Raw genomic sequence first — 69,490 nt, forward strand, 5'->3', positions numbered from 1 at the left:
GTTGGCAGCAGGCTCCAGGGCTACAGCAACAAGAAAGGCTGCAAACCAGCAGCCACAAGGAAGTTCGTGCTTGTATCCCACCTGGTCCCAGGGCTGCAGGGGACCAAGGACCATGAGACAGGTTGGGAAGTGGAAAATCTTTTTTCCTACTAAATTAATTTTTCCATGGAAATGAAATACAAGAGCTCCTGAGACTCCAGTAGTTCACAGCTTTCCAGATCCCACCACATCTGTGTGACTGTACCTCAGAGCTTGACAGCAGTTTGTAGGCACCATAGGGAAACAGAGTTGCCAGTCTTGGAAGGATGATAGCAGAAAAATGAGCATTAGTACAACAGGTCTGGAAGATACAGCTGTAGCACTAGAGCCCTGTGAACATTTTATACCAAGTTGTTTTTCCCCAAATGTAAAGCGTAAGAAGGCACCACAGGAACAGATCCAATAGAAACACTCACTTGCCACTATTGAAAACCCTTCACAAGTGTGGAGGCTCTTCTGAAGGACTTTATTGTTTATCATAGGCAATAGCAATTTATTTCAGTGTCTTCGCTCTTAGACGTAATAGTCAAACAGAGGTATGAAAGACTCAAGCTGACACTCTGCTTGAAATCTATTGCTTTGCCTAATCATTGTATAACCAGACAGAGATAACAACAAATCACCAGTGTGGCTATAAATTGTGTATTTGCATAAATAAATAAACAGGTAGTTTTGTGCAGTCAACTTCCCCATTGCTTAATGTGGTTTCTCTAAGACGCTTTCGAGGGCTTCTGAGTATTGCTTCTCAAATTCCTAAATCTTCAGTCACATCAGGATTGACAATTTTTCACAAGGCTGAAAAGCACCAACATCTTGTTTTGCTGAGTCCAGAGAACATTTGGATGCATCTGTGCTGCATCTATTTTAGAGAAAGGGATCCAAACCATACAGAAGAGGAGAGATTTTGGATAAAAAATAGATATCTTGGACACCTGTAGTCATTAAAAAAACAATTTATGTCCTGTACAAAGGTAGGGAGACTCAGTACACTGTTCTGAGCTCTGCCCAATCCTGCCTCCAAACCAAAATCTCCCCTATAGCTTTCCTGTTGTGCATGGTTAAAAACCTCCTGCTTTCCACGCCACTGTGAACATATTTGTTGCTATATAGTCTCTTTTGCTGCACACTTTAGTATCTTTGGGAAACAAAAGACAGTAAATGAATGAAGAATTTTATTATTATCCATACATTTTGTATTTCCTGGATGAATGGAGGTAGCAGCAGGCTACTAATCACACCTATAGGAACCTTTGCATTATGTTTGCTCCTACTCACTCTTCAGTGTTCATTATTGCTTTCCATTTCTTCTGCTTGATGCAGTGAAGTAGACTTGGACACTTTGTACTTCCTTTGATAGCCCCAGTGCAGCAAAATGCTCTCAGTTCACCCACGGTTCTGTCGATTTCAGGGAAGGAGAAATAAAGGACATTTGCATTAGTGACTCTGTCAACTCAGACATTCCAATTTTTCTCCACATCCTTGTAAGAGTTCATTTATTTGCATTTAACGTAAGCTTGTAACCATCTCCTCACCTTAAAAATGGCCTTTTGCCACAATTTGTGTCTACAAAGGGTGAAGCACGTGCCTTTTTCCCCCATCTTCTTTCATACACTCAGTGCCAGGATCCACGCTTTAAGTGAAAATCGAATAACCATAGCTCTATTTATGTATTTGTGTGTGTATTGCACAAGTGGTTTACCTTTTCATATTGTTAACATCACTAACATCAACCATTAAACACCAATCTGAAATAATGAAATTTGGTGTTTAGAAGATGTCTAATTTAAGTCATTCTCTTTCTGTGTACACAGTATGGTGAAATAGAAGTTTGCCTCACTAGATTAGGAATGGGCTTTTCAGACTGTACAGTCCTCTGTTCCATGCCTGTTGTTCCAGCTGCTCCAGGAGTCCTGAGATCCATCAGCCATAAAAGTCCTACAGAGCTTCAAATGAAAGATTAAGAAAAGCGAGTGAGGGGGATTGTGATATTGCCTGACCTATGTTAAAGACATGTTTGTGTGCTGAGTCTCAGGTATATTGTGGAAAGTTCATTCTTTTACTCAGCTGAAGATTTCAGCAAAAGATAATTACCAATAAGCTGTTATTGCTAAGATTCCCTAAATTATCTTGGGCAAGTTTTTCTGGACAGCTCTGGACAGGTGCTGCCTCAAATCTGTGTGATATCCACAGCAAAATCCCAGAAGACAGCAATGGTTGCCTCCTGTACCAGAGATGTGAGCTGCAAACTTCCCCTCCTGCCCAACACAGGGGACATTAATAGCACACGCCAGCCCTCTGGGGAGGTTGTAGTAGTTAAAATATCAAAATGATCATTTGGCCATTCATTGGTAAAAGCCAAAGAAAAGCCTCAGGTCAGCTTCTCAGCTTCATCACATCATGTTTTCCTGGTGAACCTCTCCAAGGCCAGCTACTTGCCATAAACATTGCTTTAGGTGCTTTTGTCAGCATATTGTATACCCCCGGAGAGGTACAGCTCTAAGATTGTTTTAACTGCTTAGCACGTCTTCTACTAATACAAGTGCAATATCTCACTCTGTTCCATCTTATTTTAGAAAAGGACTTCACTAGCACCCTTGTCAGACCATGACTTCTCATGACCTGGCTTATTTTTCCACTATTTCCACTCACATCCCCACCAGATATAGTTTGCTGCTGGTTTAAGGAAGACTGAGCCTTTCTGTCAGAGTGCAGCTTCTTAAATTCCAACACAAAAACTCAGAAAATGATGCCAAAATAATTTAACATTTACTAGCTATGTCTCTAGGGCTCCTTCAACTCTGACCTATCTTAATTTCTCCCCTTACAGAGAAGATGACCTCACAGAGGTCAGTCATCAAAGAAGACTGACAAATTTTCAGCCTGTGTCCTTACAGGAGCACACCATTTACAATAAAAATACTGGTGTTCATCTGTTCACCACACAGCACTTCTGCATTTATTGATGCTGATGTAATTTTTGTTGGGGTTTCTGGTCATTGCATTGTACTCCACTGATTAAACAAGCAATCTCATTTGTCAGTACTTTTGCTGGTATCTCCAGCTCCAGCTTGGCTGCGTCTGTGACTGAAAGCATCTACATGAGACATGCTGCACAGAAACAAAGCATTGGCTGTAAATGAGAAGAACAAAATCATAAAACAGTAAAAAGCCTACAGTAAATGTATCAGTCTGAAAGAAATCTAGGCCTCAGTGAGATACCTATCTCCCCTTTGTAAGGATGTAATCCTAAAATGACATCTTCAGTGGCATAGTTTCCAAGCCTGGGAGCAGACTCCGATGAAAATTACTCACATTCTCTATCTGTCAAGAGTTTTGAGGAAGGATTTTCATCTGGTACCAGTGGGCATCACTTCTGTACATTCAGGCTCAGGCAATGTCACCTTGATCTGATTCAATGGCTTTTCTTGGAAGGATGCTTTATTTTTTCCTGCTAATTTGTTATCCCTCAAAAAGACTATATCACTTTCTTCTTATCAGTATTTGAGAAAGGGCAGTATGAGTTCCTCATGTTAGAAGTTCTTCAGACTTCTTTTGGTATCCATTAGATATTCTTTCGAGAGAGTCCTTTCAGGTAGATTTAAATAAGATGCACCAAAATGAAAGCTGTTATCAGCAGTGGAATATTTTATTGATCCCTGAATTCATTTACCACCTAGACTTTTGGGCTTTGGGCAAAGTCAGTCAGAGTTTTAGGTTTTTTTCTATGTTATCCCCTTTCTTGGTAAACCAAGTCATACATAAGAAATAGGGGTTAGTAGTGTAATTTTGTGCCTTGAAAAGCTTGAAATTATTGATGTTGTCGACTGATGTATTAATAGTGGACAATGATCAAAATCTTGAAGTTTAAGCCTTTTTTAGTTCAGCAATTCATTAGCAACCATCAGCATACAGCATGTGGGACATCAGGCATTCCTCACTACAGCAATTGGTCAACTTCCTGTGCAGCCTGCCAAACAAGTTATCCCAGGATATAGCTTTATCAGCACCAGTGGTGACTGGTCCACGTGTGAGCACAAAGTCAGCAGGAGTGAGGATGCTCTATTTCATCCCTAATTCAGCTTGTGAAGACACACACTACCAAAACCCACAAATCAGAAGAAGCCCCCCATATCAGCCAGACAAAAGAGGTGTGATGAGGGCAGGGGAATAGGGAGGAAGCTATCCAAAGGTGCTGGTACCAGAGGAGTCACTGTGAGCATTTTGCAGGTGTCTCTGGGAAAAGCAAGTAGAAGAGTAAGAAGGGGAGGTTGCTGAGGGGCAGATACAGTACTTATCCTTTCTGAAGGGGTGTAACCCTATTGCAAATGGCAGATAGCCTACCAGAGCTAAAAGGAAGTTCTAGTAAATGGGAAGGCAGGGTCAGAGAAGCGCCAAGGCTCTGAAAATTGTCCAAAATGTTGACTGTCCATTTGGTACCTCACAATCTTCTCTCAGAGTGACTCAGACAAAATCAGATGGCAACCAAAAAACTCAATCCTTTACATTCCCAGAGTGCATATTTTCTCCTCACTTTACTGCTTTTAGAAAGAACTAACCTGAATGAAAAAATCGTGAGTATCTCTTACTTCTTACAGAGGTATCTAGCATATACTAGGAGAGATGGCATCTATTTTATATGTCTACTACTGGGCAAGCAGGGCAATCCCAGGATGTGACCAATTACCCACCAAGCTGGCAAGTTGTGCAATCCAGAATGACCACAGAAACATAAAATAGTTTGGGTTGTAAGGGATCCTTAAAGGTCATCTAGTCCAAACCCCTGCAATGAGCAGGAACAACTCTTCAACTAGGTCAGATTGTTCAGAGTCCCATCCAACCCAACCTTGAAAGTTTACAGGAGTGGGTTATCTATCATCTCTCTGGGCAACCTGCTCCAGTGTTTCACCACAATCAGAAAAGTTTTGTTTCTTAGTCTGACCTCTTCTAGTTTAAAACCATTACTCCTTGTCCAATAGCTCCAGTTCAGACTAAAAAGCTGGTCCTCAAATATGAGGGTCAAGTCTTCAGGAACTGGAGAGGAGGCAATAGAGTGACAACCTATGACTGCATAACTGTTTATTGTCATTGTTTTAGCCTAGATATCTTCCTTACTATTAATTACTGGCTAGAGTTTACTATTGAGACTTTTATTTATGTTCTGTAAGCCGGGGAACAGATTCAAAACAGCTATGTTGAACAGGAATGATATTTTTCTTAGCCTGTGAGATCCATAATCCACTATTCAAGATCTGTTATAAGGAGCATCTATAGCCCCTGCTGTTCATTCTTCATGTTAAGCTTTGCCAGTTTATGGATTCATCTCTGAGTATCTACCTATAAGCCACTGATGTCTCAGCTGTGATAGTGGCTGTCACACTGGCACATACCTTTTTGTCTTTATCTCTTCAGATAGAACTGAGGCTTTAAACTCCCTTGGGAAATGTCACGACGTAGCTAAATCTTTGTAAAGACAATCTTTTCCAGTATATTTAAGAATACAAAGATTGTCACATTGCTGTCATCATCATGTTTTCAAAGTGCCTCAGTTAAATGCCACTGAAGGGAAGGAGGTGAGCGGCATTATTTCAGTTAACAAGTTACGCATAATACCAGCAGCGTGCTGTGCCGTCAGTGAGATCTACAGCCTCAGAAAGCTTCTCCTACTTCTGTGGCTTTTATCATTTAACAAATTTAAACAGAAACAGATGTGAAACTCCACCTCTGGCTCACCTTCCCCAGCAGCTCTTCTACACCTGCCTCTGTCCCAAACACTGGAGCACCCAGAGGAAGACACTCCAGTGGCTGTGGGACTTTCCTCTCCAAGTGCATGCTAAGCTATACTTGCTCCATGGCCTCTGAACAGTAAACTTCTTTCCTGTGAGTGTGAGGGAACCCTGGCAGAGCCTGTCCAGGGAGAGTGTTTCCAAACCCACTTGGATGTGTTCCTGTGTGACCTGATCAAGGTGAACATGCTTCAGCAGTGTTGGATTAGATGACCTCTAGATGTCCTTTCCAACCTCTACCATCCTATGATTATATGATTCTATGATTCTATGTTTTGGCCTCCATCATGGTTCCCTGGGAGAGAAGTGTGGAACCTGGCAGGGTGACACAGGCAGGCTCATGTCCACCAGTGCTGTGTGAGGAGTAAATAACAGATAGGGAGATAAGTGAATAGAGCGACATATCAGAGGAGATTGAGGGGAGATCTTATTAACATTTATAAATATCTAAATGGTGGGTGTCAGGAGGCTGGGACATCCCTTTTTTCTGTAGTAGCTAGTAACAGGACAAGGGGTAATGGGATGAAGCTGGAACACAAAAAGTTCCACTTAAATGTAAGAAAAAACTGTTTCACTGTTCAGGTGAGGGAGCCCTGGCACAGGCTGCCCAGAGGGGTTGTGGAGTCTCCTTCCTTGAGGTCTTAAAGACCCACCTGGACATGTTCCTATGCGACCTGATCTAGGTGAACCTGCTTCTGCAGGGAATTTGGACTAGATGATCTCTAAAGGTCCCTTCCAACCCCTACCATTCTATGATTCTATGATGATTCTATGATTCAGTGACCAGGCAGTCTGGGAGCTTGCTCTTGCTGCAATCCCTGGAAGAAAACCTGCCCTTAGCTGGACCAACTGCATTTGTCCCTGCTTGGAAAGCAACACAAAGTTTTACACTACCTGTCTAATATGGCCAACACCTTGTATTTTGCATAACAGATTTGTAAATATTGTATAAATATTTCATATGTTGTCCAGCTTCTCTTTTAGTCTAGAAAGAGAGAAAGAAAGCATTTATTGCAGCTGAGTATTAGTCCAAGCACTGTGGTTAAGTGTGGAAGGAGATCCATATTTTTAATTGCCACAAAACATCTTGTATCCAGAAGCTTACTCCCGAGGGTGCCATACATTTTTACAGAAATCATTATACTTGGACAGAAGTCCTAATTGCACTACTAGAAATGCTGGCTTTTTTGTACCAGCTGCCTCAGGCCTGACTACAGAGAAAGAAGAATAAAGAAAACAACCCTTGAAAGCTCAGAATATTTTCTTATAAAAGCCATGCCAAAAATTAGGGGTGTTTTCTCAAAATTACTACAATTGTTCAGTTCTCTGGGCAATTGAGATGCAAAATAAGTACTGCCAGTTCTTCTGACTCCACCAAAAATATTACTGGTTAGGAGACTTTGTCTTTAATACTTTTGATTCCTGATTTTTATGATTACATGAAAATCTTGGACTATGTTCTCTTTAAAACAAGGTTAAGCTGTCCATAGTTGCAGAGAAGAAACTGCAGTTCTAGCTTTTGTACAAGCTAACAATGCAAAATGCAAAATAAAACATAGAAATATCTTTTTCTTTCTGTGTTCTTCCTTTTTTTTAGATCTCAACAGTTTTAAGCCCAGTTTTAAGTTTTAATTTTTCAACTTAGCAAGGCCTGTATAATGGTGCTTGGACATATGCTACCCGTGATCCTGGAAACTTCATGAGAGTAAGACCACGAGTACTCTCTGATTTGGAGGCAATCAATGCCCATGTGGTTTCTTTCTCCCATCTGCTGTTTAGGTCCAGCCAAGAACAAAAAGGATCATGAGCAGATACTTCACTCACTCCTCCCCTTCCCAATGGGATGGGGAAGACAAAGACAATTGAGGATCTTTGGAAAATCCCTAAGGACATGGAGGACTCACTCATGACTAATGGTCCCAGGCAAAACAGATAAGACTTGGGGGAGAAAACAAACATTTTTTTAATCTACCACCAACGAAAACATAAAACCCAAAAGCATAACAAACCAAAACAATACAGAGTGGGATAATGATGATGAGCAAATCCAGACTGTTAAGACCACTTTCCTCCCACCCTTCCCCTCTTCCTGGGCTTAGGCATCTGATTCCAGTGTCCTTACCTCCTCCCCACATGAATGGCTCAGGGGGCAGGGAATGGGGGTTTCAGTCAGTCTATTCTCGATGGCTTCTGCCATTTGTCTCTCAGGGCAGACAGGCTCCTCGCTGGCCCTCCCGTCTCCTCCACGGGGTCCTTCACACACCCAGCAGCCCTGTACGGGTCACTCCCAAAAGCTGCAGCTCCTCTCTGCCTCTCATGTGGATCTGCTCTGCCGTGTGCAGGCTCTCCAGCACATCCTGTGCTATGGCCACCTCCTCACAGTCTCCTGCCTGGCCAGGCACAATCACCCCTGCCCTGTGGCATAGGGTCCTCCCAGAGCTGCTAGTGACCATTAGTCCTGCCATTGCCCTCTGTGGGTCACAGAGGGACATCTGCTCTCACCATGGGCTACAGGGGAGTCTCTGTTGCCGCGCTCCTCCTTCATTCCTCCTTCTCTGACTATGGAGTCTGCATGGTTACCCCCATCTTGTACCATCCCTCCACCTTCTCCTCTGTTGCAAATTTCCATTCTTAAATAGTGACAGCAGAGGCACTGGATTGGCATGGCCAAGCTGGAGGTGGATCCACCTCAGAGCCAGGAGATGTTTCAAGAATTGCTTATGGAGGCCATCACTGCAGCTCTATCTACCTGTTACCAAGCAAAAAAGGGCTTCACACAAAACAATCGCAACATCCAAAAGATGTCTTCAGCCTTACCTTCGTGGGTAGCTGGAGAGTGACTGCTTAGCCATGGACAGGTTGTTTTTTGCAGCTTACAAATTGTCAGATGAGATGGAGTGATTTGGAATGGAGAACATCACATCCACACACTGGCTTCAAAAACGCTCCCAAAACAGCTTCCAGAGCATGACGAGAAAGAGATATGAGAGGGTGCAAAGGGAGTCAAAGGCATCAGGTCTCTCTGACGGTCACTGCCCTCCTCCTCCTCCCCAGTACACAGCGGGACGAAATGTATGCCTTGGAACTGCCAAGTTTCTGGAAAGAAAAATTGATGCAGACTTCTGTGAGAAAAGCCATCTCTGCCAGATTTCAGTTTTTATAGCCTGTTTTAATCAGATGGAGTGTGTCCAGAGATGCATGAAAATGCAAAATAATTGGGGCAATTATGGCCCTTACCAGCCTCAAAGGTCAAAATTACCATAAAGTCTGGCTTTGTCAGAGTTTGAACAAATTCAGTGTTTCACTCCCATGAATGTGAAACACATGCAGCATTAGCATGCTGCACGTCTGCTTCTGCATCAGGTACTACAAGCACAGCAGCATGCAGCCACAGCAGTGGTCATGGACTGCCCCTGAGTCAGATTTGTTCTTCCGACAGTAGATAAAAGTCTATGCCATGAGCCCTGTATGCCAAACTGCACATTGAGAAAAATTGCCACCTTATGGCACTGTATCATTTGAATTACAGCTTTGATGATTACATTTTAGCCTTGTCTAGCCAATAATGTCCAGAAATCAGAAAGTCTTAGAATAGAGTTTTTTTGCTTGCCTACGTTTACAGTAGATATTGTAGGTACAACAATAGATATTGTAGATATTAGCAGAGGCTAATGTGTGCTTGAACCTTAAAGATTTTGTGTGCTTATGTGTGTACACATACATGTATGAATAAAACATTTTATATGCACATATTTTCTCTGTTACAAGGATCTGTGAACAAGAGTGAGATTTTGGCTACAGTCATCACTGTTTGCTAGACATACTCTGATCTGACAGCTTTTGTGCTGCAATATTAGAAGGTTGATGGCTGGCAACTATCAAAATGCAGGTAAAACTGGAAGCATGAAAGCCAGGTAGTTACCTGAGCTGTCCACATATTTCAAACTATAGATCAGTCTGTCTTTATTTATTTAGACAAAGTTGGTGATGAGCTCAACAAAAAAATTTCCCAGAGGGCGCAGAATAAAGTCAGCACATCTGTCTTGGGGTTGATAAAAGGGGAAATCTTTCTCATGGGATGTCAGCACTTCTCTTTCCAGTCTCAGCAATGCTGAAGAAGCACTGAAGTGTGCAAAAATATAAGGGGGAACCCTGATCCTGTCTCTTGAGTTCACACATCTCACAACTCCACATCCCCAAAGTGACAGTGAACCTGAAGGCAGCATCCCTGTATGCATGGACATCTGGTCCATGTCATTTCCTTTCCGCTTCTAGTTGATACTAGAAGGAAAGTTTGTGGGTTTGTTTTTGTTTTGTTTTATTCTTTATTTTCTTTCTGAGAATTGCCTACCACTGTCATGCAGTTACCTGTAAATACAGTTTAGGCATGTGTACTGGTTTAGGCCCAGCCTTGAAAAAGGGACCACAAGCAGCCACTCCCTTACTCCTCCTTCTCCTGGCAGGAGAGTGAAAAGTAACCTAAGGTCTCTGGAAAATCCCTAAGGACAGGGAGGGCTCAATTGCCACTTATTATCCCGGAAAAAAGGACAGGAATACTCAACTTGGAGGTGAAAACAGAAATTAATTTAATCCACCACTGACAGAAAACATATGAAACAAAACAAAAAAAAACGCAAAACCATACAGAGTGGCACAATGATGAAGAGCAAGAACAACAGATTAGCACCTGACATGTAGAATCATAAAGTCATCTCCATTTGAAAAGACATGGTTTAGTGGTGGGCTTAGCAGTGTGAGGTTAGTGGTTGGACTAAACCATGTCCTTCAGTACCTCATCTGCACATGTTTTAAATCTCTCCAGGTTTCTGGGCAACCTATTACAGTGTTTAACAACCCTCTCAGTGCAAAAGCTCTTCCTCATCTCCAATCTAAATCTCCCTGGAGCAACTTGAGCCCATTTCCTCTTGTCCTAAGAGAACACAGGAAGACATCTCAACGTTAACATTGAACCTCTCCCAGTAAAAAACCAAAAAGGGGCCACAATAGCACCACCACCCTCACTATTATTAATACAAAGGCTTTTTCTCTAGTTTTCATGCATTTAATTGAATCATTTGGTTTAGGGCACTGCAGTTCCTTGAGAGCTAGTGCATGCCCCAGCTGAAGGATCAGTTACCGTTTGATCATCCCCTAAGGCACCCTCATCATCAAGGCTCCTGAGGAGATCCCCAGCATCCAGGCTGGCAGCTCTCTATCCATCCCATGGTTGGTCAGGGAGAGCGTGTCTGTCTCCTCCACCATAGCTGCTTCCAATGACCTGTTGACAAAGCTCTTCCCCATCTCCTGATGGACTGCTGCAGCTGGAGGAGGACTGGGTTGTTCCAGAAATGACTCAGCCAGGCCAGGGGCAGGATGCCCTGCCTGGCCCATCTGAGCTCCTCCTCTGCAGCCTGCTGTTGGGGTGCTTCAGGCTGAGGGAGCCGCTGGGCAGCTGCATGGTGGGGAGTTGCTGCTACCTGGAGGACAACTATCAGTGTCCTGGGAAGTATGATGATGTGCTCCACATAGCCATCATCTGCTCATACAGAGTGAAGGATGGACAAGATGGCTCCATTGCAGAGGGGGCACTCAAGCTTCCTCTCAGCCCATTGCAGGATGCACTGGTAGCAGAAGGTGTGCAGGCAGGGCATGACAAGGGCAACCTCCTTCCAGACATCCAGGCAGATGGGACAGAGTTCGTCCAGCTCTGTGGCCTCACTGTCCATGTGCTGCTGTGGGCTCTGGGGAGCTGTAAGTGCAACACTTCTCTATCTTTCTTCACAGGCTCTGTGGCAGTGGGGCTAAAGCTGAAAAGGGAGAGAGGCCCCAGTCGATGACTGGCCCAGGGAGGGGGACAGGAACTGCCCAGGTCCCTCAAAAAGGAAACCGTCCCAGATCCTCAAGGTGAGATGTCCTCTCCCAGCTCACCTCTGCTGCCACAAGCACAGGTGCAGGCTGCACTGGCCGCCTGCAGCTGGCAGTGCCAAGGAAATCCTTCTCTGACTGGGGTTGAGTACTCAAGTACAACATCACAGGGACATCACAACAGCCCATCCGTGCCCACGTCACTGGCCCAAGGCAGCGTTGCAGCCCCACCATGGGTGAGTTACTGCAGCATCACTGCCCACTCCATCCCTTATGCCTTGCCTCCTGCTCATCATTCGTGTTTTACACCAGTCACTGAGGCTTCAGCAATGTCTTCCCAGGGACTTACAGATCAGGTCATTCTGGCTGTGGTAGATGCCCACAGGCACATATAGCAGGAGAGTTCACTCAGGAATACCTTGTGCCTCATTGAGAGGAAGAAGGACAAAGTCTCAACAGGCTCTGCCCACAGCCCAGCTCTGCTGGCCGTGCCTCTGGGCTCTCCTGCTTCCTCCCATAAGGCATCAAAGACAGTATTTGGCTTGCTCTGGCAAGTCTTCTATCTTGCTCCCCTGGCCAGAAAGCACAAGGGTGATCCCCTCTGCTTACTACCTGTGAGGCCTTTTCTGGCCACTGTCTTCTCTTTGGGGTCCTGGAGACAGGTTACCCAACCAGAGGGGCTCAGAGAAGGCAAGGAGGGTCTATGAGGATGGTTCAATGCAGAGCAGAGGTGGCGTCAGGGCACCTCATAGCACATTAGACTACCTATGGGGAAGGCATCAAGGGGAAGGGGACAGGCTTGTCGCAGCATTGCCTGATAGGAAAATGAGAGACAGTGGCATCTCCTGAAACTAGAGAGGTTCAGCCTGGAGAGAAGGAATCATGAAACACTCTAGGAAGCTTGGTTCAGTGTTTGACCACTCTCTTAGTGACTCCACCACCTCCTTGGTCAGCCTGTTCCAGTGTTTAACAACCCTTTCAGTGAAAAAGTTTTTCCTAATGTCCAATCTTTAACCCTTTGTACAAGCATATCCTGTGGGATTCCAGAGGCGATACTGAAACAGTTTCATTTCTTTATGTGTTTATCTGTTTATTTGCAAAGCTTTCAGTGTGTATGTCAGAGACGATGTCAGCCAGGAGACACTTTATTTCCAGCAGTCCAGTGTACAGAAAATTAATTTGGAGAGTCTGATACAGGAAAACAGTCCTACATACATGTCCTTCTCTCTCGCTCTCCATTTAGAAGGAAACCTAAATTGATGTTGTTTCTAACTTTAGTAATGTATTTCAAATAGAGGATTAACTCATCTCTAAAGCATGTGTTTCACTTGTTCTCCAAAGACATTAACAGCAAGGTTATATGCTTTCAAAGAACATGTGGCATTTACCCACCTAGAGAGTGATTCAGGAGCCAAAACTCAATTGCCTTGTGCCTTTCAGACATCTGAGGGTACCTTGTCCAGACTCCGGCCGCTGCTCTGAAGGGTAACAGTTCTTCCAGAGGCCACATGTCCTAAACTAACCCTGTGCCAGTGGTACACACATTCTTTGGACACCCAACTTGGCACCTTCTACCTCCCACCAACTGCTGATGGCAACTAGGTACTTAAATGCTTCCTTGTGGTATTTAGCTTTGGATAAATTCAAACAGGGATAATGTAGCTCCTGTGAATCTAGTGTTATGCAAGTTAATAAATAGAATATTAATAGGTAGCTGCACATGTAATAATTGTTTTGCTGGTCGCTGGAAAGAAAAACAAAGGCAAGATGTGCTACTCAGAAATAAGAAGAGCTTGCTAGAAAAGGCCTCAGTTAACAGATGATTGTCAAGTTAAGCTGTAAAAAAATACACCTGAGTAAGACAGTTCGTGGGCTGATTTTAGTTTGCATGGTTTGTAGAGTCAGTAGCAATTAGCTCTTCTGAAGTTAGGCTAGAAAAGGCTTGAAAATGAATTTTAAATAGCTGTGATAAGCTGTGAAACACACCCTAAGACTCTTGTCCACTGGGTCTTTACAAAGTGCCATGCTGGCTCATTTCAGATTTCCATTCTTCCTGGCCTTGCTGTAAGATGCCAAGTTAGAGTTTTTACATCCATAGTAGGTCAAAGACAGTCTCACTCTGTTATGAAAGAACATGAGGGATACTTTTTCTAATTTAAAAGTAAATGGTTATTAGTTTTCACCCAGGGTTGATTTTTGCTATGTGCATAGGGAGGGAATCTTCTGTTAGCAATTCTTACAATCCCTCCTTAGTGGAATGGCCCTAACGAAATAATCAATATCCATCCAGCTCCATTTATTCTGGAATTAAGAGACTCTGTAGATTCCCTCTCCCCATCCCCACAGCTTTGAGGGAGCGAAAAAAAAAGGCTAAATCTAAGCAATCCATTCATCCAACCTAGAGCAAAAAGGAACTGATCAAACACAGACCAGCCTCACCTGGTCAAGGGCATAATGTCAGCGAACACGAACAGTAACCTGGAGGGGAGGGGATCATTGAGTGTCATTTCCCTGCGGCAGCAAAGTCAGTAACCAGGAGAAAAAACAGCCTTTGGCTGACTGGATTTGTCAGATGTCTCGGTTTGCTCCTGCACCACCGTCTAATGGGATTCAGCACTGCACTCGAATACACCCTGATGCTTGGATGGGAAGGAGGGAAGAGAAGGAGGCATATTAATAATGCACCGAGGCATCCTTGTCAGCTCTCAGGCTGTTCGCTCCCAATTTGCATATGCTCCAAGTTGTAAGAAAACACTTTGCACAGCAGTGTTGCATTTAGCAGAAATTACATTATAATTTCAGATGTGGAAACTTCTATTCCAGGTCAGAAGCAGTGAGATGTCCCATCGGGCTGTGCAGTCATTATCCTAAACAATTGAAATGCATGCTTGCACTTAATCAAAATCAAGGGGAGATGTTACTCCTGCCTCCACTTGCCAATTCAGCCCAAAGTGGAACAAGAATATTAAACTAAATTAGAAACAATGTTATTTCCCAATAATTTCCTTATGAGCTGGAGTGTGGCCAGAGTGCTTTTTCAGATACCTTGTATTTGAGTCAACATCTCTATCTATCTATAGAATTCTTTTTGGTTGGAAAAGATCTTTAAGATCATCAAGTCCAACCACAAACCTCACACTGCTAAGCCCACCATTAAACCATGTCCTTCAGCAACTCATCTACACAGTTCTTAAATGTCTCTAGGGGTGGTGACTCCACAACTTCATTGGGCAACCTGTGCAAGGGTCTAACAGCCCTCTCATTGAAAAAAATCTTCCTCTTCCCCAACCTAAACCTCCCCTGGTGCAACTTGAGCCCATTTCCTCTTGTCCTGTCATTCATTACCTAGGAGAAGAGACTGACACCTTGATATAACCCCCTTTCAGTTAGTTGTAGAGCGTGATCATGTCTCTCCTCAGCCTTCTCTTCTCCAGACTAAACAACCCCAGTTCCCTCAGCTTCTTCTCATAAGACTTTTGCTCTAGACCCTTCACCAGCTTCACCATCCATCTATCTACCTACCTATCTATCTAAAGCAATCTGTCCCCAAAGAAATCCCCTTCTCAGAGGAGGGAAGAGTTCAGGTGCATTTAGGATCTTTGCTCACACTTTTCTCCTAGTCAGTTGATTGCCCTGATTTCTGCCAAGGACTGGATAGTCCCAGGAAGCAGAGACTGTACAGATGGAGCCGACCCTTCTCTGTGTCTTGCAATGTGGGGCTCAGAGTTTAGAGATGGGTGAGAACTGGGGCTTCAAGCTGGGGACTCATATCCCTTTCCTTCAGAGTATTTCCATTCCAGAGTTTGGTATTTTTGGCAATGTTAAGCACCAGTGCAGAAATACCCAAGACTTTTCTGCAAATCAAAGCCTTAAGCTCCTGCCATATTTTTTTTTTCATTTGGGAAGTAACAAAATAACTGCTGTTAGGTACCAGAAGATGACAGCCTTTGTCTCAGCCTTGAGCCCTACTGTGCTAGGCTACTGTACAGCAGGCAGGTCTGGCTGCACCTGATGTTTACCTGGAGTAGACTCTCTGCAAATGCTGGGCTCTGCCTTTCAGAATTCAGCTGGACATCCTGGCTTTAACCAACATTTTGAATGATGGTGTTCAGGCTATATAATGCAAGGAGTCTTCAAGTGAATGGTTTGTCCATGAAAGTCCACAGGCCAACACAAGCAGTAATTATGTCTTTTGCTTCATTTTAAGTCCCAGCTTGAGTGAAAAATGTCTGCTTGGATTGTGAGTGCATGTGACTCACAGTCACATTTCAAAGAGATAGAGGAGTAACAGGGGGAAGACAGAGATGTCAAAGGATGTCTGTCCTATCATCTTGTGCTTAGTAAGCTCATAAGTAGTGTAAACTCACGCTCCTGCCTGATCTGCTCATGGTTATAGGACATGGCACATCTCACTTTCTCGGACCCCTGGAAGAGGAGATGGGCAGCTCAGAGGCACCGCTGGCATCGTCTGGCACCCAGAAAAAGCTGCCAGCACCACTCTGCTAAAGCTGCCCTTGCCTCTCATGAGTAATTCACTCTTACTTGGGAAACCTTTTTCTCTACTTCATTCTATGTGTCCTGGGTTATTCTGTCTCTATTATGTAAGAGTGGGACAAAAATCCCTGAAGACAGCAAGAATCAGGGAACAGGAACTGGGAAGCCAAGCGCTACAAATAAAGAGCATGACGGGAATTATAATTGAGGCCTGAAACATTGATGGCCAAGTGCAGGAGCTGAGTGGGAAAAAGTTACAGTTCACTAACAAAAGGATCATTTAATTTCCCCTTCTGAATTTTCACCAACATGAAATTTGCTTTCTCAGTGGGTGTGTGGAAAGCAACTGTTGCAGGGAACATTTACAATGCAAAATTATTTGTTTCCAATGGCTCTATGGAAGAAAAACAGCTCAAAATGAAAGGAACTGACTAAAGCCACTTTTCAACAGAAGAGGACTCTTTGGATTTGTCCATTTTTCTATTTCTTGGTGCTGCTGTCAGGAACCAAAAGCTGAGGTCTGTGCAGAGGACGTACGAGCAGTCAGTCCCCAGTGTGTTCATGGTGTGGTTTCTGTCTGGGCAAAGCCCCTGCTGTCAGGCAGCAGAACCTGGTCAATGGGGGGAACTGAGTGGTGGAAAATCTGTACGTTACTGCCCATCAGATTGCACATTGGCAACATCCCCCTGGGTAGTGTTTTTATTGAAATATCTAACGTTAATTTGTGACAGTGGTTGGAGGAAAAGTTTGATTCTAGGAAAAGAGATCCATTGTGAAACCTGGGGCTGGATCAAACATGAACTGGAAAGTATTGCTGGTGAACAGCTATTGAAGAGACGAAGTGCAGGCTGCAACCACTTGTTTGCCTGAAGTGGATTTAGAGGCAGGATGCACTTTTAGCACCTGGGGTGAATTGAGTCAGACCATTCCCAGTGGCTGGAGAGATGCTGACTGCTCTAGAGGAGGTTCACATCCCCTGTGCCAACCATGTAGCCCCTGTGACTTTGGCCTTGTGGCTCCTTCCCAGACCCCTCACATGGAAAATTTCCAGCAAGAGAGGTTTGCCTTGTAAATTCCCACACCAGGCATTTTAGAGGTTGACTGACAGGCAGGTGACGAGGGAAGGAAAACCTCACTGGGCTGACGGTGCAAAAAAAAGCCAGATAGCATCTCTCCTCCACCTTCTGCCCATCTAGCTCCAGTGGCTCTGAAGGCTGTCCTGTTTCAGGGTCCCCATTCCCATGAGGCTGGTGGATGGGGCAGCTGTGCTGCTCTCCACAGGCAGGAACTGCTGCTGAGGGCAGCAGGAGCTGAGAAGCATGAGATCCTCACAGCAGCATTTTTCCATCCCTGGTACGGATTCCTATGGCTCACAAAGGTGTTGAAAGGCTAATTATGTGAGATGCTGGGAAGGGCTTGGGCATAGCTGCTGTGGTATCTGTACACAAAACCAGCAATTTAATAAAAAAAGAGGCAGGTTGTCTCCCATGCATCATCTCTGCTTGTTTATTTCAGGCTGCCTGATCTATCTGCTCCCTGGTGCTTCTTATTTCAGTGCTGGTATGGAGTATTAGCCTGGTTTTTTTTTCATCTTTCCCCTCCACTGCTCCTTCTGCCAGTGGTTGCTCTGTTATTTATTTTCAAGCAGCCTTTTCACCCGAGGCTTTCCCATTTGTTAGGCATCTAATACAATTCAGTTCCCACCCTACTGCCCATGAACTCAGTGTGAACATTGGCCTCTCCCGTCACACCCCTCACTTTGAGAGGGCAGAGTACCTGTGGGAGAGGATTTTGCTGCTTTAGCCTTGAGGCACAGCTCTCCCCTTGAAGCACAGAGATAACCAGCCCTGAGAAAGAGGTGATAAGATGAAGGACTGATGAAAAAATTAGAATGGGAGCATAGCAAAGAAGCAGCAGGGGTGTGAACAATATAGCTTAGCCAACCGTTATGCTAGCATAGGCACGTGCTGTGCTTTGAGACTTTTACCCAATTAACATAGAATAAATTTTCCATGAATGGGGAATAAGGGTATATTAAGGGGAAGCTTTGTCAATAAAGGGGTCTGTTGCACCATGAGCTGAACTTGTCTCTATGACTGATCGATGGCCGCTACAAGTACCTCCCACCTCTACTACAGAAGTGAAGGGCTCTTCCTCCAAACACTGGGGCACTGAGCACCCCTGGTTAGGGAGGGTCACCAAAAGGCTTCCCCAGTCTGTGGCCAGCAGAAAAAAAGAAATTTAAAAAATAGTGTTTCCACTGAGCTTCAGCCTCAGGGTTTTATTAACAGCAGCAGCTCGCTCCGAGAGTTGTCAGCAGTGACAAAAATTTGTCCCAGTCTGCTTCAAAATTGGTTTAAGAAAGATGTCTGTCTGATTAATAATTAAGCTAAATGTTTAATGTTTAAACAGGGAAATGGTTCTTATTGTCAGAAAGGGCATTGAAGCAGGGCTGGAAACTGGTCTATCATCTCTGACCAAAACTGCCCTTTGCAGCAGCGTGGGGCCTGGGACTCACAGGAGTTTCAGAATTGCAGATTAAAAATCAACCTCTTTGGTTTCATTTGCCAGTTATGGTTCCTGCAGCAGCCAGACTTGCTTTCCCCCTTAGAAATGGAAAACAGTGCAGCTGCCCTTGTTAAAACAGTTTGACACCAGTTCAGCCAAACTGAACTTGCACTTGCAACCCAAATGGGTTGCAATAAAAACATCCATAAGGATAACGTGGACCAGGTGAAAAGCAAAGGTGGGCAGTGTTGGCTCAGGGGTGTTTTCCAGATGATTTGGGGTCCCTTTTGCACATGCACACAAAAGCTGTGAAATTCATATGTCAGGTTTAAAGTTGGGACAAAAAGGAATGGCTCTGATTGCCACAAAGATACATGTGGATTAATAGTTTTTAACAGATTCTACGTTTTTCAGGTGGCGGAAATATCCACCCCAGGGAAAGTGTGTAACGGTGCAGAACTCTTTCATGCCCTCAAAAGGCTCATCAAGAACAAACCTGTGCTCCCTTCCCCAAGCCCTCGGACAGGGTAGGCCTAGTGCAGAGGAATCTCTGCTCAGTAATGGCTGGAGCTGGGGGAGAACACATTCATCAGGGAGCCCTTGAGTCAAACAGTAGTTCATGTTAGTCACTTTTCTCCCCCTTGAAATGTTCTTAAGGTGGATGCTAAACCAACCTGTCACATGACCTGTCAAAAATCCTTTAAACAAGCACTTAATCCTACAGTTTAGCATGTTCGAAATCCAATTACTGCTTCCTACTGGGACTATTCTCTCCTTTCCATGGAGAGTAATTTGAAGTGCATGTGTAAGTTCAAGGAAGTTGAAGCTGAAAATGTAGATAGTAATCTGTTCAGGCTTCCCTCCCCGCCCCCCCCCCCCCCTCCCCCCCAAACCAGTACTGGCTGGCTGAGTCTCACACATAATGGTTGTGAACAATGGACACAGCAGTCCAGGAGACCTTTACTGTCTGTACAACTGCCTGAAGCACTCCTTCACTCTGGAAATGGCTTCTGGTTTGGAGCCTACCAGCACCTAGGCTGAGATTGGTCTGTGCTCACACCTACAAAGCTTTTGTGAAAAAAAAAGTGAGAGGACATACGAGTGTGGTTGAAGCAGAGGTCAGGAGCGAAGTCAAATTGGGCAGGCAGGGACTTTTGTTGGTGTATACATGTAGATGATATTGAACAGAGCAAGAGTCTGGTGGCTGCTGCACGTGATGTGCCTCATGATTTAACACAGGTGCATAGACACACCACGTTCCGCAAAGTCACAAAAAACAAGACAAGAAAGAATCTGAACAAAAGCTTATAGAAGAGCTCCTTTTATCAAGGTTCAGGACTACTGAGAGGCACATCTCACCCATGTTGAATGACAGTTCATGGACACATAAAACGCTCACATTTCATGGCAAAAAAAAAAAAAAGACTGTTTAATGATGGTACATTGTGAAACATAGATTCCAGACTGCAGTTAAACACTAAAGTGATTATTTTAAGTGTATCATGTACATAATAAGAGCAGAACAGGCAGATGCATCCAATTACTGTAATTTACAAGGCAGTAATTCAAGCCCCAAATATATTTCCCCTTATCGGAGGAAGACAGTACAGATCACAAGCAATACCAGGGGCAGTGAACTGACAGGGAGCCATGAAGCTGCTGCCATTTGGAAAAGAACAGCAAGCGCCTGCTGCAAGTCAGAGGGGCTTTAACTTGGCCAACTCCTTTCACTCCCTTTTAACAGCCAATGGCCAGGAGGGATGGGATGGGATGGGATGGGATGGGATGGGATGGGATGGGATGGGATGGGATGGGATGCTCTTGGGCTGGGAAGTGACCAGGAGCCACTCCACAGTTGGATGTTTGCACAGTAGTCACCACAAGAAAGGTTGCTCACGCTTCCCCTCTCACTGTTGAGCAAGCTGCTTCGTGCTCATTATCTCTCCTTGCCCATCTCACTTCACGTGGTGATGATTAATCATTAATCATATGCATCTGAAACTTAATTTGTCAATTTTAGATCTGATTGGTGTGATGGTCTCTTCTGTGCAGCGGGGATGTGATGGGAATAACCTCAGCTATTCATTCTGAGCTGCTAACTGAGGGGAGCACATAAGGGCATTTATTATCTTGTGGTAAAAAAATCCTAAAGCAGCAAGTGGAAACAAATGCATTCCCCAAGGCCTCTTTGCCCCTTTCAGTAAAGGTGTGATCTGCATTTTGTCTTGTCTGCATCAGGAACATATCACTGATACAATCATGTCCAATAAAAACAAAAGGAAAAGGCAAAGGCAAATTGGAATAACAACACCCCCTCCCCTCCTCTCCCAATTGATTTATTTCTGTTTAGCTGGTAGCAACTGCGGTAGATTTGATGCATTAATCATGGTACAAAAATGAAAAATCACAAACAGAACAATTTTTGCCCTTTCCAGCTGTCTGTGCTGCTTCTCTCCAAAAATACCACTCATCTAGTAAAAGGGAAGGAGAGGGAGTATACAGCTTCCACTGGACTTGTGGTCCTCACTAGTTTCGAATTAGTAGTCCCTTTTTACAGGCAAACAGCCCTGCAGCGACCACAGAGGTGAAACACACAGTCGAGCTAAGCAGGCACAGCAGTCCCTGCACTGATGGCAGATTCCTCTCCCAGAAGGTGGTGGTGAATGGTCGGGACGGGACATCCTGTGGAAGAGAAGAGATGGTGCCACCCCACAGGGTCTACCTCACCACTTGAGCAGGGCAGAGGCAAACCACCCTCACTAGACTGGGGACATCACAGTTGGTACCCAAGGACCAAATCTGAGGGGGAGGAAAGAAGGTCAAGGCTGTGAAACACATATTTTCTGTTATCCATGGTACAGCAAAGGCAGAGCTACTTTTGACTGCAAGGAGGTTATATTTGGCTTCAAACCATGTCCTGGGACTGGGCAGAACTAGGCTGATTTCCTGCCTTTTGCAGGCCCCCAGGTCTTGGCAATTCATCCCTCTGACATGGGTAACAATACTCCTCTGATGAGTCAAAGAAACCTGAGTACCATCGGCATGTGAGGTTACCAAAATCTTGCCGAAGTAGCAACCGCAGGGGCATGTGCCTGACTGAGGGACAGTGAGAACATCTGGCTCACCTTCGACTCTGGCTCTGGCATCCAAATCTGCATCTCTGAGATCTTCCCCATACTGTGCAACACCTAGAAGAAAATAATTGTTTGCACCATGTGAGAATGAACTTAAACCCCATGCTACTTTCAGTTCTGAAAAAGCAGAGCAAGTCAGAGCAAGGTGACATTGATAAAACCATGAAAAGCTGAAAATGCTTTGAAGTAGAAATTACATAGTGGTTTCTCTGTATCGGCAAAGAGTGAAGAAAGTTTCAGTAGTTTGTATAAATATATGACAGCTGGTCATCAAATGGTCGTGTGCCTAACCAGTGTTTTAAGGATAAAAGAACAGTTTTACAAAGTCATTTGTAAAAAGCAGGACTTGGCTCAGAAATCCACGTGAACTACAGCTTCTCCAGTTTGGTTTTTTTTTTTCTCTCTGAGTACAAGTGAAAATGCTTTTTCACATGACAATTTGAGAAACAGCAAGGTGAAGTGACTGCCACACCCCAGGGACACAGAGTCTGTTAGGAGTGAGGCTGCTTGGATCACAAACTAGAAACTAGAGAAATGCAAATATGGAGCTTTCAAAGTGTACAACTATCTAGCTTATCTAGATACTAGTATCTAGTACATTATCTAGTGTATCTAGTTATCTCTTGGCTATCCAGGCAGCACAAAGCTCACTGAGGATTCTTCTTGAGAATAAACTGTAACAATCACAGAGGTCCTTGGGGGCAAGCAAATGTTTCTGGAAGAGACAGCTCACCATCTTTGTAACTGCTACTCACAGGCAAAGAGGAAAGAAAAGAGAAATTAGGTGACTTGAAAGACAGCAAGTAATGAGGACTATAGGGCAAATATGACATTCTGTCAAATGGAAGTAAAGGGCTGAGCTTAAATAACACATCCATGGCTCTGCCATACAGCAGTTGTAACTATAATGGACACCCTTTAATGGTTTCCCTGCCCTCCCCCAGACTGTTGTAAAGGGATTTATTTCACTGTGACTGGGAATCCAGCCCAATGTGTGTCATTCTGAGGAGACTCAGACATTACCAGACCCACTCATTATGAATTCATAATGCTGAGCTAATGGTACTGTCTCTTGAAAGGAGAGGCAGAAGGAATATATCAAAAAAGAGAAAAATGCTCACATTTCCAGATTGCTGTACAGGAAACAGCTGTGAACAGCTGTAATGACCAAAATTGCCTCAAAACCATACAGTGATTAATCTGTGATAGTATAACTAAGGTTATACTTAGGTCTGAGGAGATTTTCCTCTAGACATGAGATACAAGGCACGAGCTTCCTTTTAATTCTCCAGTGTGGCAACACACTGTGGAATGTTGTGATTCAGTTGAGATTCTTGGCTTTGCTTTATTTAATACCAAAGTAAAGCAAAAAACACCCGCAAACAACAAAAAGGCAGTGGTTCACGTCCTTTTCTGGGATTCTTCCCCAGCCATTCTAGGAGTCTCTACACATTACAGGGTATGAAGCATGAAATCAGACCTTCCAAGCTGCTTTTCAGCCTTTTAACAGAGATATTGAAAGCAAACCAACGGTCTGTACCTCTCTGGCTGCTCTCTCTCCTGCCTGTACGGCCCCTTCCATGTATCCACTCCATTGGGTGGCTGTCTCTGTACCAGCAAAGTAGATTCTGTCAACGGGCTGGCGAATGACCCTTCAAAACAAATGGAGAATGTCAGATGACAGGTAACAAGAAGGTGATGATCCTCCTAAAAGCAATTTATAGGCTTTAATGGAGTGCTCAGCTTCCGTTGTCCTGAATTCCTGCACACCTGGGCTGGGGAGCGCATTGCAACAAGCTGTTCTTGCAGGACCACCTACTTGCTTCTGTACACAAAACTCAAGGTCTGAGAGAGAGAAAATTTAGGGCACAAATCGGTGCCCAGTATCTGTGCAAAATAATTCAAGCCTTATTTTTGTGCTGGGATAAGGAGATAATTCCAACAGCCTCCATAAATGCAGCGCAGCTGATAGATTTATGTCTTCTGCATGGCAGCTTTGTTGTTACTCTGCCATTAGGTGAACCTCCTTTAGCAGAGGAGGTGGACTAGATGATCTCTAGAGGTCTCTCCCAACCCCTACCGTTCTGTGATTACAATAGGATGTGAATGATGTTTTTGCAGTGATGGGTGGCTAATATCAGCTTCTAGTGGGAGGCTGGACTTGCCTGGTTGCACATCCTGACAAAATGGGACAGCAGCTGAAGACACCAGCATTCAGGGAGCTGCATTTGCCTTGTAGGGTCATATAGAGCAGCCCTTCGGCAGTGCAAAGCTGCTCAAGGACTCCAGCCAACCCAGCAACCAAGCAATAGGTAGGGAGTTCCCTTTTGCATAGAGAGATGTGCTTGCTCTAAGGGCTCCCTTCTAACCCCCGATTAGGTTTTCCCTGTTTGTCTGACACCAGCTGCTGTTTGCTCTTACATCAGAAGTCTCAATCATCAGTGGCCAAGTGTTCAGATAAACTACAACAGAGGGTTCTGTGCACAAGATGGCTTCTTCCCACGTATATCTTGGCACCAAGGCAGGCTGTAACTCCCTGATGGACACGCTAAGGAGCTCATGCTGACACGGATTGCCTGGTCTTCAGCTACGGATGCAACATCTGTTTGGTGGTTCCTATGAGATCCTGAACCAGATCTTCCACACATTTTTCAGTGATGTACCTAGTATTAATCAGTATTAACTAACACATTCCTTTAGTAGCATAGCAATTCTGCAGGGAGAGGGCACGGGAGGCTTTTCTGGGTGGGAAGAGGGAACGAGTTTTCATGTAAGGGTTTTGTGCCTTCCCCTTGTGACGTGACAAGAGGAGCTACAATGAGCTTCACCAGAACCTGATGCTCCACTTACACAGTCCGTGAAGGCTTTTCATCTATCTGAGATGTGTGCCCTCTATTGCAAATACTACATAGCACCAAATACTGTAAGTAACCTAGCAGGGAAAGGTTTTGTAGCTCGGGCTTGCGACTATGTTCTGATTCCTTGAAAGTCACATGGGAAACTCTGCTCTTATTGAAGTCAACAGCAAGATCCTTGTTAGCTGGGGTGCAGAGGAGCAGAAGGAGGGTTGGAGTTCCCCCAGTATGCTCCATATGCCACATTTGTTGCATAAGACCATTGTTGTACGTAAGCTATGTAAGTTAGAAAGCAAAGCATTCTCTGTCTCACCTTCCATAAGAATACATTATGCCTGGTGGGAAGTAGGCTGTGTAACAACCTCCTGAATATTGCTCCATGCTCCAGTTCTTTTCTTCATAGTGCACAGGCTGTAAGTATTAGAAAACATTAGAAAGTGAAACAGAGGCAGAGAAATTGGAAATAAAAACCAAATTTCCTTTGAAGAGCAGAAAAAAATCAGACTAAGGGTATCTGTCAAACAAGTGCCATGCCACCTGGCTAATGCTATCCCATCCACCCAAAACAAGTCTTTGCACTTTTACAGAAACACCAGCTTCCCATGGGGAAATGACAGGACAGATTAAACCGTGCACTACCTTCTTTTTTCTTGTAAAGAGTGAGACTGGCAGCTCTTTTCTTCCTGTACTAGACGGCTGCTGCCCTCCCCCTGGGAGTACATATTGTATGGCACAACATGCCATTTTAAGTATACATTAAGTACCAGGAATTTTGGCTTCATCCTCCAGAACAAAGGAGTAATAATACTGTACACTAGAGGTGAAAACACATTAATTTCTTACATGTAAAGCCTCTTCCATCCTCATTGCTTTGGCATACGCCTCACAGATCTTCTTCTTCCTATGTGAAAATAAAGTCAGAGCCAGAAAAAAAATGTGGGAAAAAACTTCTCAGCTATTGCTCTTATTAAAAAAAAACCAAAAACCACATTTATTGCAACACATTGGAAAGAAAGTCAGGTTTGACTTTGTTTTTAAGTCTGATTTCCAGTTCTTATCTTAACATGTGTATCTCAAATGCTGATACCTAAATGTGACATTCAAAATGGACCTAGGCAATGGGAAATGAAGGTTGACTTTGGCAACGAGCTCTAAAAAAGTAAATCTCTGTGCAGTGATTTTAGGATGCAGAGCCAATTCATTCACATGTTCACTGGTGTAAGACCAGAAGAGAAACACCATAAATCAACGAAACCCCTAAAGATTTACTGTAGCTGAGAAGAAAATATGAGCTAGAGAACACTACTCACATTCCAAAGCAGAAGTCCTCTTTCCCTTGTATGTGTATCAAAAAAATCACTTAAAATGTACTGTTTGCTCATTTCACAGACTAACAGAGAAATCATACTGTCATACACACAGACATTTAAAAATTTTACCAGGCAATCTGAACGTGAAGGGTACCCAATACTACCGACATCAGTGCTCCCTATATCCTTGGGGTGATGCATCTTCAGTGGGGATGCAGTCTGGGAATGTACTCAGCAAAATCTTTGCAGTCCACACAGAGACGCAGAGCTGCTAAGTCATACCATGGAAGAGTAGGCAGGGCTTGGAAACTCAAGAGATATCCATAATGGGATGGATACTACCATTAGTATCTTGGCCTGCTTATGCTAAAAGCTCAATTTTTGCCCCAGTTTTGAGAATTGGTAGCTGCACTGAGCATGTGTGTACATGCACATGCACACACATATTCCTGTGGGGAATTAACACTTATAAACATGTAACAACACTTATAAACTTACCAACACTTATAAATACATGAAGGGTGGGTATTGAGAGGATGAGACAAGTCTATTTCCTGCAGTGTCCAGTGACAGGGCAAGTGATAATGGGCACAAGTTCCACTTCAACATGAGGATAAACTTCTTTGCTGTGATGCTGTGAGTGTGAGGGAGCCCTGGCACAGGATGCTCAGGGAGGGTGTGGAGTCTCCTTCTTGGGAGGTTTTCAAAACCCACCTGGACATGTTCCTGTGTGATTTCATCTAGGTGAAGCTGCTTTAGCAGGGGGTTGGACTGGATGATCTCTAGAGGTCCCTTCTAATCCCGACCACTCTGTGATTCCATGAAGCATCCCTGAGAACTGACTTATTTCTGAACCATTTATAGCTTCTGAACTCTTACCTTTCTTCCTTACTGAGATGGGCCAGTTTAACAGCTTTTCTGGTAAGGATGAAACTGAAAAGAAAAATATGGCATATAAATATCATGCAGTATTAGCACCTCAGCTGATGCACAAGCTCTAAAGAGGAGACAGAAAAAGTACTTTAGTGGTATGTAATGGGCTTGGCATTTTTATCATACTTCATCACTTAATAATGATAGGTCACGGAGGTGAGAAGGCCTTCATGGAGTACCCTGAGGAGTTGAGAGACAGAGCACACATTTGCAGAGGGCAGGTGCAGAAGACTACCTGGCAGCTACCAGATGAGAAAGCTGCAGATTGAAGGGTGTTTTCAAAGCTGCCAGCATTGACCTCACTCTGCTCTGTGGGAATGAACTCTCCATCCCCACTGACTCAGGAAAGTATACCTGAAGTGGGCAGAGAGATGTGTCCAGCAAACTAGCCTGCACTGCCTAACCTCTTATACCTAGGTCTTGTCCAAAAGGACTGAGACTCTGAGTTTTCTTGAGCTTTTGAAGTCTTGCAGACAGTTGGTGATACCACTCACTGCCTATGTCATCTGGTGTTAAGAAGTGATGGGAGCCTGCTGCTCTGACAAGCACTGCACAGTATCATGGGCTAGTCCTGTAAGAACCAGGATTCATATATATCCAGCTTGAAGAAAACAGATTTGGTGATTAGTTCATCTGACCTCACTGGAGATATCTGGGGGATGAAGTATGTTCCTGCACTCTTTTAGAAAAGTTGCATAAATCCACAAGGAGAAAGCAGGAAATTGTTTGCTGTATGGGCTTTGGGAGGCTTATTGCTCTTAGATCCTGGAAGTTTTTAAGCCTTGAGCATGCTCATAAACATGTACAGTTCAGTAGAAGTGACAAGCTTTCCTTGACAGATACTTAAGGAGTAGTTGCCTGACATTTATATTGGCCTTTTTTTGGCAGTCTCACCTCAGATTACAGTGGAAACATTTGTAAAGATTGTTTGTTCACATTGGCTTAAGCTATTTTAAAACCCAGACAAGGCTGTAACATATTTTCCCACCTGTTTGCCCAAACTACAACTTTTTTACTTGGTATTGTCTTCAGAATCCCTGTTTCTTCACTACACAGCTGTTGACCTGCTCAGTCACCAGCTGGTGTTTGGTGTCCTGCCTCAGCTCAATGGGGAGAGGGATTTCTTGGACAAAGCCAGGTAAGAAAGGGATTTATTTCTAAATCTACTCCAAGACAAAAAAAAAAAAAAAAACAAATCAACAAACCAAAACCAGATTAACTGGATGCTTAAAATGAGCTACAGCTGAATTCAGCAACTGCTTCCCAACCATCTCTTTTGTACTAGGCTATTTGTAGCAGAAGCTTCACCTAAAAGTTTATAGGGACTAAGAGAGGAACAAGAGGCTTGTCAGAAGCGCTCTCCTCCATCTATGAAGACTGTGGGAATGGGCACCACTGATGCAACCTGGCCATTTCCCCTCTTCCTCCTTCTCCCACTCCTTCATATAAAAAGAAATACACATCTGTTAAGCACGAGGTAGAAGCTCCTAACCCCATAATAGCAGGGAAAGTTCCATCAGGTTTCGTGTCATCTAAGGTTACTCCAATTGGAGACTCTTCATCCTCAAGGAGAAGGGAACCACAATAACCTACAGGAGGAAAAGAAAACAAAATGCTTGTCAGAGAAACTCATTGATGATCACTGTTTCTGACAGTAATGAGCAAGGAAAATTATCCATAAAACAAATTTTGCAGTAATTTCTTTGTCACTGATAAAGACTGTTTATAAACTGACTGTTTTTGTAACAGTCTCACTTCTCCCTTCATGCTGACTCTGAGAAATTTTGTACACAGACTTATAAAAGTCATATTTAAATTCCATTATTACTTAGTAAGGAATTTCTGTGGATTGTTACAAGTCCCTTTGGCTTTCCATATAGGGGGCAATAAACATCAAAAATCCCCCTGTATCTAGCAAGAACCAGGAAGGCTCATTCCACAAGTAGCTCTGGCCTAAACAACAACAGCAGAAATAAAATCCAGTGTAATTACATCTGGTCAATGCAGGCTCAAGTTTACACCCGGTATTGGTTTTGCTGATGATAAGACTGTCAGGAATCGTGTTCTGTAACAGTAATGCAGCAGAAACATTGGCTGTCTCATCTAGCAACTTAGCAGGACATGTTTCAGATGAACAATCAAAAATTCCCACATAGATAATGATGTATAAGCCTGCCTACATTTATTTCTAATCCTGATGGCCTATTTATGCCCTGAAATATGCAAAATTATATTCTTTTGATTAAGTGCTTGCCCAGTGCGACTCTCAGTATTGTCCACAGGAAGTGGAAGCTAATCTCTTCATACAAAGAGTTCTGGAAATGGTATCAGTTAAAGCTGAGAAACACATGATGTTGTAGTAAATGGAAAAAAAAATCTTGAGTTAAATAAAAATCTAACCCACTTTTTCTCCTCTGAGATATCAAGTCTGTAGAACAGAGGATTAAAACCAGGGACTATTCTTTGCTTACACCTTTAGGTCTCCTTGTCATCTACTGCAAATTCTCTCTGGCTGCCCTAACTCTGTCCAGTTAGAAGTAGGGACCTGCTGCCGCAAGGTCACTGTCTCTGTGCCCTGCAGATTTCAGAAACGCATCCCATGGAAAACTGCTCTCTCAGTCACATCTCCTCAGTCTGCAACAATGAGATTTAGGATCCTATTTGGATCTGGACTTGTCTTTCAGACAAGGCACGCACTACAGCTTGGAGGAAAAGCTGTCCTTTCTAAGGAGCTTTACCTCTCATCCCTCTGTGGGTCTGGTTTTGGGGTTTTGTACATTTAACCTCCCTTGGATTTACTCCCTGACAGACAGCAGAGATTCAAAATTTGCATAGCATGGAGCTCCCAAGTCCTTCACTTTGCCCACGTACCTTTCTTCTGCCAGAAGGCTTCCCTGTAGTACATCATGCATTTTATGACACACCCCATAGGCAAACGCTGAATTAACTGGTTTCTCTTTGGTGGCAGTTCTGGGTTGTAATGAATCTTTGTTGTCAGGATTGGAGGGATGGCACTGATCACATACTTGCCCTGAAATGTAAGACACAGTATAGACAAGGCTCGGCCTCTGGTTGACCTCACATTGCAAGACACCGTTTGAAAGTCTTTCTTATCAGTTTTTAACAGCATTCCCACACCTGACTTTGCTACTTGGATTTTCCACACATTTTCAGGTAATCAAAGTATTTCCACCATTTCAGAAAAAAGGGAGCTGGGAAAAACATGCTGTTTTGTGGTTGCATGACTATTGACAGCTTTCTGGATGCTACAGGACCAGATTTGAAACTTGTCTGGAGACAGGCAAATGGGATGAAATGGATCTTATGGCACAGGTAAAACGGCCTTTTATCATCCCCAGGAAAATATGACCCACATTTGTCCAAATTATGAATTGTTTAAAAAAAAAAACTTTTGTGCATGTTCACAGGATCCTACTTCAGGATAAACAACACTGATGGTGATTCAAGCCTTCCTAAACATGCTCCTTCCCTTTTGATGACTGTGTGTCTGACTGGAGCAATGAAGAACACTGCTTCAGGGCTCAGGGTGATACTACACCACAACAGATGCTGCTGGTCTCTGGTGCTCTAGTGTTGATGGGCCTGCTGAGTGCAGGAAGCTCATCTCCTTTGATTTGGTTGCCACTTAGCCAGCATTGAAGGAGAAACCAGTGGTTTAACTGCAGGGTTTAAAATGCCTGAGCGAGGGAGAAAGTCCCTCCTCCAGATCATCTGTAGACCAGCTTGGCAGTTTCTCTGCCAAACAGCCTCGTCCTTTTCTGTTAGATTTCTCTAAATATTCTCTAAACACTACCACTAGTGAGACAGGGGTCTTGCAGACTGTGGTGGCCCTGCACAAACCCCTGTGCTGCCTTGCGAGTGCCACTGAGGGTAATCGTATACTGATGGAGCATTTCACAGCACCACTGCACAGAGGCAAAGTCTTACTAAAGGCATTTGAGATGTCTTTTTTTTGTTGTTGTTTTTGTTGTTCTGCAAACCACAACCGGTTTTTCCCCTTTATCTGAAATGCTCTCAATGAAGAACTAAACTGTAAAAATATAGAATCACAGAAAAAGTTAAGGCAGAAGAGTAGTGACAGAGACTGTCTAGCAGAACACCATGAACAGACTCAGTCATAAATCAGTCTGTAAAGCAGGTTTCACAGTAGTCAGTGTACTCTCAGAAATAGACACACACAAATGGATACTTCCTGATTACATCTGGCTAAGAGCTACAACAGACTTATTCCTCTACTAAACGCATATTCTACTTCTATTCTGATCAAATTACCTCATATATCTCCTGGTTTAGAGTCTCCACAATGACATTATCACCTGTCTGATCAATACGGACCACAGGTCTCTCCAGTTTAACTCTGTCTTTGAGGCGTTCCATTATCTTTTCCGATATCTGACCAGAACCCCCTTTAAACTTCCTCTCCTAAAAACAAACAGAAAAGAAACACAAACAAAAATTCATCATCATTAATCGCAATGACAAGAAACCCCAGGTCAAGTCTCCAAGTCCTAAAGGCACATAAATAGACTTTCAGAAGAGCAAAGGCATAAACCTGATCCTCGGTGAGGATTCCTACCTAAACCACTTTGCAACGGCTTCCTCAGTTAGCTGGCTACAAAAAGCCTAGAAAACAAACACATATAATGCAGGCATTCTAGCTAGTATAAACATTTCACTTCTTTAAGAAAGGAGTTTTGAGTGTTCTACCCATTACTATGCTACCAAAATGCTTGTGTATGACAAAGACACTGACTTGCATCTGTACAGCAAAACCCTGCACCCGTCCAGAAGCAAGACAGAACTTTAACTGGGTCTGGTCTCGACTGCAGCAGACAATGAGCTTTATCTGCCCCTGGGACGACACAAAGACATTGCTGTCTGGAAAAAAGCACAATCTGTGACATATTTCCTTGTGATGTCTGTGCAGAGGCTCTGGGGAGACGCTAACCCTCTTTTATCTACCAGACACCAGCTTTACATCACGCACCTCACTGTTACATATGAGATGTTGGTACTAGCAGGGAGGAGAGATCCACAAAGTCTTGTGCTGAAAGACTGAAATGGCTTGTCATGGCTGCTAAGTCAGAAATAGAGTTATGGTAAACTGACTTTGATTGGAGTGAGGGGAGAGGAAAAGATGGTAGAAACCAAGAAAGCTTGTCCCATCCAGGCATAATGAAAAAGAGGTGCTCCTGCCAGGCTTGCTTTCCGCCTCCACATGTCTTATTTAGTATCTTGGGATTAATTCTGTTTTTAATTCTTGCTGTAATATCTAGCAGTAGCTGACATGGAACAGCAACTGTGGCTGAGGGACTCCTGAGGAGAAAGGCTCTTAAGTCTTACTCCTACCTCAGGACAGCATTAACTCTACTTTTATCTGCCTGACACATGGTTGTCTATTCTTACTCCAACAGACAGATGATGATGGAGACTTTGCATTTCTCCAGGCTACTTTTCTTAATGTCTCCCTATCCTGGCACACTTGGAAGAGTGTGGTACCATATCCACTTTTGCTGTTGGCAGCTTAAGTCTGAAATGCTGTATGTGGATGCATCAAGACGAGTGTGGCCAGCAGGTCAAGTGAGGTTCTACTCCCTCTCTACTCTGCCCTGGTGAGGCCTCATCTGGAGTCCTGTGTCCAGTTCTGGGCTCCTCAGCTCAAGAGGGACAGGGAAGTGCTGGAGAGAGTCCAGCGCAGGGCCACCAAGATGATCAGGGGACTGGAACATCTTTCATATGAGGAAAGGCTGCAGGAACTGGGGCTGTTTAGTCTGGAGAAGAGGAGATTGAGAGGAGATCTTATTAACATTTATAAATATCTAAAGGGTTGGTGTCAGGAGGTTGGGACATCCCTTTTTTCTATTGTAGCTAGCAACAGGACAAGGGGTAATGGGATGAAGCTGGAACACAAAAAGTTCCACTTAAATATAAGAAAAAACTATTTCACTGTGAGGGTGAGGGAGCCCTGGCACAGGCTGCCCAGAGGGGTTGTGGAGGCTCCTTCCTTGGAGGTCTTAAAGACCCGCTTGGACATGTTCCTAGGCGACCTGATCTAGGTGAACCTGCTTCTGCAGGGAGGTCGGGCTAGATGATCTCTAAAGGTCCCTTCCAACACCTACCATTCTATGATTCTCTTATTCTATGATTCTATGTGCTTTCCGAGCCTGCATTAAATGAGGTAGGGGGCTAATAAAGAGTGCTGACATAGGAAACACAAATTATTTGCAGCCCCTCCCCCCTTTTCTGGAACTTCCTCCAGAACACGATGCTCTGCAGACAATCAGGCACCTGCCATGACCAAAGCAAGAAACAAGCTGAAGTAGCTCATTAACCATGTTGCCATGTGAGCTGTCCCAAGAAGGAAGAGCCTTTGCAATCTACTTTCAACTCTTCAATACCAGAAAAACGTAATTCACTCTGAAGTACACTTGCTTTGAATTCTTGAAAATGTTCAAATGTTCTAAGTATCCCATAGAAAACAAACTGGCAAAAAAGCAACAAAACAGTAGCAAAAGGACTGTGCAGATGTGAATGCAGAAGAAAACAATTGACTCAATTGCCCTAGTTTGTCCCAAAGTCTGACTAACAAAAATTCCTCATTGTACAGTTTGCCAAAAGGGCTATTCCACCCCACGAGAACACAGTTGTCTCCAGTGCCACACGCACTTGGTGTTTCATCCTCTTTCCATTAATGGCAGTGCTTTGATGGGTACCAGGCTCCACTTGCTTTTTATGGTTTCAGAAGAGGAGAAAGAATATGAGACATTTTGTACCTGTCCCCCATTAGTGATGGAGAAAATCCTGGATGTGCCCCCACACTGCCTCACGTACCACAGGAACCAGAGCGCAGAGACTTCATGAGGTTCAGAGGTAACATTGATGTTCACAAAGAGGGTGGCAAATTCTTTAGCAGCTCTGCAAGAGACACAGCAGCAGAAACAGGCAATGAGTAAATGTGACTTCTTGCTTGCTTTCAGGTTTTTCTTTGTTATTCTTGATAAGGTCTGCTTTCCCAAAGCCAGAAAATCCCAGATGATTTACATGTCTCATTTTTCACTCTGTAGTGAGACAGTGTGTTTGTATCCTCCCACCCAAAGTATTTACCCATTAACTTTGAAATCCCCATTTTGCCTTAGTTGTTTCTTTAAATAGTTTCCCAGGTGCTATTCCTTTCACTGTAACAAATACTCTTCTCAACAGAAGAATGCATTTAGTAATCAGTTTGTGAAACTCTTCTGCATATCTCCTCCATGGAAAGCTCGCTGGGTACATGGTTTCCAAGGTCTGATGTGTCCTGAGGGACTCAACTAGCTACCTGGCTAAGACATTACCCATCTCCCATGTAACACTGTTGCACAGACCTTTTGTGAAACTAAAAATCAGGCATGGTAAATAACCCAGGGAAACTCAATCGGCAGTCATTGACATAAATACTGGAGAGGGTCAGTTGTCTACCACAGTAAGTTATGTGAACAGAGGCACAGCAGCAGGAAACAAGGACCTGGCTGTTCACATTTCCATCATTTGTGGCTACAGATTGCTGAGAGAATTCAGATCATTTTGCAAAGAAGGTGAAAGGTCTTTGACACGGATGAAGTTTTATAAAGCAACATGAATTTATAATCACCTGCTAAAGGAACGAACTTTGCAAATTATCTGGGCTAAAATACGTAACTTTATACGCTTTTATAACCTCATTTCCCTGGGTATGAAGGCCACCTCTATTTCATTAGGCAGCATATGAGAACATCCTGCATGCAAGAATCCCCTGCTGCAATTCTGAAAGCATCAAGACATTAAACAGTTGTAGCAAGTTCAGGCCTGAGAAATATGAAGAGTCTCCAGGAACAGTAGATGTTGATCTGTGACACATGGTGAACAAATACTCTTTTACAATCTTGGCCCAAGTCATACAGATACTGCTGTGGAAGAGCTTTTTTGTTTAGCGCACTACATTTTTTAACTACGTGTAGAGAATTCTGGCTCAACTTAGATATCTAAAATGGCTTTTTACTGAGTTAAGAACATGTTTCGACTGAGCACATGCATGAAAACCAGAGTGCCACAAAACCATTGGCAGCAGAGGCAGTCTTGCAGAGAAGTGTGTTACAGGAGAGATTACAATAAACCCAGTTCTGTTTACACTCCGCCAGCTCCCCGACTAAGAGGAACTTCGTAAGAACTAGAAGAGCAAGAGCCAGTGCACTTGCAGTAGAAAGAGTAGTTCGAAGTAATTGAGCCTGCAGGCAAACAGCTCATAAAATAATTATAAAGCAAACTACAATGCCATAGAGAACAAGAGAAAGTCCAAACAGCTGAACTTTGTGCCACATGGAGCTGGCGCAAGATTTAAGTCAGTAAAATAAATTTCAAATGGAAAGTTTTGGTCAGGAAGTTGCAGACACAGTTCTAAACCACAGTCAGAATGAAATGACAAATAGAGCACAGTGGTAGAAATAAAAGGCCCTGAATGTAAGGGAGGAGAGTGTTACAGAATAGCACAGGGGCTGGCACAGCAAGCGGCAAGACAAGCACTCATATGAGCACACTCCTCTCTGCCCGACAAAGAGAACTGAAAAAGGAAAGGGAGGAAAGAGTTATTTCCAGTTGTCATCACATTCTTCCTTTTTTATTTGTGCAGTGTGGTCCCTCACAAACATATAAACGCACAAGCCATTTCCTGGATGATACAACACATTGGGATTGAGGCTTTGTTGGACCTGCCCATCACAAACAAGGAAGACCTGTTGGATGATGCAAAGGTGAAGGACAGCCTTGGCTGCAGTGGCCTGTGGAATTTCAGATCCTGAAAGCAGTAAGGCAAACAGCAGAATTGCAACAGTGGGCTCTAGAAGAGCAGACTTTACCCTTCTCTAGGACCTGCTTGGCAGAATGTCATGAGAAACTACACTATAGGACAATAAGGCCCAGGACAGCTGGCTGGCATTCAAGGACAGCTTCCCAGGAGCAGAGGGAGGGTGCACTGCAGTGGGCAGAGCTGAGCAAGTACAGCAACGTGCTTGCTGAGACAACCAGGGAGCTCCCGACTTTGGTCAGGCACAAACCAGCCAGGGAGGTGAAAGGCAACAAGAAAGCTTGCCTCAGCTGCCTTGCTTCTCTCCAAGGGTTTTGAGGACCCAGCAGGCGCTAGTGCTGAAACAAAGAGCAGCATTTGAACTTCTCCAGAATTTCGCAAGTCAACAGCTGCTCACTCCCCTGTCCTTGGGGTTTGTGCTGCCCTGTCCATGGAGCAACCACTGGAAAGCAGCTGCCCTCTGGCATGGCATGCTGCTCTTCCACATGCGGCAGCACCTGCCTGCTTCGTGCTCATGCAGTAAAAGCAGACACATACAGTAACTACATAGGAGAGGACACAGTCAAGAGTCAAAGGACATCACTCCTCAGCTCCTAGCCTGCTGTGGGGCTGATGAAGCTCCCTTCTGCCTCTGTTTCTACGCCTTTATTCATGCCTACAAAGCAGAACGTTATTTATATGTTGCTTTTCATAAAGACAAAGGCACAAGCACGGTGGGAAGAGTCCACATCTTTAACTCCACCTGCCAGCCCACCCAAGCTCTGCCATGCCACCTCATCCTCTAGGCCCTCACCCATAGCCTGACATCACTGCCTGTACCCCAGCTATATGCTAGAAATTGACAGTGAGACACTATCATTCTGTAACTGGATTTCAAAGTGAATAAAAGTTATGTACTTGGTCCAGCAAATCTTATTTATCAGCTCTCTCATGGTCATTTTGTCCCATTCTTCAGCATGGGGAGCATCCCATGGTGCTTCAACAGGAATCTGGAGACAGAGACAAAATATTCAAGACATTATCACTACTATATCATTGCTTGTTCATAGCTAGTTAGTAGCACAGAGTTGATTGATATGTTGACCAGTAGTTGCTTTTATCCCCTGCACATGGCTGTAAATTTGGAATAAAGTCATCAAATGGAATAGTTTCCATTGATACTTTTGGTCATGAATTGTACCATGACTAACAAAACTGTCTTTGTCTGACCAATGAATTATATCCTTGTGTTGAGACTTCTCTGGCCTTTGGTGGTACAGAAGTGAGGTAGCTATTCTAATTTATCTTGGCATTCTCTAACAGCTGAGATTCTCCAGTCAGAGATTCAGTCAGTTCTAAGATAGGCATCTGAAGGCCTCTCTGTCACTCTGTTAACTACAAAGGCAGAAAAAAATGTCTAGATACTATTAAATAACTTTTAGACAGTTAAATTCTTAATAATAATCCATTGAATGTTAGTACCACGTCATGTGAGGACACTATCGTAGACTTGAATCTCTAAAAAATATGTATTATTTGACAAAAAAAAGGTGTCGTATCATACACAAATTTGATCCTGCAAAGCTCAATGAACTTTGCAGGAGTACAGTCAGTCGTGGCTTGAAGGCAAGGCCCCCAGTTTCCAGTCAGATAATAAGGCAACAGATAAATATTTGAAAGACAGTGTGATGCTCCAGAGGCTACTTTTTGCACTCAGGAAGATCTGCAGTTTTACTGCTTGAATTTTGAAAGCATTTGGTGTTTGAGAATTTTAGAAATAACATTTAAGAAATAAAATTACTGTGGAGCCAAACTGGAGCCCAGTTTAGAATCATCCTTACTCAAAAAAGCTGTCACAGAGGAAAGGGAAAAACACTACTCATCTCCCAGCTCACGGAATGGTTTTCCCTGGCATGAGAAAGTACACACACAGAGGTTCAGCCTTCTTTTTGTCAGACATCTGAGACACTCCCAGATCTTTTTTCACCTTCTCATAGGATCATGGAATGGTTTGGCTTGCAACAGACCTTTAAAGTTCATCAAGTCCTACTCTATTTCAATGAGGAAGCCCTGTTATTCCTGATAGCTCCTGGGCAACATTGTTATCCTTCCTGATGGATGTTTCTGGGTTTTTACATATTAAAGAAGGAACAAAAAAGCCTGCCAGAAATCAAACCAAACCAGATTTACTCATGGTAATGTGAGCACTGTAGGAAACTTACGCAATTTACACAGCCTACCTCTTCTCCTAGCTTGTCCATGGTCCTCCAGAAGTTATTGTAATCCAAATAAACCAAGGGATTCCATGTTGGTGGTGAAATACCTATGAAATTGCGTGACTTTCCCTAAAATACACATAAAAAACAGAGGCAACTGAAACACAAGAGAATCACAGAATCAACGAATGGTTGGGGTTGGAAGAGACCTCTAAAGATCATCCAGTCCAATCCCTCTGCTAAAGTAGGTCCACCTACAACAGAGCACATCTTCAAGTTCTGAAGAACACAAAATTCTCAGTCTTCCCATAGTTGATCTCTTGCCCTAAAAGACCTAGGCTTTTGGGGTTTCCGTTTTTTTTTGCTTTTTCAGCAAGAAGCTTAGAATGAGGGGAAAAAGACCAGTTGGGCTCACATTAAAAAGGATTATAACACCTCTTAATATTCAGAGGGGATGGGGAGACCTACATTTTTCTGAGCAGGTTGTCAAATTCTGAGCTGATAAGACTCGAGCAATGGCCAATGAACAAATGTGATGTTTGTCTGACTTCTGAAATATGCATCCTAAAATTTGCATGGGCCTAAAAATGCATGCATTTCAAACTTATAAACTATCTAAGCATTTTCATGGTACATCACACATATAAAAGCAAATGTACCTCATCATTATGCCAAGTACCTTGGGAGAAACCTAGACTAGGGGAAAAAGAAGTGAAAAAAAGAACATTTTTGGCTGCAGGAAGAAAAATTTCATAAACTTGCAAAAATGGTATCAGTGCTTACAATGAGCGTGACACATAGCTGCAACGGGAATACGGACTGTTTCAGATAATCCTATGATATAATGATAAGCAAAACAATCTAACAGCAGCGGGTTCTTTGTGATAACTCTAATCTGAAAGAGGGCTGGATGAGCAGGCAACATTTTCCCTTACTGAATTGCTTTGAACCTTTCCCCATGTAAGTCAACGGTGAATTTTTCCTCAGCCCTCTTCAGTGGTTGCACTTGCAGTTGTGTCAGAAGTTTGCAAGAGGCCACAGGCAGGATTGCAGCGAACATGCTGGGCCATTGACAAGCAGGAGCTGTGGTGCTCAGCAGGCTGCAATGCACTTCTCAGTGCTGTGTGTACCACGCCAGCCCATGGCACCCCACACCTGGGAGCCACAGATCGAGTGACAGGCTGCAGGGCTGCAAATGCATGAGATGGTGACCCAGGGATAGAGGGACATGAAGCAGGAGTCAAACGCACCTCCCTCCCACTTGGTGAGAGGGAATTTATTGGTCTCCCCCGCTGATAATTGTGCCTGTGTGTGTTAACACATACGGACTTCTGATACTCTTCAGAACATTTTTCTGCAACGATCATAACAAAGCTGAAATGTGAAAGGTGAAGCTCAGAGACCTTAGTGAGCTTTCAGACTTGTCAAAAGCAGTAAAAAAATCCAGATTCCCATATTTTGGTCAACTTTTGTCAGCTCTAGGACAGGTACAGTGGAGGAGACAAGAGTTCATAGGTAAGTGACAGAAAGCTTCCTATGATCAACATCATTTGGTCTCTCTTCCCAGAGGACAGCTGCAGTGGTGCCCCAGCTCTAGAGTTTGTCTGGGCCTATGGCCCGCTCTGTGCCATATCTCCTCACTATCCTCAGTGAAGGCAGCAGCAAACATGCTCTCCTGTTCACTCCAGACACAGTATCCTCTGCTCTGTCCTTTGCTCTCTTTGCCAAGCAAAGCACAAGGTTGTGATCTCGGAACTTCATTCAGCTTCAGATTGCAGTACTTACATATTTTTTTGTAGCTTTCCAAGAAAAATTGAGTTTTCAAGTCACCAGGATGACTCTGGAGGTGGTCAGTTAGCTCTGGATTTTTGTGTATAAAATCTTAATCTTGTGTACCATATACTTTTTTTCCTCTCTTTTATTTCCATTTCATTCTGTTTTAGAGAGTTATGTTGGAGGAAAGTGGGCAGGGGACACTGCTCCAGCCTTCTCCAGGTGCACATGTGTATGCAAAATATACTTCTTCCATGTCAAGAGCAGAGAAAATGCTCCTATGAACTACCCAGCAAAGGAATCCTTCACACAACACTGCCTCTCCCTTTTTCTCAAGCACAATTTGTCACTGCCAGTTTGTAGCATTGTGTGTCCAAACATAGAAAAAAGGACCAGAAAACATATGCAAAAAAAAATATATTCCATGCTACAGCTTTTACAGCCACAAATGGATGCCGTAACAAAATGCAGAAATCTTGACAAAAAGCAGTAATATGTTGCTAATTATTTTCTTCTTGTTGCACGTGATTTTGTTTTTCAAAAAGATCAGTGAATACTGCCCTTTGCCAGGCTTTTATTCTGCTCAGGAACACAGCCTCCATCAATGTGCCTTCCTTGACTTGCTTTAACAACCCTCAAGCAGAGATGAGGTTACAATGGTGTCATGTCATCCAACAATAAGTGAAGATAAGTTATTACTGCAGTCCTGCTCCATTGGTACTGCAAGGGGACAAAGGTAAAAGATAAGCCCACCATTCAGGAGTAGCAGCGAAAACTTCCCAGTTTTTCACTGTTCACTGACACCACTTTCAGTGGGTTTTTTGATAGGTGACCGTGCTTATACTGAGTGATATAAGTTGCAAATACCTCTCCCATCCTTGACTTACTTAACCCAAAAAAGAGCACTTCTTTAAAAAGAAAGTGAAAAAAGTAACTACTTCTAAGGCTTCTCTCTTCCTCTTGTTTTTATCCAAACTTTTTCCTTATATTGCTGGAAACAATGGCCCAACAAAAGTCTACCAGTAATTCGCTGACGAGGTTTGCATCAAAACAGCTTTCCAGCCTCCAGCATTAACTCTACCGTGTTCAACTGCTACAGGCTGGGAAACTCTCAAATAATCCTGAATGCTGCAGATGGGGCAACTGGTGAAAGAACTTGCCCACTGCCTGGCCACCTAGTATATTCCTCAAACTTTTCCACCTCTATACTAGTTGTAGACCACTGTGATCACAAACTGCTGAGGACTGATCAAGAAATCATACTCTCTCAGCCACTGGTATGACATGTGTCATATTGGATATTCACTTATCTGCTATTTGAAAAAAAACCTATCCTTTCCTTACTGACCTGAAAATATTATCATCCCCACATCTTTAGTCAATGGCATAGCCCAAGAATCTTAATGGGAAAGCATATTTCATCCCCTAAGAACTATGAAATGCCAACTGATCATTAACAGTCTAGAGCTGCATTACTTGTTGCTCTCTTCTGCATGCCAAAAACCTGTAACTTCAGCAAGACTGAAGACTAAAGGCAGGAAAAGCTGGAACAAACACAACAGTGGCTAGCAGACCTGGAAGAGACTGAGACTGCATTCAGAAAGACTGAAATAGTTCAGAGACACACTCACTCTCTGTGCAGGGAGGCTGAGCCTACAAGAAGTGGGAGCTGATGGGAGGAAAGCCCAATTCTAACAAATTTGAGGAGAGAAATTCTCTGCTAGCCAATCAGCCTTAGCCACGTCAGTTTTTCAACTCTCCCTCTTGCGCAAGTGTCTCCACAGTAGGGAACAAATCTGGCCTGAATGATGTGGGGCTGGTATGTTACTCATTTGTATTTAATACTGTCTCCCCAGTTGGCAGAGGGGCTCTGCCTGCATGTTTCACAGAGGAGCTCACTTGCAAGCAGGCAATGTCTTGCAATATTCCATTTTTAAATAAGTTTATAGTGTTCTGGGTGTATTATTTTGAGAACTACTGTTTTCTTAACTGAAAGGCAAATAACCTACTGGCTTTGTTCCCATGCTAACACAAGACTGCTTGACTGACTCAGAGTTTATCTAACTTTTTCTTCATTTCCTAGTGACGCTTTCACTGCAGACCTCAGATTTGAGTCCTGCTGCTTGCCTGGATTAGATACCCTGTAGCAATACAAAGGAAACAATATCCCCAAGCACCTTACTTTAGTGGTTAGAATAAAGGCTGCAGAGACAGATGTCCCCTACAAGGTCTTTCTTCCCTGTCCAAGCCTACACTGTGGCAACATGAATGACTAGCAGGAATTAAGCCCAAGCTCCCTCATCTGTGACACCATCGTAACTTTCAACTTGTGCAAGAGGAGCAGATGATTTTGCCATGATTGAGAAAGGCAAGTCTGGCTCCCGGCCACTGTGCTCAGGAGAAGCAATACATCAGGAGGCGTAGGAGGAGTATCACCCTTGTGCAGAGCTCTTGGACTGTGCACAGCACACACTGAGAAAGCAGCATCTCCCCATGGTGTGAACCCTCGGGTGGGCATCTTCCACTGCTCAGTATCTCCAGCAGTTTCAGCCTTGCCAGCATTGCAATGCCTTGGATTGTCTGTGAAGTACAGAGTTTGAGCAATCTGAGATTTACCTGCTGCACCCTAATCTCTTCACTTTAAGGCTGGATGAAGGAACAAAAAGACTAGATGGCCAGTGTGAAGCATTGCATGCAAATGCTTATCCTTTGTCAAGTGTTACCTTACTCTGAAAATCATAAACAAACAAATAAGCAAAAGCAGTCCTTATTGCCTATTGTTACATACATCAAAGCTGGGTGCTGCAGTCAGATATTAGAGGGCTGCAGTTATATGAAAAGGTTAATATACCACACCAAGGCCCTAACACCTTCACTTTCTAGAATCTTCTGCCAAAGAGAAGGTAAAAACAAAGCATAATGTGACCTTCAAGGACTTCTGTAAGGATAAAAAGCTAACTGCACTATCTGAGGAAAACTGGGAGGACTCTAGCGCATCTGCCTTTTCTCAGTCCTAAAGCATTCTTGATGAATTACGGGATGGTATCCACAGAGCAATTTGGCTGGAAAGAAAGTCTGGGGCTCATAACAAATCTACAGTTCAAAGTTACAGATTCATGACAACAGGATACAAATTCCTGATTGATATCAAAACAGTCCAAGTTACCATGCTAACTGATGGGAAAGAATGAGAAAACAACCAAGAAAAAAATAAACAGTAGTCACATATTTGGATCTTTCAAATAAACTGTAACTAAAAGGAAACCTGCCCACATGAAGCCATGTTGTTTTTAAAGCTTGCAGTACATGGAATTTTTCCACACATATGGGAAAATTCCTTTCAAACAAAGAAGCTCAAGAAGCTCTGGGGATTTCCACTTTCCCTTGCCTGCTTCCACTACTAAGAAAAAAAAGCTTCTGCTACTAGGAAAAAACCCACTTCCCCACTTTCCCCTAACTCAGTCTCAGCAGTATCCTGGAAACCTTCAGAAAGAGCCAAACTAAACTGATCAGTATGGCAAGCAAAAGATCAAAAATCTCTTCATCTGAAGATGCTGGAGATTATATATGGCTGAATGACTGTCATATCAAAATCTAAGGCCATGTTTGGTCATTCCTCAAAACACTCTCCCTCTCTACTCCAACAAAACCACACAGTACTGCAGACTTCCCTTGGGAAGAGACCTTACTGCCTGGCTGCAGCTGCACAAACCCTGACAGCCATCAGCTGACAGAAATAGTAGATGAGATGCAAGGAGAAAAGTTTTAGTCGTACTTTTCAAACCTGAAAGGCAGCAGCTGGCCCACAGCTGACAGCATATTAAGCCTAAGAAGCTGAACACATCCAGCTTTCAGATTAATATTTAATTTCTAGGACAATAATCCTTTAATGTCAAATAATCTCTTTGCTAACACATTTTCTATCACCTAGGAAATACCACAGGTGCTCAGGTTCCCAGAGCATATGAGGGACACATATATAACCAAGAGAGCACAAATTCCTACCTGGCCAACTCACTATCCCAGCATGGTAACAGCGGGCAGCTGATAGGTAAAACACACCAGCCCTAAAGGCCCTGAGCACTCGCCAACCCAGCCAACAGCCAGGAGTGCACAGATGGCTTTCAACAGGTTGCTTGTAGAAGTGGGATGTAAGAGTGCCTTCAACAACAGATTCCTAAAATGAGGGGCATGATAACTGCATGGTGTCTCAAGGAACAAATAAGGAGAAGAACCAGTGGAAAACATCAGGGAAAAAACCCAGAAAGTCTACAGTTTGTGGGAAGATGATGGAGAGGAATGAGATGTACTGAAGGAAAAGTAGCACTAATATTTATCCAGGGCTTAAGTGTGTCTGTGCTGGGGGACCTTAAAGCCCCTTTTCTTTCACTCTGGTCTGATGACTATGCCTCCTTTGGGATGCCGGTTACCTTGGCAGGGCCATGATGCCAAATCTAGAATTGATTTACAATATGTGATCCAGTTGAATAGCTGGTAATGCAGCCTCTTGCTTACAAACATGCTTTCACTTCAAAGAAAACTTAGGAAATTACATGGTCATTAATTAGCAAGGACATGTATAATGCAATGTGGAACAAAAAAAAAGCTGTTCCTTCAGTGTTCAAAATGGATTAGGCACTCAAATTGATGTAACCCATTTAAGCCTTTTACTTAAATACAGCAGATAAGTGCCTTTTAGGATGCTACAAGATCCATGTCTAACCTTAAATTAGAGTGGGCCTAACATTCAGCTGGTACAAACCAGCCCAGTCCTCTTGCTGTAGAATTACACCAATTTTACACCAAGTGGTATAAAACAACTCTTTTAGTATTAGTGGCTATGCAATTATTTAAGATGTGACTATTTTACGCAGATGACACAAATCTGCCACATAAGAAGAGGTTACAGAACCAAATGATAAAACTTTGCAGCATGAACACGTTTTCCTAATTCTTGGAAGAAAAAATAGGAAATGAAACTGGTTAAGGATCCATCACATAGCCCTTCCTCTATCACATATGTCAACTATTAAGTCATACAGGCTTCAAGCCTTGTTCTGCCAGAGTCTGAAAGTATCAAAATTAAAGGATAATAAAAAATGTTAAAGGTTACGGTCTTTGGCAAGTAGTTTGTGAGTTATGGAGATAAATAGTTATGGATTCATACCTACAAATCTTTGGCCGCTCTTTGTCCTTCTCCGTACTGCTCTCCCTCTGCATGGGTTTTTGCAGCAGGTCCTGAGTAGGGCCTGAGCAAAAATTCTGTGGGCTAATGATCTAAGACAAGGGCCAGAAATCTCTTAAGACAGGTTTCATTCCAGTTCACTTTAGCCACTCAAGTACCTACTCAAGAGTGGCCATCTGGACTCCTGCTCCTCACATTTCAGACAAGAAGCTTACAGCAAGCCTTGGGAAAGGATTGTTTCTCGCCATCAGCTATAGAGGGAATCCCAGTGAGCCTCAAATTAGATGCCCAGACTTTCAGACATTCATTTTTACGTAAGATAAATACCACACTATGAGACTGGGAGGCATCTCATGTGAATCTAGTTATATAAGTGGGGCAAATACTTTATACTACGCCCAGACTAATCCCATAATACTGTTGTCTAGTACTGTCATCCCATAGCATCAAATAGGTTTGGGTGGGGTTTTTTCGCGTATTGAAATTTGGCTTTTCTTTCAGAACAAGTGTTTTCTGAATTTCAGGCAAGAATTCTTTAGAGGATATGTTCAAAGATAATGAGGTGCTGAATATATTTCCAATTTTTTAACTGCTGTCAGTCCTGATTTTTTAACACTTTTAAAAAGAAAACTCGAACCACTGATCCCACTTCCACCAAGTTAAAATAGAATAACAACACTTCAAACAGATGCTTACTGGATTACTAAAAGCAAGCTTAAACAAAACCCTCTTAATGACTGTCAGTAATTCCCAAAGCACAATGATACCTTCAGGTACCTCAACATGAAAAATGAAATACTTACCCCCTTATAATGGATCACATAACCATTGACATTGACTTTATAGGTCTCAACGCCCAGCTCTTTTGCCAGTCGGAGAATACGGTTTTGGGTTGGTCCCACATATGCTCCACCAACATCTACGTAATTAACTTTATTGTTCTGTCAGAAGAAAAAAGACATGAATCAGAAGCTATGCAGGAAGCTCCTCCCTACAAACATTTAGAAGTAGAAAGAATTATTTCTAGCACTGCAACTATATGCACAGGAGAAAATGTGCACTAACTGACTTAAAAGTAGGCAGTATTGAGCGTGACAGACACACAGAAATCACAGGGTCTTCACTATGTCTTGCAAATGTGTGCAATTGGATTTAATTCTTGTTTAAATTTTACTATAGATTTCAGTATTGGCTTTTTAGTCCCTAAAGATGTGAGAATATGAAGAAATATCCAACCAACTCAATATTTCGGTTAAGTCTAACCCTACTTTGTCAGAATTCATGGTACTTGTCATTGCAGAACATTTCTCAACCTGAAACCAACTCCAACAACACAGCTTGTTTTCTCTCTGGAGACATCTGCTTAGACTTAATGTTGCAGATGCTGAGCATTGTACTCCAGTATGTAAGGAGAGTAATCTCCTCTCCATCACAGCTCTATAGCAGAAAGCTCTGGCTAGCAGCCTCCAGCTATGGCTACTCCTGCTCCACACACCCCTCAGACCAGCATCACAGTCACTTGGGAAGCAGCAAGAATGACAAAAAATTTTCAGGGACACACACTATTACAAGCAAGATGACTTCTCAAGACAGTAACTCTTGCTAACACTGTTTATAGTAAGCATTTTAAGCTAGGCATTCTCAGTGTCACAGAGAGATGGTGTTTATGCTTCATGTTTCACATACGTTGATTACTGCTGAAATACCACTGTTTGTCTCTTGTTCTCCAGCAATGGCTCCTGACATAATTTAAACCTCCTGTACTTCCAGGGTGAAAAGCAGAGGTAATGTCTGTAGTACATTGTAATGGCAAACGAAACGTGGTCTGTTTTTAGAAGCAGGAGAGTTATTTCAAATAATTTAAACTGTGTTAAAATTTATGTCTGAGCTGTAATGACATCTGGCCCTGCTCAGGCTGCTTCTTATAGGGCTCTTAGTTATCATGCCTGTTAAAGTATGTGAAATGAGATGGGAATGAGAGGAGAAATGCTTTGATGCCCACAGTCTCAGATGATAGTCTCCCTCTGTAATATTAAAGGCAGCACAGATCCTGGCATGGACAAGGGCTATGCACTATGTGAGTGGAATTCAATTATGTCAATATAGGTGTTTGGCATCATTTTAGACAGCTAAAGGTATCCAAGACTTCTGTGTAAGGCTGACAAATTTGACTTAAGACCCATAGAAGACCTGCAGCTAGAGGCCAGGCAAGGTATCCTAGGGCAGCTGAAATGGAACTACTCACTTTTGCTTAGGCACTCAAATCCCTTTTGATGGCTCTCAGAGTTGCTTCCATACCAATTTAAAGCACTTGCCGTGAAGAGAAACCCACTGGCATCTATTGCAATGCAACCTGTTCAAACAGAGCTCCATTACTTGACAAAAGTGGTAGCAACTTGAGAAACCTGTCTTGTTTGGGAACTCTGCTTCCCCTCTTCCCCCATCTAATGATGTCAAATCCAACAGAAACATGGAACAGTTGAGATCAGAAGGCACCTCTGGAGGTCATCTAGTCCACACCCTCCTGCTCTAGTAAGTCCATCTAGAGCCGGTTGCCTGGGGCGACATCCAGACAGCTTTTTAAAATATACCCAAGAAAGATGTCACAACCTCCCTGGGAAACCTGTGTCAGAGCTCAGTCACCCTCACAATATGAAAGTGTTTCCTAATGTCCAGATGGTTCAAGTCACCTGTGTTTCAGATTTTGCCCATCGCCTCTTGTCCTGCCAGTGGGCATCACTGAAAACAGCCTGTCTCCATCCTCTTTGTACCCTTCCTTCCCTCCTTTCTACACACTGATGTGACGCCCCTTCAACCTTTTCTTCTCGAGGCTAAACAATCCCAACTCTCTCAGGCTCTCCTCAGAGGATGCTCCAGTCCCTTTGATCATCCACATCATTAATGAAGATGTTGAACAGGATTGGACTCAGTATTGACCCCTGGGTCACACCACAAGTTACTGGCCTCCAACTAGACTTCATACCACTGATCACTATCCTCTGATCAAGGCTGTTCAGACAGTTTTCAGTCTATCTCTCTGTATGCTCAACCAGCCATACTTCATCAGCTTGTCTATGAAGATCTTACAGGAGGTCTATGACAATCTTACAGGAGTGTTAAATTATTGAAGGCTAGGTAGACAATATCCACAGTTCTTCCTTTATTTACCACAGCAGTCATTTCATCCTTGAAGGTTTTATCAGGTTGGTCAAGCATGACTTTTTGGTTAATTTATGCTGAATGATGGCTTTCTCATCCTTCACATGCCTGGAAATGATGTCCAGGGTTAGTTGTTCTATGACTTTCCCAGGGACTGAGTTGAGGCGGACTGGCCTGTAGTTCCCTGGGTCCTTGTTCTGGCTCTTCTTGAAGATAGGAGTGACATTTGCCACATCATAGACTAGCACATCTCATGAAGCACTTACTGTGATAGTGAATGTCCTTCCGCCAACTCTGTTCCGGGCCTCAAGAACCACCACATTGATCCCAGACTCAGAGAGCAACTTGGCGGCTGATAAACCTACAAGAAAAAAAGAGGAAGTGCTTTAAAGCAGGTGGTAGCAATCAGCCACATTAACTGTCAAAGCTTCAAGGTCACAGATTTCAATACTGTTTTCAAAAATTACTGAGAGAAGTCAGAAACTTTTCATGGTGTGTTACCACAAAAACTGCTTGTTATGACCATACCTCTAAGTAGCATTCACAGTTTCCTCTTTCACGTTAGCCTTTTGGCATTTTAAAATCAGTAAAATCTGAATTACTAAGGGACATGCATGCTACTCTTCATTTGTGCAGTGCACAGAAAGGCAGAACTAAGCTTGTGGGGCTTGCAGCACTAATGTGATAGAAATATACTATATACTACATAGCCACGTTTCAGCAAATTAGGCTCCCAACTCCTCTCGTTCATCAACTCTCCACTCTATTGCTGTCCCTTGTCCTCATTCACACACAGAAAGTATGTCTGCTTCACTGTCAAGATTCATTTTAAGCAATGGAGTTTGACCATGGCAATCAAACAGGTTGTAAGCAGATACTTTATAAAAGGACTTATGGTCTCAGCAAAAATCATCTAATTATAGGATTTTGTGATGGAGGCACTGGATACACTGAAAATTCAATAGGACGGGAGTCGGCTTTGCTTTTGACAAATGTGAACTGAAATTGCAAAAAGCAATTATGAGTTTGTGAAATCAAATTATCCCATTGCCCTGCAGGCGAATTTGGCACTGAAGTATTGTTTCTTTGGAGCTGTTTCCCCTCCTTAAGTATACGAAAGCCAGCCTTATTGATCACAACTTCCATGATACCCTGCAGTAAGGAATAATAATATTACATTCATGTTCATTACACTACCTTGAAATGCGATTAAAAGCAACTGCTCATGAGCCTACAAAGAGCACATGTCTGGAGAGATCAGAGGAGAGGAACTTTTCTGGCAGCACTGTGTATTCATTTATTTTGATGGCAATACAGAATAGCCCATAAACTTCTGTGTACATAATATTTTAACAGAGAAGTAGAACAGCATTCACTGGAAACCAAAAGTGAGGAAGTTCAAATGTCTTACATTGACAAAAATTATATTTAAAATGTCCAAATTACAAAAATAACAATCTTGCGCAACATTCTTTAGATTGCTGCTGGAGCAGCAGCATTCTTCATTCTTCAATCTATTTAATATTTTATTTTTTAAAAATGCAAGTCATTAGTTAGAGAAGTGAACATCTCATAAATTGATCTAATTTCTTTCAGTAGTTTTTGATCATTTCTTTCCTGCATGAAAGGCTACAGAGGACATTACAATTTTTTAAATTCTTTAACATTTTGCTGACGGTGTTCTCTTCTTTCTCAACATAAACACAGAAAACAAATCTAAAATGTTGGAAACACAAACTGCAGTATTTTTTTACAAATATTTCCATTTTGTATACGATGAAAAATGATTTTCCAAAATATATAGTGGTTTTTGCCAGAAAATGGAGCCCTGGCACAGGCTGCCCAGAGGGTGTGGAGTCTCCTTCTCTGGGGGTTTGCAAAACCCACCTGGGCACATTATTGTATGACCTGATCTAGATGGATCTGCTTTAGCAGGGGGTTGGGCTGGATGATCTCTAGAGGTTCCATCCAAACCCCATCATTCTGTAATTTTGTGATTCTGTGAAATGTTAAATTTCTCGATTCGGCATAAACACCACTGGACATTTAGGCATGAGTGGGTAATTCTTTTGTAGGAAAGTTTACTGTAGATGTACAAGTCTTGAAAAAGATGCACAGTGCATTCACGTGTTACCCTATGGAACACAAAGCAGCAAAAAATCTGGACTAGGTATGAAAAAAATTTATGCAAATCCTCAGTGCCTAAGATGATTATTTCATGAGGCATACAATAGCACCTTCATGCCACAGTTGTTTAAGAATAATGGTTGGATGGGACTGGATTGAAAGTTAAGCTTACTCCTGGTTTATGGCTTAATTGTATGATATATCCAACTAAAGAAAGACTGCTAAAGGATGAGGAACATGTGGTAATGTGACTGAGGTCCTCCAATCTGCTTGCTTTATAAAGAGTATTTCTTCTATTCCAGCCTTACAGGTTTCTGGTTTTATTATAGTTAACCCAAGTGACACCTTTGACATTGATCCCCCCTCAAAAAAAAGACTTCTGAGCTACACAAATTTGGAGAGAAATAAATAAGAACAGTGATGGCGTATTGGCAACTGGGAGAAGGTCTGACTCAGAAATAAAAACAATACAAAGTACATTGATTAAAGACTGTTAATACATATTTACTTGTTTAAAGCATGGTAACAGTTTTCTTTCAAAACCTTACAATCACAGAATGCTAGGAGTTGGAAGGGACCTTTAGAGATCATCTAGTCCAAACCCCCTGCAGAAGCATGTCCACCTAGATCAGGTCACACAGGAATGCATCCAGGTGAGTCTTGAAGATCTCCAGGGAAGGAGATTCCACATCCTTCCTGGGCAGCCTGTGCCAGGGCTCCCTCACAGTAAAAGAGCTGCTTCTTAAGTTTAAATGGAACTTTTTGTGTTCCAGCTTCATCCCATTACCCCTTGTCCTGTTGCTAGATACAAACGAAAAAAAGGGATGCACCAACCTCCTGACATCCACTACTTAGATATTTGTTAACATTAATGAGATCCCCCCTCAGTCCCCTCTTCTCTAGACTAAACAGCCTCAGTTCCCGCAGCCTTTCCTCATAAGGAAGATGTTCAAGTCCCCTGATCATCTTGGTAGCCCTGCGCTGGACTCTCTCCACTTCCCTGTCCCTCTTGAGCTGGGGAGCCCAGAACTAGACACAGGACTCCAGATGAGGCCTCACCAGGGCAGAGTAGAGGGGGAGCAGAACCATCCTTGACCTGCTGGCCACATTCTTCTTGATGCACCCCAGGATGTCATTGGCCTTCTTGTCCACAAGGGCACATTGTTGGCTCATGTTTAGTTTATTATCTACCAGGACTCCCAGGTCTCTCTCTGCAGAGCTGCTCTCCAGCAGGCTAATCCCCAGCCTGTAATGGTGCAAAAATCCGGTGGGGTCAGCCTCTCTGAGTAGCTGGGACTACAGGCATACGCCACCACGCCCAGCTATGGAGGACTAATAACAACACTCAGACTCGGGGTATCTCTATGATTGAACACAACTCCTTAATTTCATTCTGGTGTGACCTAAATACACCGGATACAGGTGCTTCCATAGGCATATCTTAAGCATTGCACAGGTCATGGAACCCATGTACTTTTGATACACAATAACATCTAAATGGATGGCATATTTTCCCTTCTTTTCTCCATAATTTGCATTTTCAAGACTTTTATCGTCTATGGGACTGGACACCAACCAGACAGCGGCCATGTCTTTCTTTTTGATCAATGAGGTGAGAATATGAGAGAGGAAGGAACACAGCTCCTTGCCCCATCTCTGCCTGCACAGCTTCCCTCAGGTTGCATGGAGCAAGCCTCCCACCTTGTCTGCAACATCTCTACTAGTTCCCCAGAGTGTGACATACCTTCCAGGAGCTGTCAAGGGGGATGAGGGCAGGACGTTCAGACCACAAAGCCACTTTGCAATGCAAGTGCTGCTCTAGAGCGATGGCTCCCCACCATGCGTGGGCCCTGACACCAGGTACAGTGTCCTGGGATATTGTGATATCCACGGTGTCCTGCAAGCATGCCATAACAGGGTAAATCAAGCAATGGATGGACTGTGTGAACTCTTAGGCCGCAGCCAAGACTCGGGAGAGGTATTTCACAACACACCGGCATTTGCAGTATGACTGCAGCACAGGCATGCCAGTTACAGCCAAGGCCACTGCTGTGCCCATGGCTACCTCCAACTCCTCCAAGAGTAGCCTAGCCGCAAACCATCACAGATCACTGGCCATGCTCCTACCAGATATCATTCTAATTCTATGCATTAGAAACATACTGCTTGCCTTGGAAAGATTAAAGGAGCTTGCCAAAACCACACCTCATTTGAAGTATCTGGCTGTAGAAATTAGCTTGTCATTAGATGAGAATAAACAAAGTGAGATGACTTATACATCCTCCTTGAGGGTTTCTATGGCGATCTCACAACAAGCTCTCCCTATCAGAAGCTGGCATGCAGGAAAGCTCTACTCCTGTTGATTTTGCAGTGCTATCAAGGACTCGAAATTGCTGCTGCCACAGATCACACTGCTGTTGCTTTAATTTCAGAAAATTATCATATTCCTATCAAGTATTTTCAAATGTATCAAAGCACCAGATATACAGTAAAAACAAACAAAAAAGAAACTGAGATGAATTTATGCCAGTCTGCATACTGTAGGGCATACACCACTGTAGGACATACACCACAGCTGAAACATAGAGATGCTGAACAACACTGAATTTTGTATGTAGCTTGATGGAAAATACAACAAACCATGTCTCTGCCTCATAGGAGAGAAAGGTTCAACTCCACAGGTAGTGCACAAGACTAAGGCTTAAGAGACATGAGGTTCATTCCCAGCTGAGGCCTGTAATGTGAGAAATGTTTTCCTATTTTGAAAGGAAGTGTTTATAAGGATAGCATTTATAAGAATAAATGCAACTTGCCTCAATACAGAGGTTGATGCAGGGTATATGAGTAGAGATGAGTTCTATAGCACAAATTATGGGAGTTTTTAAAAAGTTCCTTGATTGAAGATGTGATGGTAATTCCAAAGTAATAACATAGGAACTAAACTTTTCGAAATCTAGGTTCTGTGAACCACATCAATCAGATTCACTGATATACCATAATCAAAAGCAAAAATCACAAGACTCTTTCTCAGATACAGCATTTTTTATAGGATGTATGCTGAAAAAAAAACACAAGAGCAGCAAAGGGAGTGATGATAGCCTGATACCATCAGCCTTTTAACCTTTCAAACTGAGGCCACTATGTATGTGCCATATCAAGCACATCAAAACAAATAAAAAGCTACTTGTTAGTATTGAAAAGCTAACTGCTAGTTTTTAAGTTGCATTTTTGGCCTAGTTCCTAGCTTCTTTGACAAAGTGCATTTGCCTTTTATGGATCCACTACCAGACCGAAAGTTTACCAAAACCTATCTAATACAACATTCCTTTGTAAAATCCTTCTTAATCCACCCTACTGTACATGGAGTGGGATAATTGCATTGTGTGAAAGATGACTAACCTATTACTGTAGTGTTCTAGCAGGCTTTAATTGAGTACCATACGGGAAAAATCCCTCTGGAAAATCTCTGCATTTTTCTGATCTTAAGGAGAGGATTAATTAGGAAGTTTTTAGCTCATTATTGTAATACAAATCAGTAAAGTACAACAATTGTCAACATATCCTCATTAAAGTTCAACTGTAACAGTATGCTAACACCATGATTATTTTTATTGTTTATAACCTAACTTTTTCCAAAAACAATTGAGTCATTAATTCTGGCAATGGCCACCTTAGAGTCAGCTCTCATTATTCAGCTACAAGTCTCTTTCTCAAGTAAACACGAGCCTCTCAGTAAGTGATGCAAAACATTTCTGCCATGACCATACGGTAAAATCTCCCTTCCTCACCTTTATCCTTCTCCCCACTACTTGATTTTCTTGTTTCTTCTTCTTTTTTTTTTTGCGAACACCATGGTACTTAAATGTCTGAAAACACAGTTAAAATGTACTGAGAAAGAAAGAACTGTTTTCTTTCACAGACTAAGAGTTTGAAGATTTAGAATTGCCACTGAAAATGAAAAGAAAATCCACTTCATATTAATTAAATTACAGACCCTTAAATTTGTACAAAACAGCAAGAATACACAGTGTGGATCAGAAGTCTATGTTCATTCCTTCTTCACTGTTTTCTGATACCATAACGTCACTAATTTTCTGTTTGTTAGAAACAAATCTTTCCATATGTTTTTTCATGATCCTTGTTGTAGAACACTTGATGCTGGGAATGAGCTTACACTTATATATTTTGTCACTTTCAAGTAAATGGGGTTTTTCACTTCTTTTTCATCAATTCTTTTTTTTTCCCTCTAGCAAAAATAATCCACTTGACTCTGCAAAAGTTTCAACCAAAAAAGAGAATAAATACTGTTCAACTGAGACCAAGCCACTCTGACTGGTTTCAATGGTGCTACTGTCTAAACACATTCAACAGATGAAAGCCTTGTTCTGAAGGGTACAAAGACAGTTTCTCATGACAGCATTAACAGAAACACAATGGGTGGGAGCAGGGATTTGTATAAATGGGATGAATCCATTCCCTCTGTATACACCCACTGGGATTTTCAAATCCAAAGGTCATTCTGGTAAACACTTCCTTCCCCAAATAAGGCCCTCCCCCCAAAACAAAGGAAGAAAAAATTATCTAATATAAGCACAGTTTTAAAAATGCAGCATCCTCCTTCTCCTTAAGTATTAAAATAAGTAGCACCAGTTATGCTGATGATAGCTTAACTAATGGAAACATCTAAGTCAATTACACACATTTCCTAGCTGTTAATTGTTTTGCTCAGTAGGTAGAATAAATTTCTGTTATTTAAATGCTGATCTTCAGCTAAATAAGCACGTTAAAAATGTTGCTGCTAAACTATCATCAATGTCATTACCACAAATACCAAGAATATCAGCTTTGGTGTTCCCAGGAAAGATAAAATGCCCATCCTGTGTCAGTTTTTGGTATGCAAGGATATTTAGAGACCTGTCCCCAATACTTGGCTATTTATTTTGCTCGCTGAAGAAATTAACACTCTTAAGACTTCAGACCTACCTAGCTGACAGGAATATTCCTTCCTACCTTTCAATACCTTTCACCTAAGCCTGAGAAATGGTGCAAAATTAGCTCATCAAGGACAAACCATAGGTTTACAGTGCTTTCTTAGGAGCTCTGAATTTGCTAACCTATGAATCACACTGATATATATTTTGGTTTTGCCAGGAACGTGCTTGACACATTCTTCATTAAGGAGCAGAACCCGCTGCGATTACACGGGTTACCTGCTGGGTTAGACAGTATTTTTAAATGATGCATTTACTACAGAAAATTACATGAAGAATAGTATGTTAGACGATGAAAATAATTATATTTCTACATCCAGTTATATAGTGAACACATCACAATCATACTTTGTCCAAAACAAAAAAACATAGCACTGAGCAAAACACAAAGAGGTGTTTTAATCAAAACCCACATCCCACATCATAAGGTTTTGCATCTTGAATAGCAAAACATTAGAACACATAATGAAGGGGGAGGCAAATGGAAACCAGTATTTCTGTTTATTTGCAAGTACTGTATAAAACATTCATTACACTTTATGTGGGGGTCTGATTGTTTTGTTCCCACTGTAAAATTTTCTCCTGATAGTCAGTTTGCTAGCAGTACATGGGGAATTGAGAGGTCTGTGAAACATTGCTACTTGTTTCTGCATACAAAAAAATGGCCTTTAGGAATTTCTAGTACTAAGTGACAATATTATCACTGATAAACAGCTTTCCTGCTGGATCCAGAAAGAAAGTGAGAAGTAACTGTGTAGCCAGAGACCAGCACAGGGTAGATGTAAAGAGATAAACACAGTATAACACAAAGGAGTGTGTTTAGCAACCAGCTATTGCATTTCCACAGGTCAAATTCTGAGTAAATTTTGAAGTATGACTGGGAAAAAAATCTACTGAAAACTACCCCAGATTTATACAGGTGGGTCTGATTAGATCTTTTACCAGTAACTGTATTTGACAGTTTATCTGACACTACCACCCACCAGCAGCTTGGCTTGCTGTCAAAACAAACAGAGCAGTATACAACATAAGTTGTGCTGCCATTACAGCAAGCAAGGAAAAGTCTGTATTTCTTCATTATTTAGTGTTTCACTCAGACACCAAAGCCAATGCGTAGGTAGCTAAAGTGGTAACGTTGTTGATTACACACCATGGAGCAGGAGATGCCAACACATAGTGCTCTTCTACAGAGACAGGGAAAAAAACCCCTTAATAGCGTAGCATATGTTTTATTTCAGTATAAAGACTAATTACAAGTATTTTTACATCCCAGCTTCTTCTACAATTTGTGACCCTTAGACTCCCCAACAAATGCAATGAAAACAGTGCTGTTCCCTGCACATGGCTGGCAAGTCTAAGCATCTGTTTGGTGGAGCCATTGGATCTTCTTGTTAACAGCTAAGAACAAACACGTTTTTATGTGGAATAAGAATTAATAAGAATTATCCATGTCAAAGAATGATAATCTTCAGTGCAAGTTTAAGCTATAGTTGTATTTCCCTTGTGCTTTGTGCTTGTAACATGATGTGCTGAAACTTCTTCCAAACGATATCTGCATACAAGTTTTCTTGGACTTGCCTGGCTCTGGACATGCTTCTCCCTATCTGAGGCATCTCTGGTTTGCATTATGTATACAAACATTCTTAATTCTCCATGCCTACCTTTGATAAACTTGGCTTCCACTGTCAAAAATTCACATGTAAAGTGAGACCAGCACATGAATATACCCCAAACTTCCCACTGAAAAAAAAGTCAGGGTATTTTATTTATTTTCTTTTTTTTCCCCTCCCAAATATTAAACTATGTAAGGTTGAGTTTTTAGGCTGTGTTTTTCAGGCCAATTCTTTTTCACTGGAAAATCTTGATCAAAAATGGCTGTCTGTTTCTAAAGCTCTGGGAAACATTCTTTGATTTTTTGAAAATTGGACTTTTTATTTTTATTCCTATGTTCTAGCAGCAACTTGAAATTTGGCAAGGAGGTAGCCTTTGAGTCAACACAGTGCATTTGGTTATCCATGTGAAAATATGCCCCAATAAGGTCAGTTAGAAAGTTTTGAGGAATCACAGGTCACATGCAGGCAGAAGCCATTTTCCAGAGCTGACAAGCTGCAATGTCTGAGGTTTCTGTCAAAACTCTCCACACACTCAATACCATCTGGTCATTAACGAGCAGTCCCCAAGGAATGACTGAATATCTCAGACCTCCTTTACAAGCTATCTCCTATCTCAGAGAAACTTTGAATACTGCATCCTAGGGCTAATGGAGCCAAAATCTGAATTTGTGGCCTTAGCTTGCAGAGAAGATAATGGAGCTGGGATGAGGATGTCAGGAGAGGTATGGCAGTGACTTGCTGCATAAAAGAGACAACCTCTGAAAGCTGCCAACACAGTACACACAGAGAATGGCTATCTCCTAGTCCTCAACTAGTGTAGAGAACTCTGATGGGATGTCAGGGTTACAATCCTGACAATTGATCAGACATGCACCCATGGCATATCACATGCTGTCATCCTGTAGCGTTTAACAAATGAGAGAATTACACAGTCTAAATCAAAATGCACAAGTGAAGGGTCAAAATCTGTCCAAACCAGAACAACCTCTTCAGGTCAGTGCAAAGGCCTATACATAGAAAATGGGAGCAATATTCAAGGCATATAAATAAGAACTTCCTGTGGGTATGGGGAGAGTCTTTAAATTCAGACATCAGTTTATTTAGTATGCTTGATATTAAATGTCATAATTAATATTAACTGTATTCTGGGGAACATTATCCATTAAGAATGATATCAACTTGTGCCTGGGGCCCTTTCTGGACATGATCCACATTTTTAACACATATGCCCATGTGAAAAGAGGAACCTAGTCCAAGCGCTGCAGCTCCTTCTCTGTGGGGATCCAAATGTACTTGTCGAAGCAGTCTGGACAGTTGGAACAAGATTCTATGAGATACAGCAGGAAAATATCAATGGTAGAGGCCGCTAGAGATGAGCTCAACTTCCAAGAGCCTCCAGACTGTGAAGTACTCTTTACAGAAGCTCCCTCCACCCCTAGATTGCAGCTTCCTACAGGCAGAGCCGATTCTGTGTCCCTGTGAATGACTGCATACAGACGTGTACATACAGAGGCCAGGAGCACAGAGAAGTAGAGTTTTGTACAGAAATTGCCTAAGGTCATGCTTCTCTTTGAGGAAAGATAACTGCAGAGGTGACAGTCAGGATTTGAGCTTCGTTTTGCAAATACTTTAAATAGCCACAATCTCATTGCTGGGAAGCCCACACCTAATATAACAAACAGTTCACTTATACCTGATACGTATTTCTCATAAATAACTAGTTTATCCCAAAGTTTCCCATTCTTCCTTGCAAGCTTCAGGTAACGAGTGTTCAAAATAGAGTAGATGGAGTGAAGACATTAATCTTATCAGACGTGACAACTGCAAATACACCTTCAGAGAAACAAGCAGTAGCATGTCAACACTGGAGTCAGAGAAGCATTCCCTTCAGAATCAAAATTCCGGATATCGATTAATTTTTAAGACCAGAAAGCAGCATCATCTACCCTTACAGAACTGAGGTGTAGATATATTGGTACAGGAACAGTTGCGACAGGGAAGATGTGTGAAAAGCAAAACAAAACCAAGGGCTGATAGGAATGACCGTGCCCAGCTACGAATGGTGTTGTATATTAAGATGGTTTAGTTATGAAATAAGGCATTTATTGTCCATTTTTATAAGGCTGCTTTCTTAGAATAATGCCTATTCTAATTCACAACAGGCAAACACCAATATCTATGCCACTGGTATGATATACTGGTTTCCATCGGCAAGAGAAATGTTCCTGTACTCCAAGAGTGTTGTGACATGTTTATTTGTCTTCTTAATGCCACTGACAAATTTTCAGGGAGTGTAACGCCTAGAAATTTCCTGCTTGGCTCCATTTCAGCCTCCACAGCAGGCTTTAGCCCAAGGATAAGTGTTCTTAAGTAACTTATTGACTCTGGTACTAGGGAGGCACAATACCACTTAGAAATGCTCAATGCATTTCCCAAAACACTGCTACAGGTTGGAAAGCTGGAGGAGGAAGGTACCCTCAAGGAACGAAAACTTCCTCAATTCTATAGTTCCATTTCAATATAAGAAAAAACTATTTCACTGTGAGGGTGATGGAGCAGTGGCACAGGCTGCCCAGAGGGGTTGTGAAGTGTCCTTCCTTGCAAGTCTTCAAGACACACCTGGACATGTTCCTATATGACCTGATCTAGGTGAACCTGCTTCTGCAGGCGGGTTGGACTAGATGATCTCTAAAGGTCCCTTCCAATCCCTACCATTCTATGATTCTAATTTTACCTACAGCAATAATGGTTGTAGTATAACTTAGCTTTTCTGAATCTAAAGACTCCCTGAAAACTGAAACCTGGCCAAATCAGCTAACACAGTATTTATCTGACAAATCAAATGCAGATTTTCTCCAACACAGCAACATCCTCATTGTAGGTATCATCAGGTGCTGTAAGAGAAATTACACCTCTTTTTTTAAAGCATGAGGATCAGTGGCCACAATGCACTTGGTAATGTTAAAGTAGACTTGAATCTGAATAATATCTTGGGAAGGACTTTTTTTCCAGCTCCTTCGCATCAGGAAAAGTTGGCTGCCTACGGTCTTCTCACAGTTACAAAACCCAACTGCTTCTACAGATACTCCCAGATGACTTTTTGCTGTCTTTATTGAAAGAATACAAGCACGAACAACCTTTAAAAAAAACAAAACAAAAAAAAAAAGGTAACTTAAACAGATCCTATTTCTTGTGGTGCAAAAATCCCAGACTGGATCCCTGCAGTCTCCTGCACCTACGAACATTATAAAGTGAGTCTTCCTACAGACTCTGTTCCGATGAGCGCCAAGTACAAAACAACGCAAGAAGAAGCGAATACGTCCTAAGACAGCGATATTTTTGTCACTTTTCTTTCCCCAAGTGTGTCTGAAGCTCATTGGAGACCTGACACTCTGGTTAACTACCGCTCCCTCGCTGACCTGCCGCTCCCAGACCCCGTGCTGCCCAGCCGGGAGCACCGATGTCCCGCCGCCTCTCGCGGCGCAGGACGGGCTCCGGGACCGCTCCGGAGTGATGCTCCGGGAAAGGCCGGCGGATGCTCCCCGGACCCACCTGAGATGCCGGCCCCGATCACGATCACGTCGTATCTCTCGGCCATGGCGCTGCCCTCGCACCTCCCGCTACCTCCTCTCCACCCTCACGCAGCAGCGACGGCGGCAACAGCAGCTCGGATCGGGTTGTGGAACACGGACAGTGCGCCGCCGCCCCTCGCCCGCCCCCGAGCGGGCCCCGGCACGCCTCCACCAACGGACGCTGCCTGGAGGCGGAGCCTCGCGTGACCGCCCCCTCTCAGCCCTCACCCTCGGCGCGGCCCGGCGGGAGGTGCCGAGCTGTGCTTCCGAGTCTATGTTTATCCGGGGCCCGTCTCGGCAGCACCCTGTCCCGAGTGCACCAGAAGGGCTGAAGGCAGACAGGTGGCAGCGTACAGGTTGAAGGATGCAGCAGCTCTGGAAGACTACACTCACCAACCTCTTTTTATTTGCTAAAATTTGGAAGGCATGCTAGCAGTGAGGGCATCCATGGAGCTGGAGTGCTCCAGGTTACAACAGTATGTGACCCTCACCTTGTATGAGAATCAAATTGTGCTTGGCCCATGAACCAGGGAGTGAAGGGTTAACAAAAGTAGCTTCCCAAAGACAATGCCTGAAATGATAATAACCAGTTGCCAAAATGCCATTTTTGTTTGTACTTAGCTACTACTACTGCTCCGAAATACATAGTGGTTGGGATTTTTTTTTTATGCATTTAAAAGCTCGTGCAATTTTTATTGCTAAAGTGTAAATGTCATCTCCGTGAAGCTAAGTAGAAAAAATAGAGAGCTTGTCCATCCCTTTCCAAGTAAGCACAGAAGACCTTTACAATTCATACAATCACAGAAAATCCTAATGCCGCTTCACGTTAAATATTGATACAAGTTCTGAGAGATGCTCAATTCTGCCATCACATTCCATACCTGAGTGTGACCAAAGAATTGAAAGAGAGTATGATGCTACACAGTCGGTGCCCTCAGAAATGCCGTGACTTTCTTACAGTGGGGAAAATTAGGACTTTTGGTTTATGGTTTGTGACAAATGAGCAGGACATGCACCTGTTGGAGCAGGTCCAGAGGGCCACAAAAATGGTCTGAGGGCTAGAGCATCTCTTCTATAAGGAAAGGATGAGAGAGTTGGGGTTGTTCAGCCTGGAGAAGAGATAGCTCTGGAGACACCTTCTTGCTGCTTTTCATTATTTAAAAGGCCCTTATAAGCAAGATGGGGGAGAAATGTTTTAGTAGAGCCTGTAGCAACAGAACACGAAATAACGATTTTAAACTAAAAGAAGGGAGATTACATCTAAAGAAGAAATTTTTTACAATGAAAATGATGAAACACTGGAACAAGTTTCTCAGAGAAATAGTAGATGCCCCATCCTTGGGAACATTCAAGGTCAGGTTGGACAGGACTCTAAGCAGCCTGATCTAATTGAAGATGTCCCTGCTCATTGCCAGGAGGATAGACTAGATGACCTTTAAAGGTCCCTTCCAATTCAAATCATTCTGTGACTCTATGAGAGCAGTGACTAGATTACAAACATCTGTGAAATAACTGCGTGGTTGTGTGAGAGATGGAATAATGGATCTTCTTCAAAAAATAGGTACTTTAAAAAGTAAAGTGTATGTACAGTGCTAATTGTGTTGTACTAGATGCAGACATACAAGTGCCAGGTGCTATAGCAAATATGAACAAGATCCTTACTGCTCTATGAAGCTGTGTACTGATACAGAAGCTCATTATCACTGAGGTTGCTGCTGCTCTCATGCCAGAGTAAAGTAAGCAAAACCAGGATCATCTAAGCCTGTGAGAGTGATGTGTATTCTGAAACAGAAAATGCAATGCACAAACAGCTGTTTTTGCTTACTGGGGAAAAAAGTCTTTGCTTCTTGAAGGTGATAAGGATACCCACTCCCACAGCTCTGCTGGCCCCTGTGAGCAGGTCACAGGGAATTCAACAAAAAAAAAAAAAAAGCTTCACCAAGCAGCCTTATAATCCAGAAGCCAAGATTAGAGAAAGCAACAAAAACATCCTCTGTGATTGCAACAGGAAACCTCTGTGCATCTAGATAACTTGCTGACTAGCTTGCCAAAAAGGCTGCTAGTGCTGACAGGATCTGCAACAGGCTTGTTAAAGAGGAATGGAGATTGGAGTGGTTTTACTCAGAGCAGCTCTTAACAATGAGAGTTGACATAAACATGTGAATTGTACACATCATGATGACCTCAACCCTTGGAGTAAAGACTGAAAAATTATCTAAGGGGCTACTAAGGATTATCTTGGGCATCAGCATCTTCCAGAGTTAGCAATGGCTGTCAGAACTGCATATCAGCTAAGCCCTTAGCATCTGTATGATATACATAAAAGGCCTAGGAATAAGTCTACCTCAACTCATATAGATCTTCAGACATCTAGTATTTGAAGGGGGGAAAAAGCCCAAGTAGATGTTGAAACTTTGCTTGAGAACAAGATGAGCCCAGTGGAAGATGATCACAGAGATCTTGTCACTCTCTCAACTAGGTCCATCGGAGTTTTCTGAGGACTTGCTAAAAATGCAAGAAGCAGAGAAGGAAGAAAGTGATGTCGTATTAAGAGTGATGCTCCTTTCCTAAGTGTCATGACCACCATTTTCAAAATCATAGAATCATAGAATGGTAGGGGTTGGAAGGGACCTTTAGAGATCATCTAGTCCAAACCCTCACTGCAGAAGCAGGTCCACCTAGATCAGGTCACACAGGAATGCATCAGGCGAGTCCTGAAGATCTTCAGAGAAGGAGACTCCACATCCTCCTGGGCAGCCTGTGTCAGGGCACCCTCACCCTCACAGTAAAAGAGCTGCTTCTTATGTTTAAATGAACCTTTTTGTGTTCCAGCTTCATCCCATTACCCCTTGTCCTGTTGCTAGATACAACAGAAAAAAAGGATGCACCAACCTCCTGACACCCACCATTTAGATATTTGTTAACATTAATGAGATCCCCCCTCAGTCTCCTCTTCTCTAGACTAAACAGCCCCAGTTCCCGCAGCCTTTCCTCATAAGGAAGATGTTCCAGTCCCCTGATCATCTTGGTGGCCCTGCGCTGGACTCTCTCCAGACGTTCTCTGTCCCTCTTGAGCTGGGGAGCCTAGAATTTGTTCAGAAATCAATAGAAAATAAAGGGATGACAAACTTTATAATACAGGAAATTTTATTTCAAGCAGACAAAATTTTATTTTGAAACAAGTAAACTGTTTCTCAGAACCGAGCTGGATAATAAATGCTTCCTAATGAGCCATATTCCTTATGTCCTGGTAATCAATGGCACAGAATCAAGTTGAAGGCCTGTGGCCAGCGGAGTTCCACAGGGATCAGTTCTGGGGCCAGTCTTGTTCAACGTCTTCATCAATGACCTGGATGAGGGGACAGAGTGTACCCTTAGCAAGTTCCCTGATGACACCAAACTGGGAGGACTGGCTGATTCCCCAGAAGGCTGTGCTGCCATTCAGTGGGATCTCAACCAGCTTGCGAGTTGGGCAGAGAGGAACCTCATGAGGTTCAACAAGGACAAGTGCAGAGTCCTGCATCTGGGAAGGAACAACCCCATGCACCAGTACAGTCTGGGGGTTGACCTGCTGGAGAGCAGCTCTGCAGAGAGAAATCTGGGAGTCCTGATTGATAATAAGCTAAACATGAGCCAGCAATGTGCCCTCATGGCCAAGAAGGCCAATGACATCCTGGATGCATCAAGAAGAGTGTGGCCAGCAGGTCAAGGAAGGTTCTTCTCGCCCTCTACTCTGCCCTGGTGAGGCCTCATCTGGAGTCCTGTGTCCAGTTCTGGGCTCCTCAGCTCAAGAGGGACAGGGAAGTGCTGGAGAGACTCCAGCACAGGGCCACCAAGATGATCAGGGGAATGGAACATCTTTCATATGAGGAAAGGCTGTGGGAACTGGGGCTGTTTAGTCTGGAAGAGACTGAGGGGAGATCTTATTAACATTTACAAATATCTAAATCGTGGGTGTCAGGAGGTTGGTGCATCCCTTTTTTCTGTTGTAAGAAAGAGAAAACTGTTTCACTGTGAGGGTGACGGAGCCCTGGCACAGGCTGCCCAGAGGGGTTGTGGAGTCTCCTTCCTTTGAAGTCTTCAAGACCTGCCTGGATGTGTTCCTATGCGACCTGATCTAGGTGAACCTGCTTCTGCAGGGAATTTGGACTAGATGATCTCTAAAGGTCCCTTCCAACCCCTGCCATTCTACTATTCTATAAAAACCGGGGTGCAATGCAGAAGGGTGAACATAGGAAGCTACTGTTGCCAAAACAACTTCCTAGCAATCTGTGTAGTTGATTTATGTCTGCTTCAGTGAAAGAGTTGTAATAACAATTTGCTGAACTTGCAGAATGTGTATGATTGTTAATGTGAAGTCACAGGAGTGACATAGTTTTTCACATTTACCAGGAAAAAAAAAATCACTGAAATTTGCTGAGAAATACAGTGGAATACCCAGAGCAAGGCTTTCACTTGAGATTACAACTGTGTCAGCAGCAATAAAAACTGTCAAGTAGCTCCAGGAATGGGCAAAAATATATCAATTTCTTGGTCAAAGAACAGGAAAAAAAAATCCAAAGTGTCATCAACAAGTTCCTTATTTTACTACATGTGATTTGCCTTCAGTTTAGCCAACTCCTGATTTAAGGAAGTAGAACTTCTCAGGTCAGGTCATCAGTAGTCACAGTTATGTGTTATGTTCTGTCTGCTCAGTATGCCAAATGATGAGTAAAATCAGTCATAATTGTTTTGGAAAACACAGATATTTTACATTTCTTCTTGATTTCAGTGTTATTTTTTTTGCCAGTGAAAACTAGAACTCAAACATTGAGAAAATCCCTGGCATTTAAAATAAAATGATTTTGTTAAAATAAAATACACTATCTATTGTACATTCATGTATACAGAATACTTTAAAAATATTTTTCTTAATTATTAATGTCTTTTTTCAGGGAAATAGAACCTAAGTAGTGTAAGACAGGAATGCATCATCACTGGAAGACTGATTTTCATAGAATCTTAATGGCTGGAAGGGACCTTGAAAGATCATCTAGTCCAATCCCCCTGCCAGTGCAGGACCACCTGGAGTAGGTCACCAGGAACACATCCAGGAGGTTTTTGAATGTTTCCAGGGAAGGAGACTCAACCACCCATCTTGGCAGCCTATTCCAGTGCTCCATCACCCTCACAGTGAAGTTTTTCCTACTAACCACCTCCCTTCTAATACACCGCAGTATGCCATTGGCCTTCTTCACCACAAGGGCACATTGCTGGCTCGTGCTCATCCTGCTGTCCAGCAGCAAACCCAGGTCCCTTTCCCCTAACTAACACTTAATTCTCCAACCTGTACTGGTACTTGGGGTTATTCTTTCCCAAATGCAAGACTCTACACTTGCTCTTGTTGAATTTCATTACGATTCTCCCCACCCAACTCTCCAGCCTGTCCTGGTCTTGTTGAATGGCAGCACAGCCTTCTGGTGTGTCAGCCACTTCCCCCAGTTCAGTATCGTCAGCAAATGTCCTGACAGTGCCCTGTGCTCCATCATCAAGATCATTAATGAATACATTGAACAGTATCAGTTCCAGTACCGACCCCTGAGGGACTCCATTAGACACAGGCCTCCAACTAGACCTTGTCCCATTGATCACAACTCTCTGCCTTCTTCCCTTCAACTAGTTAACAATCCACTTCACTACCTGATCCTCCAGCTGACACTTTCTCAGTTTTGCTGCAAGGATGCTGTGGGAGACAATGTCAAACGCTTTACTGAATTCCAGATAAACCACATCCACTGCACCTCCACCATCTATCCACTTGGTTACGTCTTCATAAAAGGCTATCAGGTTGGTCAAACATGACTTCCCCTTGGTAAAGCCATGTTAACTGTTCCTAATGCCTCTGTTATCCTTTAAATGCCTGGAGACAGCAGCAAGGATAAGTTGTTCCATCACATTTCGTTGTTAAGGTTCTGATTACCACCACTTAGTCAATTCTAATGTCACCTGATTCTTGAATCTTAATGATATCAACAAAATTTATCTGAAATATCCTAGAACATGCCATCTTAATTGTTACAACGAGCTGCAATTTTTGCTGTTAACTCATCATCTGTGTTGATTAGCACTCTACTCTGCAGGCACAAAGAAGAGCTTTCCAGAGAGTATCAGAGCCTTTTGCAAAGCTTAATTCACATAAATTTACATTCATACACATTTTAATTGTGGTAATTATATGGTTAGTATTCTGGTTTACATCAAGCTCAAATATGACAAACTGAAAAAGAACCAAAACTCTTACAATCGTCAGACTCAGTAGTTCTATTGGGAGTCTATTTGTTGGGCAACAGTGTGCACGATGTGGAGTAACTTCAAACCTCATCTGTAGGTGATTCTGCATTTTGTAAGGTCAGTTTTGTGTTCTGGAACAGTATCTTAGACTATCTGATGCTAATTTTGAGATCATTAGTTAATTTACAATGCTAATGATATTTACAGAGATGTTTGCGTTTTTTTCCAAGGACTTTATCAGTAATGAAAATGATAAAAGACTATGTAGCACATAGACAATGTTGTACACCATGAGTAGGAAAAAAAAAAAGGTAATGTTCTAGAAAATATTTCAGGCTTCAGAGCACTTTCCTCTGAAACAGAAAAAAAAATCCAAAGAAATATCCCCGGATCAAAGTGTCTCCAAGGGTTTTATGAAAGAGAGAAAACACATATTCCCAAACAGCAACTAAGATTGGCTTCCTGCCCAAAGCAGATCTGGGACTTGTCCATTTTGAATACATTCAAAGACAGAGATTCTATAACCTCTCTGGACTTCAGAGTCTGACCACCCTTGTGGTGGACATTTTTTCCTCATATCGAGTTAGAATTTCCCAGGACTCCAAGTCCTATTGATTGCCCTGTTCCATCCCTGGGTTCTTTCCTGCTTTGGAACAAAACTTTCTCACCTTCTTGTGGTAGAGGTATTTCCAGAAGTGTTAAACCCATGGCACTATACAGTAGGTCTTGAACGTAAACTGTCATGATCCTGTGTCCTCACTGAGTCTCCCGGGAGTTATTCATACAACCTTTCTGCCTCTCTCTTGTCCATGAAATAGGTAGTTATGTAGACCACTAGAATGATCCTGGCAGGAGATTTATATAGAGATTGCGCACAATGTTGCTAAAATCTGTTAAGAATCAAATTCATAAGCTGTGAGTGGTATTGTAGAGTATTAATGGGTATGGGCTAGGGTGTGTATCCTTAGCGTTTCAAGTACACTTTCTTACTTAGGCATGTATTCAAAACCATCAGAAAACTGTTACCAGTCTGATATTGTAGAACAGTCTTTGCTGATATGAAAAATGCTTTTGTACACAATGATAACTGTGACATGTTTATTCATTACTGTTCATTTTTTACTGGCATATTTTCAACAACTATAGCAACTTTGTGCTTCCTATCTAGCTCTATTTCAGGCACTGTGCTAAACTCTAATCAATGAATGAGCACCTTGAAGCAAATTATCATTGCTCATGGCTATTAACATTTGATTAGTTCATTTTACCTTATAACCACAACCAGGAATCTTCTGAAATAAAAACACAGGCAATAAAAATTGAGTGCTCACCCTCTCTGTGTTTCTCTCTCCATTATCAAGCATCCAACACACTTTCTGGTGTGGTGGGACATGGAAGGGCACATGTGGAGTGGGGTGCTCCAAGCCAGCTCCCATCACTGGTAGAGTTTCTGCTTTTCAGCAACTGATTGGTGCTAGACTTACTCATTTGCTTTCCATCCCGTGTACCACTCTAGAGACCCCGGTTCCCTCCAGGGAAGGGAACAAAGAAGGTGTCATTCATGTGACTGCGTTGTATTTGGGGGCCTGAAAACTTTTGGTGGGGTTGTGGAAAATAGCCAGCTGCATGTAGTTTTCTTAAAGTCTTAAGGAAAAGGTCAACTACTATGACTTTGATGTCCCTAGGTAATCTACTAGAATATATTTAAAGCATTCATCCAAATTTCAAAGTGCTCCTCTAAACTTCAGAACAAAAAACCAAAACACAAGCTGAGACTTGAATGCCCTCAACTACACAAAAGCTGTCTGTTCTTCCAGAGAAAACTTGTACATACTCACTGGATAAAGTCTCACTTCCTCAGGTGTCATTGTTTAGCAAGGAGCAGCTTTTGCTTGGTACAAGGGGGAGTGAGTTGCAGTGAAGACCTGCTAAAAAGTTCTTGGACTTTCCCCTGGCTCTTGGGTTCAGATCCACCTCTGGCCCAGCTGGGCCAATCTGGCGCCTCTGCCATCACTATTTAAGGACAGGAATTTGAAGTGCTTGGGAGGAGGTGTAAGAGTGGTACAAGATGGAGGCGACCATGCAGACCCCGCAGTCAGAGAAGGAGGAAGAAAGGAGGAGCAATAGACCTGAGGCCCCTCGGCAAGCCGTGATGAGAATGCAGCTGTACCCCTGCAACCCATGGAGGGCCATGGCAGGACTGAGAGCCACCAGCAGCTCCAGGTGAGTGTGCCCAGATGGGCAAGAGACTGTGTGAGGAGCAGCCATGGCACAGGCCATGCTGGAGAGCCTGCGGGCCCCAGAGCAGCCCCACAAGAGAGGCAGAGAGGAGCTGCTGCCTTTGGGATGAACACACGTCAGAGCAGCCCATGCAGGACTGCCGTGTGTATGAGGGACTCCACAGAGGTGCAGGGAGGACTGGTGCAGAGCCCACCTGCCCTGAGGAGAGACAAAGGGCAGAAACCATCAAGAATAGACTGACTGAAACCCCCATTCCCTGCCCCCCTGAGCCATTCAGCACGGGAGGGGAAAAAGACCACCAGGATCAGGGCTCTGAGCCCAGAAAGAGGAGAGGGGTGGGGAGAAGGTGGTCTTAAAGGGCTGGTTGTACTCTTCATCATTGCACCATTCTGTGATGTTTTATTTTGGTTATGTTTTGGGGTTTTCTGGTTATGCTTTAGTTGGTGCTGGCTTAAATTATTTTCTGTTTTTTTCCCCAAGCCGAGTAGCCTGCTCTGTTTTGTTGGGGACGATAAGCAGCAATGAAGCCCTCCCTGCCCTTTGGCAATCCTCAGGTCTTTGGTCCTTGAGGCTAATCGTGGTCTTTGGTCCCATGATGGGCCTAAAC

General features: G+C 43.0%; 1 protein-coding gene across 1 annotated transcript; it reads right to left on the minus strand.

Moving 5' to 3' along the window:
- Positions 1-19,994: 19,994 nt before the first annotated feature.
- Positions 19,995-60,495, minus strand: LOC104560697 (amine oxidase [flavin-containing] A). Its single transcript, XM_010206117.2, has 15 exons — positions 60,353-60,495; positions 48,336-48,430; positions 45,714-45,851; positions 37,977-38,081; positions 36,655-36,746; positions 33,716-33,857; positions 31,215-31,364; positions 29,793-29,952; positions 28,414-28,510; positions 26,868-26,921; positions 25,522-25,579; positions 24,992-25,089; positions 23,364-23,475; positions 21,815-21,877; positions 19,995-21,371 (listed from the first exon to the last, which is right to left on the minus strand). Exons 1-15 carry the CDS (start codon positions 60,396-60,398, stop codon positions 21,216-21,218), a joined length of 1,566 nt encoding a protein of 521 aa, XP_010204419.1. The 5' UTR covers positions 60,399-60,495; the 3' UTR covers positions 19,995-21,215.
- Positions 60,496-69,490: the final 8,995 nt, after the last annotated feature.

This window comes from Colius striatus, chromosome 1 (genome assembly GCF_028858725.1).
Source record: "Colius striatus isolate bColStr4 chromosome 1, bColStr4.1.hap1, whole genome shotgun sequence".
NCBI classification, from domain to species: domain Eukaryota; kingdom Metazoa; phylum Chordata; class Aves; order Coliiformes; family Coliidae; genus Colius; species Colius striatus.

What these genes read in the sequence shown, in the direction of transcription:
- LOC104560697 (XM_010206117.2), bottom strand. Translation starts at nt 60,398, where the DNA reads ATGGCCGAGAGATACGACGTGATCGTGATCGGGGCCGGCATCTCAG. An exon ending in GAAGGACATTCACTATCACA is followed by an intron (nt 45,852 to 48,335) that starts GTAAGTGCTTCA and finishes TTCTTCTGACAG; the next exon opens with AACAATAAAGTTAATTACGT. An exon ending in TAAACCAGGAGATATATGAG is followed by an intron (nt 29,953 to 31,214) that starts GTAATTTGATCA and finishes CTTACATTTCAG; the next exon opens with GGCAAGTATGTGATCAGTGC.